At 43.4% G+C, this 72,089-nt stretch overlaps 2 long non-coding RNA genes across 2 annotated transcripts; one reads left to right on the top strand and one right to left on the bottom strand.

The window, feature by feature from the left end:
- The first annotated feature begins 27,585 nt into the window (after nt 1-27,585).
- On the top strand, nt 27,586-29,570 carry LOC132653591 (uncharacterized). The gene is made up of 4 exons (XR_009591309.1): nt 27,586-27,641; nt 28,129-28,205; nt 28,824-28,901; nt 29,506-29,570. It is a non-coding gene; the product is annotated as an uncharacterized LOC132653591 (long non-coding RNA).
- Nucleotides 28,198-40,957, bottom strand: LOC132653592 (uncharacterized). The gene is made up of 3 exons (XR_009591310.1): nt 40,921-40,957; nt 39,800-39,895; nt 28,198-31,000 (listed from the first exon to the last, which is right to left on the bottom strand). It is a non-coding gene; the product is annotated as an uncharacterized LOC132653592 (long non-coding RNA).
- Nucleotides 40,958-72,089: the final 31,132 nt, after the last annotated feature.

Here is a 72,089-nt window from a genome sequence, read left to right on the forward strand (position 1 = left end):
GTGTGCCTCAGCAAAGCCCTGGAAGAGCTTCCTCTGTAATCCTAGTAAAGGCTCATGTGATATGACAGTAGCTTTGTGATGAAGGGCAGGCTCCAGACACGGAGCACCTTGACCACTTACATTTTTCTTGTTATGTTTTTTTCCCTTTCTTCCAGCCTCATTCCTTTTAGGTGCCTAACTGCGAACTTATTGAAGGCCACCTTTGTGGGACGGGGCCAGAATCTGTCCCAGGTAGGCTTGTTGGCAGCAGACTGTAAAATCCCAAGAAATTCAAATTTTCACTTCTATTTCCCAGTTTATAGAAAAGCAGAAAGGAAGAGGAAAGAAAGAAAAGGAGGCTAAAGGAATATTTGCATAAAACTAGTAGCCAAGAAGACCCAGAAAATGTGGCAAGGGATTAGGTCTCTTTAATTAGATTCACTCACTAGCAGGTACTCAAACAGCTGAAATGTAGTAATACTTAAATTAAAGAAAAATAGTTTGCTTTGCAGAGTCTTGGTGCAGAAGCTCGGCTTAAGAATTCTTCTGGTCCCACAAGTCAGCTATCCTCTCAAATGGGATTAAAATCTTTGGGTTTGGTAAAGTTTGCATAAATATTTTACTGAGATCCCTCTTTAATTAGGTTATAACACTAGAAATTGCCATGCGCGTTCTCTTTCTGCAAATGAGACTCTGAGCCCCATAAACAAATTAATTTGTGTCTCAGGGTTTTGATGGGGGGCCCCCTTCAGCTCCCCCAGTCTTCTTACAAGAACTACTGACCCTCTGGATTTCAAATGCCTGAGGGGAAAAAGCAATTATAGAAACATGACTCTCCCAGATCAGCTTTCGCCCCTGCCTTGTCTCTGTTTTATTGATGGGAGATTGAAGGAAGATTCAAATCAGCCAATCAGCCATCCTTCAATTCTTCACCACCAGCAAAGTGCAGAAATCATTAGCTTTTCTCGTGTAAAAGACTTTGCCGAGCCTTATTATTTCAAGCTGCCTTGCTTGTACGAGTCAAAAGGCCATGTTGAATATTTATTTCTAATTTTCAGCACTGGTAAATATTATATCGCTTTGTTCCCAGTGTTCTTTTTATTTTGCAAATTTTATAGCAATTAATTAATGCAGCCCTGTTATTAGCAATATCTCCCCGGTTTCCACTGCCTGCGTTTAAGATGATGTAGCTCATAAGGGCTTCGCTGGAGAGATTTCACAGCCAGGCTGTGTTTGAATTACAAGATCAGTTCTAGGTGAATAGGAGCCCTTGTTCTCAGTGGAGAAAGCTTTTATTGCAATTAGAACAAGTATTGCAAACCTTGCCTCATGTCATCTGCTAATTTTATTTAATGACAACCCTCTTATCAAAGGAAAGAAAAGAGATTTTTTTTTTAATGAAACTCGCCAGTGCTCTGATTTCAAATGAAGTGGGAGAACTAGGGGTCAGCAGAGTAACACTTTGAAAACTGATGTCATTTCAGTTCCCCGAGTCTGCCCCATGCAGGGGGAAGAGTCGGGAATGTTTTTGTTAGGAGTCTGAGTGACTGTTTATTCACAAAGTTCATTTTAAATGCTGCTGCTTAGCGTTTATTGGTGATATAGTCGTTTATCTCACAGGCTTCTGAATTCTGTTGATCAATAAAATATAATGACTATACTGTGAGCGGGAACATGGAATGTTCATTTGGCCATTGCTCTTGATCAATATCTGCAGCTAAACTCTGTACTCCAGGCAAAAACAAAATACTGTGTTTTAAGAGTAAATCTTAAGAGGGTCTTTTCCTCCCATATCCATCCCAGAATCAATTGCTAGAGGCTTTTGGGAGAGAAAGGCAGAGGGTTTGGGGGAATTCAGGGGCGGTGGATTATGGGCAGAGCACAGGAGAAAGGGAAGCGTCAGGGATAGTGGTGGCAAGGCAAGGGCTCAGCGGTGGCTGAGGGTTTACCCCCACTGTGGGTGAGTGTTTCTTGAAGCTATTACTTAGGTCTTGTGGCTAAGGTCGGATACCCAACAAAAGCCACTTGAGGAGGGAAAGATTTAGCTTGGATCAGTCTAAGAAGCGACACGAGCCATCATGATGGGAAGGCAGGGCACGGCAGCAAGAGGCTGCTGTTCCCACTGCTTCTCCAGAGAGCAACCAGGATGTGGGTAGGGATACAAAACCTCAAAGCCCTCCTCCAGTCACTCTTTTCATCCATCCAGGATCTACCTTCTGAAGGTTCCCACGGCCTTTCCAAACATGGCCTGTGGTGGCTACTGCACATCCAAACCACAACATAAGAGAAAACAGCAGTGTTTACAGAGAGACAGAGACACAGAGAGGTAGACACAAAGACAGACAGAGAGACACAGAGAGGAAGGACTTATCTTCCTCTTTAGAATGTTATAGCTGCATCTACCACGTGGTGCCCTCATCTGAGGCCGACTACGCATACTCTGGGACAGAACCCCTCCTAGTAGTCCATCCTGTATGGATTGCTTCAATGCCTCCTTTGTAGAGGTGGCGTGGCCCAGGGAGGACCACATTGCCCTGCAGACCCCACCAATGACACGGCATCCTGCGTTCGAGCCACCTCTGAAGTCCAAAGGACCCAACACAAGGTAGATCTGCCAGTGTCTATCTGCAAGAAGGCGGCTCGTGGTGTGGTGACCAGCATACCAGCAGCCAGGCCACACAGGTCAACCTAGTTTCCTCATTCAGGAGTGGGCATAGCAGAACATAGCCCTGGGAGTGAGCTTAGGGATCGCCAGAGAAAGCCTGAAACAGGCTGGGCTGTCTCTAGCAGGGCGAATGCGTGCTGCTGCTGCTATCTGCGTTCCAGGGGTGCAGTGTAGAGACCTTCCTTGCTCCATCCCACGCCAGCGCTGCGGAGAGACGACGAGGACAGCTCTGCGAGTGCTGCCCCCAGTCTCCAGGGCTTCATCTGCAGCAATCTCGTCAAGCTGCAATTTTAAATAGCCAGCGCTTTATTTTTGGAATCCCAGAATGTGAGCCGGGTTTAATGAACCTAAAGCTATAACGTTTTACTTCTCCTTTGATAAAAATTTGTATTTCATATTTTAAAAATTGCACTCATTCTGCCAGTTGGTGTGACCAGCCAAGCATAACCCATCCGTGCAACATTCACAAACTACTTCTTCTTGGTCACAATGTCTTTGTAATAGTTTAGCCATATGCTAAGGATTTCAGATGTGGTTGGAATCCTATCTAGGTGGCAGGCATGAGTTAGAGGCACAGGACATCTGGAATTCCGAAGGCACCAGGTTCTCTGGCCCCTTGCAAGTTTATTCACATGTTCAGAGTTTAGACTCTGAAAGTGGGCCTTGCTCACCATAGACAGGAAGTCCTGAACTGACTTCTGAATTCCATAGGAAAAAAATGGAGGAGGCTTTCTCTAGTCCTCAAAACCCATTATTGAGCTTTAACTCCTAGGAACCATATTCAAGAGAGGGTATTTGGAGACCAAACATATGGCATTTTTCCCATGATGATGTAATTTATGATTTTAAAAAGATAAATTTATAATCCAAGTTGCCTTACAAATTCAGTTTAATAATATACCCTGGCAATTTCTCAATGTCACCAGGATCTTCCTTTGCCTTTCCCGCCACATGCTGCCATACCTTCACCTTGCTTTAAAAGATCTTATTCCTCTGGAACCATGAGCCAAAATAAACTTGTCTTCCCTAATTTGTCTTTGGTCATGGGTTTTATTTCAGCTGCAGAAAGCAACGTGTGTGTGTGTGTGTGTGTGTGTGTGTGTGTGTGTGTGTTGCTTTGATTGGGGTACAATGCCAGAATTAAGATGGTATTTGATCCTTATTGCCAAAATGCAAGGATGTATCATTTTCCCCCAAAATGGCAATAGAATAAAATATTTTTTTCTCCTTACCCTCTTCAGCAACTGCTTTGTGTCAATCTATGTATCTATCTAATCATCCATTTATCTATTTTTCTAACTCTATCCATCCATCCATCCATCCATCCATCCATCTATCATCTATCCATCTTGAACATTTTTTATTCTAATAGACATGGTGGTGGGTGCCTCACTATGTTTAATTTTTCATCTTTAAACTGCATGGTCTTTGTCTGTGCATGTATGTGTGTAATTATGATGTATGTGAATGTGTCCGTGTGTACATACAGAGTCCAGGGCAGGATGTCAGGTGTCCACTATCATTTTCTATTTTATTTTTTGAGACAGGATCTCTCACTGAACTGAAAGGAGGCTAGCAGCCAGCAAGTCCCATGAATCCTCCTGCCCCACAGATCTGTCTCCCACAGAGCTAGGGTGACAAGGCACACATGTGTTGACGGCCAGCTTGTTACTTGGGAGCTGGGATTCTAACTTAGTTCCTCATGCTTATGCAGGAGGCACTCTTAACCACTGAGCTATCTCTCCACCCTACATCATGGGCCTTAAATACTACGTAGTTTATCTTGGCAAATGCTCTTAACTCATGTCTCCATAGAGGCTTTTGTTTCTCATCCGTCTGTGGCAGTTCTGCCTTTGCACTTTAACACCCATGCTTCTCTCAAGGGATTATCTGTGCTTTTTACCACCAGTGTGATGTCTTCATATGGCCTAATGTGCCGATCCTTTCCTTTACAGGCTTTGCCCTTTGTGACATCTTCAGATAGCCCCCACCCCCTGACACACAGACGTTTGTGTATTTTCTTTGTTCTTTTGGTTTTATGATAAACTGGAATCTCAATGATACTATGTGAGGCACGATGATCTAATTTAAACTTCTCCAGAGCGAGTGGCTGCCTCCCCAGTGTCATTCGCCACACATTGGCTTGAATGCCACAGCTATCTTCTTGGCTCTGTTTCAGGATGCTGTGTTCTGTTTTCTCTTATCTACTGATCTTAGAGCTGGCAGGAGGATGCTTTTTACTATGCATTGGCTTTTGTTTGGACAGACCCCTATCATTTCTATTCTTTACCCAAAGATGCTGATATTTTTCAATGAATGTGGGGTTCTTCTATCATAGAAAAATATTCCTGTCAGGAATTTTATTGTAATTACGCTGAATTTATAGATTAATTCTGAGAATGGATGGAACTCTTTGGAACTTCTGGCCTTTTCCAGAAACACCTTGTTTGAACAGGTCTTTACCATTTCATACTGGTTCTTAGCAATGGTGTATAGCCAAGCTTTTTCCTCTAACGCATTTAAAGTGGGTTTTTTTTCATACTTTATTTTGGCATCTGCATTTCATTCCTCAATTCAGTAAACATCTTAGATTTTATTATCAAGTTATTTTACACCACTTTTTCACTAGTAAGATGGCTTAAGGTTTCTGATCAACTACATTATCCTGGATATCTAATAATACTAAACGTTTTCATTTTCTACTCTCTCTGTTTTCTACATTTTATTCCCTCTTCTTCATATGATTATTCTGATTCATCTTTCAGAGTACTCAAGTCACTGTTGGAGGGCTATTTTTTTCTCTAAAGTAAGAACATTTTGATACTTTTTGTAGATACAAAAAAGGTAAGGTAGATATGATGGCTCAAGCCTCAAATTCAAGTTGTTGGAAAACCATGACAGGAAGATTGCCAATATAGGATAACCTGTGAAGTTTGAGTCAATCTACAGTGTGAGGCTCCATTTCAAAAAACTTAAAAACCTAAAAAAGTATTTAAAAAAAAAGAAAAGAAGGAAGGAAGGAAAGAAAAAAAGAAAGGAAAGAAGGAAGCACACACACAAGCAAGCAAGCACGGGCACTGTGATGGTTAGAGTTAATTGTCAGCTTGACAGAATTGAGAACTATCTCTCACTATCTCCCAGCATGCCTCTGAAGAGGGAGCTGAGCAACAGCAGCAGCAGTAGCAACAACAACAACAAGAGCATTCATCCCTCTGTGCTTCTTGACTGGGGATTGGATGCCACCTGATACTTCAAGCTCCTGCTGCCTTGACTTTCTCACCATGACAACAGACTGACCCCTTAAACTGTGAGCCAGAATAAGCTCTCTCTTCATTAAGTTGCTTTCATGAGAGTATTTATCATAGTAACAAGAAAGGAAATGAAGAAATAAATTTTCCTAACCTTTTGCAGATAATGTTCTGATGTGTTCTGGAATTTAGTGTATTTGAAGAAAAAAATGTTGACTTATTTTTGGTAACAAGTAACAGTACATTTTTTTTTCTTTAAGCGTAGAATACAGGGGGAGTTAAAGTTTTCACTGAATAATGTTTACCATGACCATGCATTGTTGTGATGATTATTATTATCTGACACTGGAAGTTTAGTCTCTGTAAAAACATTTGAAGGGGAGAACAATAATGTCTCTTGACTATACTTATGCCAATGCCCTCTCTAGTGCTCTCGAAGTCTTGGGATATGGATTCTGACTTACCTGAAACTTGACCACATGTAGCTCCTTTTCTTTTGCTATATTTATCTCTTTATTCTTCAGCTTTAAATTCAAGAAAATAATAATTAAAAAAAAGCAATGAAAAGCCACAGGCCGCTTTCTGGATTCTTCAGTATACTCTATGTTATTCCTTCACTGAAAAATATCACTCACTCCATGGATTCATGCTTTTCATTCTCATGGACACCATCTGTGGTACTGTCAATGGCTAGATACTTTGGGGTGAGCAGACCCAATAGTTGCCTCTGGCTCATACTTGCAAGATCCCTCCTTTGAGTGTGAACAGGAACTAAGGCATGTGGGTGGGTGGGTGGGGGCCATCCAACAGAGTATGGGAAATCTCAAAGTAGCCACACCACCAAACAAAAATGACTGTGCCTTTGGAACCAACAATCATTTGCCAATCACTCCTCGGCTAGGGGAGGAGCTTCATGAACCTCTCCTCCATCCATGCAGATTGATCTTGTGCAGGTCTAATACCTGTGAATACCCAACTCTGCCATCTTTTTTTAATATGTGTTCTGTCACAGAACTCAGTGAAGCCCCAGTATGCCTTTCTCCACCACCAACAGTGCTAGGGTAAGAAGAGATGGTGGCATCCAAACTCAAGTGCTTATGCTTGTGAAGTGAACACTTTACTGCGCCATATCCATAGCCTACCACTACTTCTTGAACTTTCCAGACTCAGATTGATCCCTTCTTTGAACCTCTTGGGTGTTTGAGCCAACACACGACTGTTGGCAGTTCTACAAGGCATTGCTTCCATTGTTCCCCATCTATTGCTCAGGCCTATGTCCGGACTCTGCAGTTCTCTGGAGAGTTCTGCTCTCTATTTCTCTTGAAAATTCCTCTCCCTGCCCTCCTGGCAGCTACAGAAAAACTAGTGCAAGGTGGGGCCTCTCTTACTTTCTCACATTAGAAAGAACACTGCTCTTACCTAAAATTGCCTTTGGTTATTTCACCCATTTGCCTCGCCTTCCAAATAGAGGTGACACTGAGGGCTTATTCTGTGGTCCTGGAAGGAGGCAGCCTCCAGAACAGCACATGAGAGTGGGGACAACCCAGAAATGCCTTTCTAGTCTACACAGAGGGGAGTAAGATCTCAGAGACAGGGATGCAAGCCTACATAACGTTTGATTAATGATTTCCTGCCTGTTGAATTTGACAGCTGAAGTTGGATCTGTATTTTATGCCTTTGTCTTGTTTTTCTTAGAATGTCATCTATGAGTGCTGTATTTATATCATTTCCTTTCCTTCCTTTACCCATCCAAGTCCCCTTGTGCATTTTACTCCCTTTCAAATTCATGAATTCTTTAATTATTGTTATATATGTGCATGCATATAACTATACATGTATGTATATGTACATACATGTATATATATATACATATATATATATATAATTATTTATGCCTGTTAAGTTCATGTAGTGTTGCTCATATGTGTCTGTGTGTAGGGTTGACCACTTGGGGTTGGATAACACATCAGGGGACTTATCCTTGGAGAAAATGGATTCTCCCTCTCTCAGTGGTCCCAGTTGCCTGTAGTTTCATCTATAGGTGGAGTCTCCCACCCACGCTGCCATGCCAACTGATGTTGTCATTGTGTAGGTCTTGTTTAGGTGACCATATTTTGGAGATTTCATGGGTGTAGCTTCCCTGTCATATAAGAAGACACTATCTCATAACAAACCCTGGTTCTCTGGCTTTAAGAATTTTTCTGCCTCTTTTCTGCTGTGTTCCTAGAGTCTTAGGTGTAAGAGCTGGATTACACATGCTTCAACTGGCATTAGGCACCTCATTGTCACACATTCCCCAAATTTTGGCCAGTGTAGATTTTTGAAATGGTCCCCATCTGCTGTTGAGGGGTGGGATCTGCACTTACCACCTTTGCAATGATTCTAGTTATTGGCATTTACTGTGTCCTACAAGAGTTCTCTGTGACAGAGAGCTGAAGGACATTTATAGAGCAGACACCTGTCTCCTCTCCATGGGGACTTGGGAACTGAGTCACATCTTCTGGAGCTGGTCAAATAAAAGGTAGCTGGAATGTGAAAGCACTGATCTTTTAAAACAACCCATCCCATTACCTGGTTTAACACTGCTTGGGTTGAAGAAGACAAATTTGGGGAAAGCAGTCATGGCAAATCCATGTCCAGGTAGCGACTGTCCAGTCCACAGAGGAGCAACAAGAATCACATTCTCATCAGAGCAAATGACACTTTACAATGAGATTCTAAAAATGAAATCTGCTCTTACTGAAGCCACAGAAGTTGTGTCCCTCTGACACGGTTCTTAGAATCTTTACATGGCATTAACACAGTCAATAAACATATACTTCATGCCTTGACTAAAGCAGATTTTTTAAAAACTCAGTTTAATCTCCAAGACCTGACTATCCTCTTTTAGATGACAACCTTTGAAACTTCATCTTAAAAATATTAATCAAGAAAAAAATTATTAAAAATTTTAAGCACATTATCAGTTTTTAGATTCTTTATATTACTAGGAACTTTTTTTTTCCAGATAGGGTTTCTGTGTAGCTTTGGCTATCTTGGAACTTTCTCTGTAAATAAAGTTGTTCTCAACTTCATAGAGATCTGCCTGCCTTTGCCTCCCAAGTTCTGGGATTAAAAGCATGAGTCATTACCACCTGGCTACAGTACTCGTAAATTTCAAGGGACGCACTTGAACGATATTTCTTCAAACTTTAACTATCTGTGCTTTTGCTCTTAAATTGTGCTTTTGGTGTGCTAGTTTGGGGCGCAAGAACAATTAAAACAGTTAGAGGTGTATTGAAAATGTTTAAGAATAATTGAAGCCATGATCCAGAGGGTGCAATGGTGTGGAGTGTATAAAAGATGGTGGCAAAACTCACTGATTAAAGGCATCAGATGTCTAGGTAGGGATTGGATGTTTTTACTTCAGGCAGCTATTAGCAGGTGACTTGAAAATTACTGACTCCTCAAAAGTTGAAAAAAGAAATGCTCTTTTAAAACTTTATAAACTTTATTATAAAAATACTTGCAAGTAAATGAAGACATTACACAGCAAAACCACCTGGACGCAACATCTGCATACCTCAGTGAATGTCTACACAGAACAGGCATTCGGGATGGAAGCAGAGGAATCTCACATTGGACTCACTTGCAGTACTGAGTATATTTTATGCACTATCACCCTAAACCTCTAAATTCATTACAGAATTAGAACTAGGAAAAAATGTTAGCTCTAGGTCCTTCTTAAAAACCGGGGTTCTTGTTTCCATTTTTAGGTTATACTCTACCCACATATGCATTTGTTTACATATATACATAGGTTATTAAGTAGATCCCACGTATGAGGGAGAATTGCATTTTGTTTTCTTTCTGAGATTGTGTGACCTTGTTTAATATTATACATCCTATGTCTATCCATTTCCTTGCAAAAAATTTTTTAACTTTATTGTTTTCTTTAGGGCTGAATAGTATTCCATTTTTTATATACACAAATTCTTTATTATCCATTCATCTGTTGATGGACAACTAAAGTGATCCCAATTCTTTGCTATAGTGAATAAAGCAGCAATAAACATGGAGATATAAAATCTCTATGCTTGGATATGGAGTTCTCTGGGTATTAATTAATACAACCATTGTGAAAATTAGTTTGAAGATTTCTCAAAAAACAATATAACTATCATATGACCCAGCTATTTCACTCCTGGGCTTATTCCCAGAGAATTCCATACCCAACAACAAAGTCTTGTTTATCTTTCATTCTGTCCACCTCACACCTTGTTTGGTCTTCCACTCATATGATGCCAAGAGGACAGGGTAACCTGTGGTAAAACATAGCACATGACGTCTTTCCAGCTAGAGGGAGGGGGCAGTGGAGTTACTCATCAAAGGATGGTCTTGCTTCACATTGACCTTGACCACAGGGAAATTAAACCAGGATGTTTCTCTTGCTTCCCCAGCAGAGTGGCTATTTAATAACAAATGGGACGTTCTCTGTGTGCCAAATCTCCAAAAGCCACTCCCAGGAATCTCATTCCTCTGGTCAGGGACTCCAACGAAGTCCCCTCTAGGTCACAGGCAGTCAGTACAAGGTGGTCAGACTCTCTGGGAGGAATGTCTGTATGATACTTTGGAGCGAATGAAAGCAAGCCGACCCCAGGCTTCACTGAGACATTTGAAGTCAGCTCAAATCTAGCATTTCAGTTCTGAGCTTTGCCTGGGAGGGACAAAGCTTAGCCTGTCATCACAAGACAGAGTGGGTAATTCTCAGGTGATTTTCCAAACTTTCAAGATCACCGGGAGTCCATTGATCTACTTTCCTCTCTCCTGCTCTTCAAGAGTGGTTTTCTGCATTCTTATTAGTCTTACCATTGAGTGCCAGGAGAAAAATTCAGTGGGGTCGCTGGCTTTTAACCCAGTGGCTAGAGGAGGCCGCAGTCACAGCCAGCATATGCTGGTGACACCCTCTTAGTTACTCAGAGACGGAGGGCTAAGAAGGCATCTTCAGGGATATCTTTAATCTAAGAAGTTTCCAGTTAATATTGTTGGTTAATAATTGGCTAATTCTATCAGATCTACATACCTCGGCATTTCACACAGAAAGGCACAGGAACAGTTGCCTTTTGCCTTTTCTTGGGTCAATCGACTAGCAAGATGCGGCTTCTACCAGATAGACCTCTGTTGAGGTTTAATCTTTCAGGTCACTTGGAAAGGTTAATAGTGGGAGATAATGGAAAGACTGCACCAGGATCTTCATCAGAATAAAGAATTTAACCTTTGGCTGGCAAAGACGACATTTTTATAGCATGAAAATTCTGACCCATTGACAAAGTCCTGCTGATTTTCAAAATTTGTTTTTCCTTTCATGTCTGCTAGGGCGGGAGAGGCACCAGGAAAAAGAAATCTTATCAGACCTCGAGTTAGTTCCTTTCAGTTCCAATAATTGTAGATTTCAGAGTATCAATTTCTGGTGCTCTAAAGCATGTCCACCCTTTTGCTTCTACAAATTGATTAATCTTTTTATTTGATATCAGGAGTCTCCAGAGGGTTCCAACCTGTATTTCAAACTTTGAAGAAATTCATACCCAAGATATTGCTGCCGGACGATCTTCAAGGTCATTAGTATAATGCTTAGAATTTTTCAGCTGAAAGTGGATTTAATCAGAGCTCTTTTCTGTGTATCTCCTTGTGGCAAGATTCAAAAAGTGTTTTGCCTTTCAAGTGTCTAAGCAAGTCAGGTTTTATTATATTTACTTTGTACCTTTAAATGCAGGCAGTCAAGAGGATTTGGGGACAAAGTATGATAAAATTGATATCATAAAATAATGGCAGACTAACTGAAAGGGCTATAAACGTTGATGAGAAAAATTTGAAGAATAATTTTTTTAAGGTTTCTTAGATTGTCCTCTCTACAAATCCATCCCAGAAATGCTGATGGGAATTAAAAACCAGTAGATAGAAAGGTCATGTGGAGTAGAAGGGTTTACCTAAGGGAAAAGCTGATCAGTGGCTTTGTTGAAATGGTGTGTTGTTGTGGGGAACTGGGAGAGGACGCTGATGAAGACATGGGATGACAATGTCTGCTCCCTGGGATTAGGTATGTTCATTAGCAGTTCAGGTACAACATGAAGTAAGCATGTCCACTTTCTTGTGGACAATACATCCTTAAAAAGAGCCATGGGGGGCTGGAGAGGTAGCTCAGTGATCAAGAGCACTGGCTGTTCTTAAAGAGGTTCTAGGTTTGGTTCCCAGCACCACACGGTGGCTCACTATTATCTGTAACTCCAATTCCAGGGAATCCAACACCTTTTTCTGTCCTTGACAGGCACTGGGCCCATGTATGGTTCATGTGGTGTATTAAAGGTTCAACAACCTCCTAAAATAATGACAAGCCTGGAGAATTCAAGCATATGAGCCCTGGGGTATACTTTACAACCAAACCCTGACAGTACTTTTCACCCTTGAGGTTAGCCTTTTCTACTAGTTTAATCATGCATTTTTGTACCTCTTCTGTTTTCTATCTCCAATCTGCCATTGGATATAATATCCAAAAAGCTTTAAATTCAGGTTATTTATTTTCAAGTCTGAAATTTTTATTTGGTTTCATCTTATAGTTCCACTCATCTGCTTATGTTTCTTATCTGTTCATTCACGAGGACTACATTTTCCTTTAACTGTTTGAAAATATTTCTATCAATAGTTTTGAAGAATTTGTTACCCAAAACCAGAATCTAGGCCACTTCAAATTAAGTCTGTGTTGCTTGGGTTGAAACTTTTCTGTTTCTTCCCATATTTTGGTGATGTTTGATTCAACAGTGGACACTGTAAATCATTTATTTAGCAACTCTGGATTATGTTATCTATCTTTGAAGAGAATTGACTAGTTCTAGCAGGAATGTTGGTTGTCAGATCATTGCGTTAACATGTTTTTAATACTCTGTTCATCTGAAACTGTGGAAAGCATGCGGGCCTCCCTTAGCAAGCAAACTTGTCGTAATTCATACATTTGTCATCAGCAGTGCTGGAGAGTTACCAAAAGTCTTTATACACATGCTAGGCAAATTATCCACCACCAAACTACATTCCTAGCCAAATAGTTGAAATTTAATACATAAAATAAAAGTCAATGCCTGCATTGGTTTTATAATTTTATTTGCATGTTCTAGAACAGCTCTTATTCCAGGATGATGAAACGTTTCATTAGAAATCCAGCTTCTGTGGTATCTCAGAGGCTGTTCACACTGGTAGAGCATGTTCACGTAGAACCTTCGGTCAGTTGAGCTTGTAACTTCAGTATGCTCAAGTCAGTATTCTCCCCTTACTGCTCGGCCACTGATGCTCCCATGCTGAGTCTGGTTGTGTTTCATTTGCTACAAACGGGCCTCAGTTGTTCTGACCTTGAATATGTTCAGCCCAGCCCTCGGACTTACTAAGTGATTAATTACATCGATTCTTGAGGCCCCTCTTTGTACATCTTACTCCCATCTGATGCCATTCATCAGACCTGGAGTCTGATCTATGTCCCTATTTCAACCTGAGTGCTTTACTGTCCTCCAGGGTTGGGCAAGTGTTCCTTTGGGGAATCCAGGGCAGTAACTTCCTGAGCCTCTGCTCTCATGGACCATCATCAGCTGCCACTAAAGTTCAGAACCTGAGAGCTAAGCCTTTGATGCTCTGTTGGTACCAGTTACTCCAGTTCAGCTGGCAGCGTCTGAGCTTCCTTCCCCTTTAACATGCTCCTAAATTGTTACATATGCAGACTGAAAATAAAAAAGATACATGTGAAAAGATACTGAAAATAAAAAAAGATACATGTATGGACACATCAAGAGAGGATATCATTATTGAAAATACTGACACGGATGACCATTTTATGTTTTATGAAACCATTTTACGAAACCCAGGCCAATCGAGTTTCTTGCTGTTAGAGTTTCAAAAGCATTTACTCAATGTGTAATATTGAGCATTAAGATCATGCCATGAAATTTGTTAATGTACCTTCTAAATGAACCCCTAGAACAAGATATTTATTTACAAGGGTGCCTTCAAAGGAACAACCATGACACTTTTCCAAATGGCCCCTGCTTGAGAGCGAGAACAGAAGGAAAAGAAGCCAGCCTTGTTTGGCTTTGAGGTTCTGTGTGATTTGGAATGACCCAGTGCAGTCAGTATTCCCTTATTGGGCAATACACACTGTATACATGTAGTCCTTCCAGGACTTACTTCTTTACAGAGCATACAGTATCACTGCATGATAGTATTACTTTATTGAAAAATATTAAGAAGGCTACCATCTAAGCCAGGCGGAGTTCAGTTCTCACTGCATGTGAGGGGAGTCCTATTCAGAGCTTGATCTCAACACATGTCCCAGGATATTTCCTTGTATTTCAATTTATTGCCACATTTGCACAATCTCATCTATCTCAAGGAAGTTCTGCAAACCAGTTAGGCTCTTAGAGAAGAATGCAAACTTCAGGAAATAATAAAAACGTGTTAAGAAAACTCATTGTATTTGAACTGGAAAACAGAGGGTGTGAATCCATAATTCTACCATCTTGGCTCCTTCTCTTCTTTCTTGCATGTCACCTGACTTCTTGCTATCCTGAAGCTCCTGCAATAATAATAATAATAAAAAGAGTGTAGAATCAATTAGAGATGCCTTTTACTGTGTCCCTGTCCTTGGCAGGGACAATGTGAAGCTCTCTGCATTCGGCAAAGGGTTGTGTGGGTTTAGAGGCTCAATTAAATGCTCAGACTGGCTTCTTCTCTGACCATGTACTCAGTGTCTTGGTCTTTAAGATGGCATCAACATTTATGGTTTGATACTTTGCGAGGAGTGTGGGTTGTCATTGAAATAAAAACAGAGCCTTCCCCGGCTTTATTGGGGAATTTTTGTTAGGGTTTGCTGTACTTTTCACCTTGACATTTATACTAAAATTTAGAGTGTTTGATCTTTCCTACTCTGTTCCTTTCCTCACTCGATGGGGAGGATAATAAAATCTTTGTAATAGTTGTGAAAAGTGTGTGTGGGGGGGTAACTTTAGAGATGCTTCCTCGTAGCTCATGGTAAGGCCAATGTAATTTCAAGCAGTGAGAAAATCCTTTTTGGGTAGATAGGAATAACTCTGAAGAGGCCAATGCCTGTAATTTTGATCACAAAATTAAAAATGCAATCGTTGTGCACACATGTCAATCCAAGCCTCTGTCGTTAATTGCCTTTATTCTGATAATATAGTACAAAATTGTGTCATTCTCTCTGGGAAGAAAATACCCGTATTCACACAGTTGCACATCCAGCACTGTTCTGCTTTCTGGCAAAGAGGCTAAATTTGGCTCTTGGTGTCTATCAGCATGTTTTCACTTGAACCTGGTCATGCTTAGGGCTGTTGGCTAGGGAATGCTGGGTCATTTGTAAGTTTGTTGCAGGTAGAGGTCTGGCAGGGAAAGCAGGCAAAACTGCCTTAGTGGAAGCTGCAGTATCACTTCCAAAGATTCAAAACACAGACTTGGGGAGTGTTTGCCTTAAAGAACATTGGATAAAGAGAATCGTCCATAGCCACACAGTCTTGACAGAAGATAGCTGTTTGCATGGCGTAGACAGACACGCATGGAATCTTTGAGTTCAGTATGATGAGAGTAAAGTGTAGAATTCAAAACACATACACTTCTGAATCATAAAACATAAAACTATCCGCATGCTGAGATAAATATCTTTTTTTGTAATCGCAAAGTCTCTAGTTATATTCATTAAGGGTCCTAGTCCCCCCCATTCCACCTCTCTTCACATATTTGTCTGAGTTTGGGGCAAGCCAGCAGCTACTTTAGGTTGCTGTCAATAAACTGGAGACAGGAATGGAAAGGCGAGAGCAGACATTTTGCAGACACACCCGTATCTAGAGACACTGATAAGCATCGGGCCCTGGAGAGGATGCTGTGCAGGTGAGGGTCTAGGCTGAGGCCGGCTTGCCTGCCTAAGTCTTCTGGGGACAGGCAAGAGTCTGCTTTAAAGGGGAATCAGGAAATGATACCTAATCTATCCCAGGGTTCGAGACGGAAGCATGCAGAATGTCCACTTCACGAGACAGATAGATAAGGAAGGACATTTGGAAATAAGAATCAAACCGGAAATGCTAAGAGGTTAGGAGCCACAGTATGCTTTAAATTAAACAGTATCTGCAAGATGGTATTATAAAGCTTTAATAAATCTATCTCCTTTTTATTGTAAGTCTTCGAGTTTTAGAATTCCTTTAACACTAATTTATATTATAAAAATAACTATAGTTCAAAAGCCAATGCACAGCCCAAACAAAACAACCAGGCTAAGGTAAAGCCTGAGGTCTACAGAGCCACATCCCCACTTGGCAAATTTAATAGCCATGTATTCATAACGGTAGTCCTCATGTAAATACCTAGAAAGTTTATGTTCTTACAAACACATGCACACAAGTGACATGTGCACCCTTACTCTCTTTGGCTTTTGGAGATAAATAAAAGCACATGCTGGTGGGAGACTTCTCGCATCCTACTTTACACAGGATCCCATCTCTTAATGGCATTATAGATGATAGCGTGTGCATTAGCCACACTGCCTTCAGCAGTCTGTCTTTGTGTATTTTTTTTCTTGCCTTTTTCAACATTGAGAACATCCATATATGTGTCTTTGTGGACTTTTAACCATAGAATAAATTCCTGAAAGTGGAACTGATGGGCTAATTTCATTTGAGAATAGTAATCCTATTTTTATAATCCTTTTAATCCTCTCTGCCGGGCCCATTTGAGAGGGCCTTTTTCTCAAGCCCCCTGGCCTTGATAGTTAATGATTGTTTTTTAAAGACTGTTTCAATTGGCATTTACTTAACTGTATATTAACTTTAAAGTCTTAGGCTTTATTCACTTCTGTGTTGTTTTTCCCCTGTTACGGCTGTGCACTCCCTCTCGCTCTCTCGCTCTCTCTCTGTTCATTATTTTCTTTTCCCTACTAATTTACAGTTTGGGGCCATATGTGTGGAAAAAAAAGTTGTTCTCAATGAAATAGCTTTTGCTTACATTGTTTTTTTTTTCCTTTACTTTTGATAAACCATTTAGTCTCCCACATCATATAAGTTGCTAAGGTCACTATACCTGTCTCTTGTGCTTTAGGTTTTGCACTGTGATGATAATAGTAAGAAGGAAGAGCCTGTCTTTTTACTTTTAATAGCTCTGTACTTTGATTTTTTACATTTCATATCTGATCTATCTGGAAATAATTTGGCTGAGAAAAGAGAAGTAGAAATTCTGAATGTCGGCCCTCTGATATTTTCCTTTGTGTATCTGAAAGGCCATCTTTATCACATTTAAAATTCCCAGGCAGATTTTCCACTTGGCCTTTGGGTGCCTCTGTCCCATGTCTGTGCTCTCTGCTGGGGCCCTGCTGAAGCACATGGATCTTTGCAGCTCTCATTCCCACTTTCACATGATATTTTGATGGATGGGTGGTTCTCTGGGTTTTCTTGTGCTCTGAGTGTTCCTGGAATTTCCAGAATGATTCATCTCCTTTTCCTCAATACCCTCACGGGTGATCTGATTGGGTTTGTAAGAGTGAGGCCAAAGGAACATATATTTCAATGCACTGAGTTTTTCCAGTATATTGCAAAATGTGTTTAGACGTACTCTGCATTTCTTTGATGCCCCCAGTATTTTGAGTTTTTTTGTTGTTGGTGGTGGTGGTGCGTGTTTTGTCTTGTTTTGTTTTGTGTTGTTAATATTCTTGCTTACATCTGTGAGTATTATTCCTCCTATAAATGAATATATATGCATATATGTACACACACATACATGTATATGTATATATATGTATATATATATATATATATATATACATATAATCTGTTCTTAGTGGCAAGTGGGATCACGAAAAAAATGAAATGTCGCAGCACATCACACACCAACTGGCCCAGAGACGGCACTCAACCAGCCACAACAAACAAGTCAATGCCAGGTCCTCCAAATCCAAAAGAGCAAAGAAGGCTCCAGTAACACATTGATTCTGAGCACCTGCCTCCTGGCAGCCATGTTCTCTTCAGCAGCCTGGGGCTCATGGTAAAGCAGTAGCAATGAGGTCAACTCTGAAGAAGCAGTTTCTATTTTATTCAGAAAACTGGCCAAAGTACTTAACATTTCCAGAGTGTATGTAGACTGGAAACAGAAGACAGGCTCCTTAAAGAGTCAGGGCCAAGGCAAGGCTACAAATATCATCCTCATGTGCTAATATACTAATGTCATTGTAAGATTTTTGTGGGTTGTCAGCCATTCTCTTTTCAGGTTATTAAAATTTTACTTTTTCTTTTAATTTTTAAAGGCCACAGAATTTGTTGAATTTTATTTTCTATTGCCTATAAGATAATCATAGATATGTTTTTCTCTTCAGTAATTTGTGAGCTAAATAACATTAAGGGATTGGATAAAAAATAAATTGTTCTTCTGTCTCTGAGATAAATCTTACATTCAAAAGCAACTCTGATTACATTGTAACTATTATTTGCAACTATTATGCTTAAGTTTCTTTTCTCTTCCTTTCTTCTTCCTTCTTTCCTCCTTTCTGTTCATTTATATCATTACTTTATTTCTTTCTGACACATTATCAGGTACTAGACCCAAGGTAGGCTTTGGGCTCTAAGCAATCATGAGGGCTGGCAATGCAGGCAGAGCTGTCATACCCAGATTAAACACAAGAAATTTGAATCTTTATTAGTAAAGAAAATGGTTCATTTTTCTTCCTTTACAATACTGTTTTCCAGTTAATTTATAAAATATTTTACTTTTATTTTTAATTATATATGTGTGTGCCCGTCTATGTATGTGTACATGAGTACTGTGCCTACAATGGCCAGAAGAGGGCATCAAAATCCCCCCCAAGCAGGAGTTAGAGATGATTGTGAGCTACCAGACCTGGGCGCTGGTAGGTAAACTGCAGGAAGAGTTAGCAGACTTTACTGGTAAGCCTTCTCTCAAGACCCACCAGCTGGGCTTTTAAAGTTTTTCCAAGTATGCATAGCATGGGGGGTTTCTCCCCTCCGTTTCTAGTTGCCGAAAAAGTTTGTGTAAAATACAAAGTAACTGTTTCTGCAAACTGTAGAAATAAACAGGTTAGTTGTTTTGATGATTTTAATGTCATTAATTTTTAATATTTGTATGTTTTATTATATATTTACATGTATATATATGTGTATATATATATATATATATATATGAGTATTTTGTCTGTCTATATCCCTGTGCACTGTTTGCCTGATACCTGCAGAAGCCAGAGGAGGGCACCGGATCCCCTGGACTTGGGCACATTGGGAATTGGATCCTGTCCTTTGCCAGAGCAGCCAGTATCATTTTTTAATGTTTTGATTGTTTGTTTTGAGGACAATTTGCAGCTCCTTACTTCTATTTCAATGGCTATTGGCCAATGCTCCTGTGATATCTGGATCACAGATATCTTTCTAAACACCATGGAAAAGCCCTAGCAATGAAAGCATGTTCATAAACATGACTGAACTAAAATGAACTGTTTATGACAGAAAGTCCCATAAACAAAAGGTAAGCCACAGTTGTGTGGAGGAGGTTGGAAGGCAGAGGCTCACAAGGAGAGGCCATGTGCACAAAGTCAAGACAGGGGCTGGAGTGATGCTGTCACAAGCCAAGGAAACCGTGGCCAGCCGGAAGCTGGGGGAAGCAGCAGGACTGTTCATCTGGATCTCTGGGGAGACTAAGGCCCTGGCGACACCTTGGCTTAGAATGCCCAAAAATTTCTGCCTTGTTTTGCTTTGTTTCTGAAACAAGGCCTGGAGATATAGCTCTGATTGTCCTAGAGCTCACTGTGTACACCAGCCTGACCTCTAACTCAAAGAGATAGGCCTGCCTTTGCCTCCAGTGCTGGGGTAAAAGGCGTGTGCCACTACAGGAAGTTAAATTTCTGCTTTTTAACATATCTAATGTGTGGTACTTTGTTGTAGTTGCCCTGGAGAGCTAATGTAATCAATTATATAATTTGCAAAGGATAGACTTCCAGAATATACTAGAAAGTCCTACCGATCAGTAAGAAAGCAGCAAAATATCCTATATGAAAACGGGTGAGGCTTGTGCATTAGAAAGTAGTTGACGAGTATGACTTTCTGGATATAGGTTAGTATCATTTTTTTTTTTTAAATCACAAACCATACTACATGAGACAGTCAAAGATTTCCCATAGTGGTGTGATGATGATATTGTACTTGATAATAATTTAGTTATGTTAATAAATTAAAAGTAATCTGGTAATCTGTTGATGACACATGAAAACGCCAGAGGGGTAATGGTAATCTGGAAGGTGTGGTAATCAAAATAGGAGCCTTTACCTCACTCACCTGCAATCAGCAGGAAGCTGTGTGGGCCTCTGATATGCTGGGCACTAGAGATGTCACATCTGGACTCTTGTGTGCTTCTTCCATCAACTTTGAAGCTGGCTCAAGGTGACGTAGAAGTTCCCCTACACGTCTGCGTAAAAGTGGGAGAGTTTTGGTGCAGAGGTCCTTCTCGGAGCCCATGTCTCTGTTGCTGTGTGGTCTGCAGTAATTCAAGTAGATGGCCCAAAGATGACGGAAACCAATCCGACTGTCACATAGGCCAGATGCAGGGGTGCGTAGGAATATATGGCTTCTGTTCATATCCAGTCCGGACTCTTGAGTGTTCCCTCTTCAGAGAGTATCGCCAAGACCACTGTGTCCGGATTCTTAGCCTCTCACTTCATCCACAGCTCCCTGCAGTCCATGAGGTCACAAACACCTCCGTAAAGAGGCGCCAGCCTGGAGGGTTATTTAGGCCACAGCGCCCGCCAGCCCCACAGGAAATTGGTGGGACAGAAGCCAATTTCCTTTGGCTCTTCTCATCCAACTGCTATCCCAGAGAAAGAAGAAATTAATCTGCCAAGGGGAACATGCTCTCTGCCTGAGAAATCAACTTCCGGGATAAGCAACAGGTCAACATCCGCTCTGTACCTATGGGCTGTGAGCTGGGTGGGGCCAGCTCACCTGGGGCAGCTTCCTTTGGCACTATGCAGACAGCAGGAAGTTCTCTCACCAATGGTTGGAACAGAGTGGAAGATCCAGCAAAAATATTCAATTGCTGCTGTTGGGAGACATGTGCTGGATACCTAAAGGACCCGGCAGGAGGTTTCTGGATGCATCAGTAGTTCATGTTCACAAAACAGTCCCTCTGCTCATCTGTGTGAGGTGAGCTCCTTCTACTAAGTGCACAATTTCATGATTAAGTGTGTAAAGTCTAGTGGAGCAGGGATGCAGCGGAGTTCCACTTGCTTGGTCTTAGGTAATTTCCCACTTCTTCTGTGCATTCCAAATTCTCTTTGATGCATCTAATGGGCCAATGTTCAAAGGGTACTTCGATAATTTATGTCAAGCTTTGGGGGTGGGGAGTAACAAGACTTGAATCAAGATGCTTGCTCGAAGTTCATTGAGACATTCTCTACTTATAAAGGGGTTTCCTGACATGTACCCAAGGTGGAAAGATGCTCCTGGGGGAGGTGAATGGCGGAGGAGAAATTTCCCTGACTCTGATTCTCTAGTGGGACATTTCTGCTATAAAGGAGGACAAATAGAAAAAAACTAATTTCATTTTCTTGGTGTAGCCGCAATTTTTTTCTTCAGAAAAAAAAAAATCCTGGAAAATATAAGCTCTGGTACTGTTATCTCTCTGATAGGTCTGAATGAGATTTTTATCAATTACACTCATACTTTAACTGTGGATTTTTACTATAGGCAACTCTTTTCGTTCTTCCAGCCAAGTGTGGATTTAGCAGAGTTCCTGCTCATTTTCTTTGCTGGTAATTACCTGGCTTGTGTGTTCCTTTCTCTCCCCTTCTGGACCCGGCTGGTGAGGTTTCTGCTCTCTTGGGCTTCAAGAGAGCCAGGTACAAAAACTCTACTAAGCCATTAAGCTGCTGGTTAAGACAATGTCTTTAGGGCTGTGGGTTTGTCAAATGTCTTTGTATTCTTTCTTCGTGTTGGTCAGGCTCAGGTGTCCTATTCTGGATTCTGAGCTGTGCTGTATCTCTTTGGAGGTCATCCAGGACAGGAACCATCAGCGTGGTGGCATCTTTTCTTATTAGGCAGTGAGCTGAGAGAATGCCTGGCTGCAATTCACAGCTTGGCCCTTTCTTAGCATGCATTTAAAGATGCAGTTTCGAGCCTGGGAGTAAGAGACACTTACAAGTAGAAAAATCTTCCTGGATTAGGAATGGGTATCCTGTAAATTTGAATCTTGGGTTTGGCCAGATCTGCAGCCAGGATGTGGCTGGATGGTTCCTCCATAAACTACCTGTTGACACTGGGGTCACCCAGGGCATGTCACATAGGCACCCTTCATCTCTCCTTCCCATCCTTCCCACCCTCTTCTCATTCCATCATAATATGTAATCCACTCTACAATCACCCTCGACCTCTGCTGGTCTTTGCTGTCATAGGGGAAGGTTCTTTGGATTTCGCTGTCATCGTTCCCAAACCTCTTGTGTTTCTAAAGTTTGGTTTCTGACCTCAGTTTTGATGGAGCCATTTCAGGTCCCAAGTCTGCATGTGCTCAGAATAGTACACAGGACAAGGTCCTATTCCTGTTTGAAATGTCTTGAGGAAGACTCCAGATATGTAGGCTGCAATGAAAGGATCTTTTGAGATCTGTCTAGCCAGTGAGACTCTACTCAGTTCCACACACCTCACCCTATCTAGTGAGGTTTTTGAAGCTCTGCTTTAGAATGAAAGAAACTGAGTTATAGAAGGTTCAAACCATGGACTGAAACATTTAAAGACAAAACCTGAAATAAACATTTCCTCTTTGAAAGCTGGTTGTCTTGGGTGTTTAGACACAGTTACAGAAAGCTGACTTATACATATAGTTTACAATATCCTCTCTACATGGGGACTCACAAGGCCATGAACCCCATTCCTGCAGACAAAACCCTTTCTGCAACCATCCTCCATTCCTGGTCTAAGTTCCTCATAGATGACAAAGATTATTCTCTGTCACAGCTGAGAGCTGCATGAATAGCTCAATTCAGGCAGGTACTTATGGAATGCCAGACCCTCCTGAGGTCCAAACAAGGGCTAGTCCTTGGGTGGGGAAGTCAAGTCTTTACCAGTACTTTCTCTTTTCCGTTACTTGAAGCTCACCAGTGTCCATGTTTCATAAAAGCACAATGACCTTTGACACCATCAGTCTGACTTTCAGCAGACAGGACAGCAAGCTGATAACATAGCTGAAGTCTCCAGATGAGCTCAAGCACAACAAGGGAGGCAACGCCCTAACAAGCTTAACCACATGTGCCTAACCACACACATATACATACATGTGTGCCCAGGAGTAGCTCAGCCTCCAGTCTTGCTATCCACCTTTTCAGACCCCAAAAGTGAAAGCTGTGTCTTGGAAGAACAGAAAGTGTTTCTGGACTGCTTCCTATGTCCAGATGGGTCCAGGAGGTGTGAACAGAACCTCTGAGATTTCAAACAGATTCTCTTAGAGGTGGGAGTATGGTTGATTTTTGAAACAAATATTTGGCTTTTGCCATAGAGGCAGGGGTCCTTGTTTGTTATCCATCTGCAGAGAAATTTTAATCCATCAGCATTTCTGCTCTGGCAAGGGGTCATATCCAAAGACCTGGGTCTGTGTGATCTGGCTGGTATACCAACACGCCCTTAGTACATACCTTTAATCCCTCTGTCTGGAATCTAATAATACACACCTTTAATCCCAAACAATTACATCTGAATAAGGGGCAGAGAAAGTGTCAAATCAAAGAAAAATTTGACAGAATGAGCACGTCCAACTCTCATGAGAACAGAGAAGCTACTTAAGAGCAGCACAAAGAGAAAGAGAGAGGGGTAGTTTGTAGAGACAGTAGAGTTCGGGAGTACAGCACAGTTTGGTGTAATTCAGTTGGGTTGGGTGAAGCTGAGTTCATGAAGTTCAATTTGTGGAGTTTGGAGACAGTTTTTCCAAGGAGAGCAATTCAGTGAGAAGTGGAGAAAAGCCGTTTTGAATCAGTCAGCTTGGAGAGAAGTTTTGAGCTAGAACAGCTAACTTTGAACCAGTCAGCCAGAGTTCAGAAAGTACCAGAAAGGATGAACTTATTCAGCAGTAAGTCTCAGAGGCTGAAAACATTCTAGGCCTAGGTTAGCAGACAAAGGCAGGATGCTGAAGCCTTCAAGGTCTGGACTTGCAGATTAGATTGTGTGGATGACTAGAAGTTTCCAGGCCTAGGCTTAGGGATAGTTAGATAGAAACACTCTGGGCTTAGCCCAAACCATGTATTCATAAATCTTGGGCACAGCTCTCATCTAATCTCCTCTTCTGAGGAGATAAAAACTATATTTATATCCACTCTTCTCATTCTACCGTGATGTGGATCTGGACTCTCACTTTAAAAACATTCTGAGCTGGGCATAGTGGTACATGCTTGTAATCCCAGCACTTGGGGAGACAGAGGCAGAGATACAAAGCAAGTGCAGAACAGCCAAGGCTACACAGAGAAACCCTGTCTTGAAAAACCAAACCAACCAACCAAACAAACAAACAAACAAACCCAGTCAGTCTGAGGCCCAAATGGGGACAAAGAGGACATGACAGTGGTGTTCATGAGGCTTCCACTGGATGCTGTGGGATGCTCAGAGTGCTGACATAAGTGGAGGAGGCATAGCTCTATTTTGTAAATGGCTTAGTGGAGGCACCAAGTGGGTGCTCTTGCCCCCAACGATTGACCAGTTAGGCGATAAGGTGCTACTTTCCTACCTGACAATGTTGTGTCCAGAATGAGGGAGCCTGCAGCTCATTCTTCTGTCTGCTTTGTGGTGTGTGTGTGGGAGGGATACTCTCCTATAGTGTTGACTAGGCTGTGGATACAAAGCAGGGCAGGACTGAGGCAAAACCGATGTGCTTCCTTTGCAGGGCCCTCTGCACTGGAGCTACCTATGCGGTTCTTCTTAACTCTCTCCTCATCTTTTCCCTCTGATCTAGTGATGGCTTATAGATCCGTTCTTGCCATGTAGGCTGCAGCATAAACCACAGACCCATCTTACTTGGGTTCTTCAACAGGTCCCTAGCTGGCACAACAGATCTAGATTGATGGCTGGTCTTCAGACCAAAGAGCTGGATGTAACTTAGACTTGCATCTATCAGAAAAACAGTGCTGAGAGGAAGTGTAAGTGAGATGAAGTCAGGAAATAGGCTTGAGGGGAAGAACCATACAGGGGACTGTGGGAAGCCTGTGGCTGAAGGCCTTCTCCCATAAAGGCCCTGTATCTTCAGAGCATGCCCTGGATACTCTGACTGACTTCATTCTCTTGTTCTCCCCACAACTTTGCATTCTTCCAAGAGAACCGGATGCCACTAGAGCCACTGGTTTGCCTTTCTTCAGCCCTCTTGGCAAGGCCATCTTTTCTCTGAATTTCTGCTCAGACAGGCTTTGAGAACATATATGACATTGATCAAAGAAACCCGTGCCTCCATGATGGAACCCAGCCCAGGCCTTCACAGTTGGAGTGTCCTGGGGCTGGGAGCTTTGTCTCTGATGCTGCCATTTGTGATTGAGTGGAGGATGGGCAGGGAATGTACAGAAGCAGCAGCAGGATAGCCCTCTTTGTGAATTGAACAAAAGGCAAAGACGGTTCTAAGGAAGGTCCTACCAGTTGAGACTGCTGCCCTCAGCAAGAACAAGATAGGGATCTTCTTTTCCAAATGCTGAGCAGGTGCCTGAGCCATGCCCAGTGCGCATGATCCTGTGGTTAGCTGTGGGACTGTATGGCCTTGAGCTCACACATCCAGTGTGTGTGACATGGAACCTGAAGTTAAACCCTGGCCTCTCATAAGGTATCGCCCTCTTGACTGGGGTCCTTTGTGCACTGTGAGGTCTTTTTCTATCTCTCCAAGGTTGTAGGACCTTAGAAGTAGATGTTCAAATCCCTTAATCTATTGCCTTCACTTGCTACAGTGACGAAGTTGAGGATATTTGTGTGGGAAACAATTCTGGGAGGTTTAGGGACCCAATGTCATCACAAGTGTCCTTTTAAGGACACTTCATAAGCTTCTGACTTGCTGAACACAAAGATGACCAAGCTGCCCTGCTTGCCTGTGTCTCACCTCAAGGCTGTGACTCAGAGCAGAGCACAGGCAACCCTTTGCTTCTCTCATCACCAGAACAGTAGCTGAGGAACTCACACATTCTCAACTTCTGGTTCTGAGGAAAAGTCTGGAACTTTTCCTGTCAGGTGTCAGCAAGGATCTGTTCCTTTGTGCTTTGGAGAGAATCCTCATCTTGCCTTGGCCAGTTCCTGGAAGCTGCCTGCACCCCTCAGCTCCGTGGCCTGCCTCACTCTTTCCTCTGCTTTTCTTACTCTGCACCCTGCATTTGTGATGACGTTGTGTCCCCAGACCACACAAAATTGTCTCCCACCCCAGTGTCCTCAACTTAGTCATCTTAGAAAGTAAGACAATAGATTCAAAGGCTGGACATCTACCTCTAAGGGCTATCTATGACAAAGACACAGAATACAAAAAGGTACACCTCAAGAGAATGGGTGTTCCTGAAGAAGGTGAGAAGTCTTTTTCCCTAGGCATCTGGTTGCCATGAGGACCAGGAAGGCTCCCAAACTAGTCCTGGCACCTTTTATCCCTTTGTTTTGTTAGTTCCCTTTGTTCCTCACCTCAGAGTTTCAGTTCCATAATAATGCACAGTGCACATGGGCACACACACACACACACACACACACACACACACACACGAAAGAACACGCTTTCTTTTTCTTTCTTTTTAATTTGGCATTTATTGAAGCTGATGGAGTGAGCTGGATAAGAATGCCCAAGAGTAACTGATGTGCCACTTAAAATATTGAACATCCATTTAGAAAAAAAATGTACTGAACGTTTGGTCCCATCACAGCCCACGTGGTTCTGCCCCTGCACTCTGGGGTCTCAGCCAGAGATCAAATCCCCCAACTTCAACCGTGAAGAGCTGGGCCAGATTCTCTGCTGGAGAAACACTAAGTCCCAGAGAACAAGGTCATTAAGCAAAGTTAGTGACAATAAGAGCAAAGAGAAAGTGACAGCAACCACAGGTCCCAGGGAGAGGTAGCCTCTTAGAGAGCAGGACATGGGCCCATCTTCATTCCCAGATGCCCAAGCGAGGCCCTGGGTAAGCTCAGAGTCGAGAATTTTGTAGCTGTGATGGCCTGCTTTTCCATGAGGACCCAGCAGTATTTGAAGCATGCTATGTATGTAACTCAGCAACAGAGGAGGTGGTACAAGCATTCTATTTTAGAAGCAAGGAACACAGAATTTTAAGGACTGAAGTCAGTGTTCTAGAGGATGGAGGCTTGCATCTCTAAGATCTCACTTTACCTTTTATACTAAGAATAAACTCCAGAACCTGTTACATCACAAAAAGCTTGGTGAAGAGGGCCATTTGAGAGGAGGGTGACTTTAGGATTTGGCTGACCTCAAGCGTGGGAACTGCTGTTTGCTCCTGTGCTGTAGGGCATGCATTTAAAGCTTTGCAAGTCTGGCTTTTGACTTGAGTTCCGCAGTGAATACAGATGGGTTTCTGATGAAGAATCTGGTATTTCCTCTCCTGGCCTGGCTGGAGGCATTTCAAAGGCAGGCTTCCAGGCCTGGCATGCTGCTGTCATTTCCAGATCTAAAGAGAGACTTCATTGGTGACCTGGGCCAGCCAGAACAGGAAGACATGAGCAGGCCACAGAAGTGCTATGGTACATGGAAACCAGGCAGGCTACTATTTCGCTGAGGTTTTTCCTGTAGCTGCAGGAGATGCAAGGGGAGCAGGATGCGGTAGAGTTTCAGGAGCTGGGGGAAACAGCAGCAGCTCTCCCTGCCTAGGGCATGTCCAGTTCTTGGGAACTCTGCTGTGCAGAAGACTGGGGAGAAGTCCTCACTCCTGACAGAAGCACTCCAGTCTCCTCCATCTGACTGGCTTGCTTTGGGTAGGGCCTGAAGATTGCTTAGCTTCTGAGAAACTTCGTACTGCAGATCCAGGCCCCCTGTCTGGGGTTATTGCCACATCAGAGACTTTATGTTTCCATATTCAATTGGAACTCAATAATTCCTCATCATTTTGTGGCCTCGTATATGGCTGAACCCAGTATAATGAGGTTGTCCTAGACAATTTTAATCGTTATTAGTAAAATATTAATGCATTCGTTTATTCAGAAACTCAATCAATGACACCTTTCATCTTAGATGCATCGCTTAATGAGTCCAGCGAGGGAACTCTGGGGACTAACGAGTGACTGGTGGAAAGTTCCAGAAGATGTAAGGTAATTCTAGCTATGCAGCTTCTCTCTGTACCTGCTTTAGTCATGGAACAGGCACCCCAGGGAGCTGTCACCTGACCTTTGGAGTCATCTTTACTCCTGGTTTCCATGGCTTCCCTAGAACCTTGCCTGCTTGTTCAGCAGAGAGCTTGCAGGTAAGTCTTCCCCGTGAAGCTCCCCCTCCCACTCCGCCTTGAGCTCCTTGTCCAGCTCACACCTCCTGGGGAGTTTTAATTCAGAAATTTAGAAGGCATAGCCTGGAGCATTTTTGTTCATCCATTTCTTCCTCTCTTCCTTTAAAATTCCTTATTTTCCGAACCTGAGTTACAGCTTGGGCTGTTGGCCACACAGCCATGTTGTGGATTCTGCATGCTCTCTGAAGCAGAGTTTGTTAGTATTCCACATTGGGACCAAGCCAAGTCCCTAATAAAGTCTCTCTGGGGGATTCTGCAGTGAAGGTCACAACCAACCTCAGCTCAGTGTGCCTCTAACTTCTTTAACCTGTCTTAAAATTGGATGAAGTAAAACCAAAGATGAAAAATGCATGATAAGTTTGATGAGCTTGATCAATGTGTGAAAAAACAAAAACAAAAACAAATGTCCCACCTTGCCTGTTGTCAGAGTGAACACTGAGGCTCCTCCTTCGATCTCTGATCTGCAGCTAGCAGGATGAATTATAGAAAACAGTCAAACTCACAGGTAAGTCTGAAAATATTCGTTTAGAATTTTAAAAATGTTTTATTAGCTTTTATTAATTACAAATAAGAATTGATCTTATTATGATATTTGCCTGTATGGATGTAATGTATTTTGATAGACTTGACCAGCCATTATCCTCTCTTGTCCCTCTCATGCTCCCAAATGACCCCCTCCTCTTCACAGTTAGTCCCATTTTACTTTCATCTTATTTGGAGGGCAGGGAGACCCAATGAATTTTCTTAGGGTTTCTTATTAGCAGAATGGGTGAAAGGCTATTTACAAGAGCCAGGGCAACTTACCAGTGGCTACACAACTGAAGAAAATGCCTTTTTCCCCCCAAATACCCCTTAGCACCTACATAATTTTTAAAATTTATTTTATTAATTTGTGTATATGTTTATGTGAGTGTATGCACGTGTACAGTATATGTGAGTGTATGTGTGTATAGGTTGGTGCATGTGTGTGTGTGTGTGTGCGCGTGCGCACGCTCGTGTGTGAGCATACTCCAAGGCCAGAGGAGGGTGTCAGGTGTCCTCTTTTATAACTCTCTCTCTATTCCTTTGGGGCAGGGTCTCTCTCTGAACTGTGGCTCTCATACTTGCAGGGATGGAAGCCAGAACCCCTCAGCATTCCTCTTACTTCCACCTCCCATAAAATCTGGATTTGCAGGTATTTTGTTGGGGATACCTAGTTTGTTACATGGGTCCTGAGCTCTGAACTCCAGTTTTTATCCGTTCTTGTCTGTTGAACCATCTTCTCTCCAGTCCTGGGATATTATTAAGTTCAAGATTGTGTGACTTATCAGAAATAATCTATTTTCAAACATTCTTATAAGTAAGTGTCTGTCTGAAGGTGCCCCAGTCATCCTGCTCATGGCTTGGAGAGGGAGTGTGTCCCAGGAGGCTCCTGTGTAGATAGTTTGGTTCCCAGATGGCGCTACTGAGAGATTATTGGATCGCGAGTCAGGTGGCATTTCATGCACAGCCTAATCCATCTGGGGATTCACACCATGATGGCGTTAATAGGAGGTGGTAAAAGTAGGAGGCAGGGCCTGATTGGAGGAAGTAGATCATTGGTGGTGTGTTTCTGGAAGACATACCTTGGTTTGGATCTCTTTCTCTTTGCTGGCCTCTTGGAGGTAAGCAGCTTTCTTTTGCTTTAGGCCATGCTATTTTTTCCTTGTGACAGGCCTAAGGCAATGGAGCCAGGCATCATAGGTTGAAGTCTCTGAAACTCTTAACCAAAACCTTTCATCTTTTAATTTGACTGTCTCATGTGTTCTGTCACAGTGCAGAAACAGTCTAACATACGCAAACGATGGTGATTTTCTGTGTTGCTGATTTGGCCATCATCCTTCTCAGTTTACAGGAGAAGGAAAGTTGAAGGAGAATTTCAAACCACAACAGATGGAGTGGACACAGGCCTGGAAGAAGTCAGCACAGCTGTATGACTCTTCATGGTGACTCAATAGGCTCCCATTTCCTGATTCTCCAGCTTATGGCTTCTGGGTAGCCTGCCTGCTTCACTTTCCTGCTAGGCACCTCAGCCAGTGACTTGATTTTTGTCATCTCAGTTCTCTCATCCTTAACATGGTGGGAATCACAATGACCTTTGATGTTAGCCATGAGGATAAAAATGTCCTAACACAAAAACTGCCTGGCACAATGCATGTTCAACCCTTGATATGCCCTTCTGATCCTTTGGTTGGTTAACATTTGTGACCTGAAGCTCTTTCACTGAAGCTAAAACCTGGAACAAAGGCTCAGCTTGGATCTGTCCACACCAGGGTGATGATCTTTAAGCTCTGGCTGCCCCTGTCTTTTCCTTCCTGCTCTTCATGATGCCAGCACAGTCAGGTGGTAGGATGATGTATAGAAGTGAGGATGCCATGCCCGAAGATGGGCTCTCTGTTAGAGCCAGTCTCCTATTCTGAACTCTACTGCTGAAGTTTTCCAAGTGATCTGGGATGTTTGGTATAATCATTTCTCATGACTGAGTAACAAGTCACTGAAATCTTTGGGACTTAAGAATAGACTTAAAATCTCCATGTTCTGGAAGCCAGAAGTCCAAAGTCAAGGTATTTACAAGGTTGGCTCCTCCTGGAAGCAACAAGAGAAAATTAATTGCTCTGTGCTATTTTCCTAGCTTCTAGTGGCTTCTGGCATGTATTATTGGGCTCAAAGCAAACAAATTCCAGTCCATCTTGCCATCACCTGATGGCCTTCCCTTTGGGGTGTCCTCAAAGGTATCTATCTACACTACTCATCCAAACATGTTTGTGAGGATTCCACATCAAGCTGGTTGTCCCACCCCTGGTTGATAGCTACTGGACACCCTTGCTGAGATATTTTTTCAGAGGAGGACTTTCAGGATAAAATTCTTCTACAATCTCATGGGCAAAAGGACTCTACATTTTTGCAACAAGCAGAAATGAGCCCCAGTAGGAAGGTGGCCTCTCCTCACTTTGATTTTGTTGTCTTTGCTGATAAGTTACAGTGACTTGTCTGTAACTAACTGTCTTGGTGGATCTGAAATTGCATTTTCTGCTTTGAGAGCAGCTTGGCCTTGTAGCTGATCCTTGATGGACGGTTCTGTAAAGCTCTTTGCACTTGTTCACTTGGTGCAAAGAAGGTTCTTTTTTTTTCTAGCTTTTCCCCCCAGAAATGAGATTGGACCCAGGTTTCCAGCCTTTGGGAGTTCCCAGCGGGCCCTTGACAATCTAGAACTAGAAAGGTCTTTTCAGAGACTTGGTCACTGTACTGTTTTAGCAAAAGACAAGGTGGGGGTAGTAGTGGTTTTACCCGGGGGAAAATTTTAAGAGCACTGTTTATTTAGATAACTAACTGAATAATAACTAAAAGGGGGGACAGTTTTGCATGCCACCAACTAATTAATAAATAAACACAGGCAAGAAGCCTGGTCGTGCATGGCCCCAAGAGACCCTTTGTGAGATAATCAGGAGGAGAGGGGAGTGGGGCTCTTGCTGTGCAGATGTCTGCTGTATCCACAGCCTGGTCTGCTAGCCTAGTGTGCTTACAGAAGAAGCAGGAGGGAGGCTTTGCTTCCATAGCCAGGCACTGACCTTACAAATGAAAATGAATGGTAAATAAGGTGCGCGACACAGCAGCTGAGTTTAAAAAACAACAGGGTCCTGCATAACATGCTCCCTGAGGCTGTGCTTGCAAATTGCCAGTGGAGTCCCCAAGGCGCTTCACCCTTTGTCTTCCTTAGAGGCCCAAAGTTAGAGCCGCCACCAGGCCGAGGCCAGGCCTCCCAGCTGTGACTTTGTCTTTGCTCCTCTCTCCAGTCCTAACGCTTGACACCACCCGCCACACAGAATCAACCAGGCTTCATCTGAATGAAGCCTTTCATTTAGATTACTTTCTTCTGACAACTAAGGAGTCAGAAAGCAGAATCAAAGCAAACGATGTCCAGACCGAGGTGAGCCAAATTCAGAAAGACCGCTTTACAGCACATGGATGAATTGCAAAAAAATGCTGTGCTGGGGAAAGGAGCCAGCTACACAGCTGTACACAGGGCGGTTCTGCTAGATAAAACCCAAATCTAGGCAGAATCAGCTCAGTGCACCAGATTCCGAATGATACTTCTTTTGGGTGCAGGATTAATTAGAACAGCAGGGAACTTTCTCAAAGAGCTGGCAAGCTACTTTGGTTTGGGCTGTGGCTACAGCAGTGTATGCAAACACAGGAGCCCCACCACATACTATATATATATATAGTGTGGGGGGGTGGGTGGGTGGGGGGTGGGTGATTGGGTGCGTGTGTGTGTGCACTCACCTGCATTGCTTATACATGCAGGCCCATGTGCCACAGTACATGTGTGGACAACTTGTAGAAGTCAGTTTTCCTTCCAGCGTGTGGGTCCCGGGCATTAAATCTCCATGGCCTTCACCTGATGAGCACTTTGCAGACCCCAGAATGCATCTCCTCCTCCCCCATGTTTTATTTTACACGGGGTTGAGAGTTTCGTTTTGCTCTTGTTTTTTTTTTCTTTATTTTTTTAAAAAAATTATTCTTTGATGGGGGTGTATATGATTCTATTTTATTGTATACATTATACATGTATGCACTTCTCCAGACATGCTTTCAATCTCTCTCTCTCCCTCTCTCTTTCTCTCTCTCTCTTTCTCTCTGTAACCAGATCACTGACTTGACTGTTAGCTCCAAGCTGTGTGTTCCTGGCTGTAACAGAGCCAGGGGAATTTCACAGAGAATGGGTGTTCACTGTAAATAAATCATTCTTCAATTCCTTCAATGAAATTAATTTCACGTTCCTATTATCACCTGCAATTCCATAGCTGCTAATGCGGGTCCAGCAAATATCATTTTGCTAATGAACACGATCATTAGTGTTGTTTTCATTTTACAGTGGGCCATTATTCTGTGCTTCCATCTGAACGCTTATAAAGTTGCAATAACTTTGTTTCTCTCCCTGTAGAATCCAAACACCAAGATCAGCTTCTGGGGTGCTCACCCTCTAGGGAACCATCTGGGCACAGTTCTTGGCCGAGTCCTCTTCCTTCTTCTCGAGCTGCTGCCTTTGCAGAAAACACTTGGGAGGAGGTTTCTTGATGCCAGGCAAAAGCATCAAGAACCTACCACATTAAACTCTTTACTGCTTCTGTCTGCACGAAATCAGCTTCACCTGACTTCAGCAATTTGGGAAGAAGGGGGGGTGTAGTTTGCTGTAAATAATCTCCAATTAGCCAGCAGTTTGAGCATGGCTCTTGTGATAGTGATGGGGCTTCCCATAGCTCCTCATCCTGGCATTTGCCAGGGCACACATTGAGGCTGGGAATGCCTCCTGCCCTGAAATTCCTATGCATAACTTCAATGGGAACAGCTGTGTCCCAGGAATGTTCAGACAAAGCAATGAGTAGCTTATATGAACCTTGCCAGTCAAACTGCTTAGCCCAGCCCTGGCTAAGGCTTATCATGCATTACTGACCCTGAGATGAGCAGGAGACTTTAACTACATACAGGCACTTCTGACACGGTCTGCACAGTGAGCTTCTCCTTCATTCTGACTTGCCTATGCATCATGCCCTGGGAGTCCAGGCCTGGACCAGATCCTCTCACCCATCTTAGCCTGAGCAAAGATAACGCCATCAGTGCTCTTCACGGAGCCTCCAATAGCAGTCGGTATAGCAAAGTGGTTTATTCTCCTTAAAGTGAGTTCAAAGAGTTTCAAGGGAACAACAACAACAAAAAAAAAAAAACCTCAAAAAACAAAAAAGTGACTGCCCATAGGTCAGAACATGCCTATCGAGGAAAGCAGAAAACACAGAGGCCTGGATGTTTGACACCATGTTTTAAAGGGCACCCACAAGGCATAGGAGAGACACACCAAGTGGGGATATGATAAATGCAGTGCAGACCCCCAAGAAAGGTTCCTGTAGCCTATCATGCCCACTGCATCACTTGGCCTCTGATTTTCAGTCACACATAGTCACAAGAACAGAAGACAAGACCAGGATTGAGTGAGGGGTTTGCTGTTTGCCACTAATTGATGATCTAATTAATTTGGCCTCCTGGAGCAAAGAGTGCTGCTGTTGACAGTGGGCCTGCACCATGCAGAGATGGGGCCTGGTGGGAGGAAGTTGCTGGGATGAGGGCCAAGTAGGTCCAAAAGGTGTCAAACAATTGCAAGCTGGTTCCCCAAGGCAGGCATGCAGCCCTTCACACACAGCATGAGTTGTAGCTATGCAGGGCTCTAGGGGTGTCTGGTGGACCTGGCAGGCAGAGCAGCTTTCTTCAGAGTCAAGGAGGCATCCACAAGTACCCCAAGTTCCTGTGCCACTTGAGGAGCCCTGAATGTGGAAGGGCTTTTCATTTGGGTAGGACAGAGCAGAAAGGGACAAAGCTGGAGCCACATGTCAGCAGCAGCATCAACACCCACTAGCTTTTATCCCACTGAAGACTGCAGGACAGTCTACAGTAGGCCATTGCAATGGCACAGAAGACCCAAGACATGGCTTGGGGACAGCACAGGAGAATTGGGGCACAAGCCACCACTGAGCCTCCCCTCCCTCTCCCCAGTAGACTTGGAGGCCAGTTCTCAGGAGCCAGAGCTGCCCCTTCATCTCTGCAGCTACACTGACCTGTTGGAGATGCCTGCTGTTCCTGGCCATAAGCTGGTGTCTCTCTCTCTCTCTCTCACCAAGCTGGCGAAATTTGCAGAATGGAACACAACAGTTAATTTCCTTTTCAGTCCTGGCTAACTCCCATGACAACAAGAAAAAAAAAAAAAAAAAAAAGGACAAGTGAAGGAAAGTAAAAAGAAGGGGGTGGTTAAAAAAGCGGCGACCTAGGGATATTTAGCAGATGAAGTATAGTTTTGGATTTAGCTTTCTGAATTCGGAGAATCAAAGAACCCGGCTGGCCGCACTCAGTTTGAAGCTGCGCTGCTTGCAGTCAGTCACGCAGCCGGACCGGAGGATGCGGATTACATCTTCAGACCTCCTGGGCTTTGGTTTTGTTGAAAGGGACAAGTAACTTTGTCTAGTTTAACCCCCTCTGGCTTAGAACTTCACAAATGCCAAGTCCTTTATGGAACGCACAACATTCCAACAGAAGCGCAGCCACCAGACCTTGGTAATATTTTAGAGCAATGAGAAGCCTCGCTCAAAGAAGCCAGAGCGCTGCTCATTGTTGAAAAATGATATTCTAGGGACCAAACACAATAGAAAATATCATTCTCATCAAAGCAGGTCCATCAGAGAATCTCCCATCCCATGAGATGTTGCCCAGAAAAGCAAGGAACTTCATTTAGTAAGAAGAAAATGAATGTTATTTCAATAAGTAAACCTCTTACAAAAATTCTTCAAGTAGCCAATGACATAACACCTTCGATGTTGTTTATTGTTTTCAAATATTCTTTACATGAGGGCGGCTTGTGTGTTTGTGTGGATGAGTGTGTGTCAGATGGGTTCTCAAAAATTATATTCTTTTTCTCTTAACTTTCAAATGTATCTCTCAAGCTGAATAGTTCAGGTTTTTCAGGATTTGTTTTGTTTTGTTTTGTTTTTTTGAACTTCATCAATAACAGTTTTGCTCAGGCTCCACAGCTCCTTCCCTGAAGACCAAGCTTAAAAAAGAGGCTCATAGCTCGCCTGTCTCTGCCAGGCTTCTGCCAATGGAGCAAGCTACTGAGGACTCCCCAGCAGGCTTTGCGGCTCTGTAAAAACCCCGGGAAGCCCTTCAGCCAGGATTCCAGGGACAGAGATGCAGGGCAGGAACCAGCCAGCTCTGGTCACCTGGACTAATAAACCACAACATGCATGTTTTTGCGTAGTCGTGGTTGTCTGTGTCTTGGGGATTCCTTTCTCTCTCTCCCTCCCACTTTCTCCCCATATTTCTTAGGCTTATTGGAGCCAGAGCATCTCTGAGCTGCCCAGCTCCCTGTAAACTGTCAACTTAGACCCAGAAAACAAAACAACCCAGGAGCAGAGGGACCAGTGCAACTCAGCAACACCTACACCCCACTTACACAATGGGGACCATATTTTAGAAGCGTGTTTTCAGATGTATTTTCATAACCTGTAAATCCTGGAGTCTCAGGCCCCTTCCTTTTTGAAGCAGGGGTTTGAGGGCTCTGGGGATACACACACAGAGACCAGAAGGAACAGAAAGTCGTTTTTCAGTTTTGACTGGCAAATAGGATTTGTGATTCCCCAGTGTCTTAGTGGGTTTTCTGTTGCTGTGATAAACACCATTACCTAAAGCAACTTGAGGAGGAAAGGGTTTATTTCAGCTTATACTTCCATATCACTACTCATCGCCAAGGGAAGTCAGGGCAGGAACTCAAGAACGGAACACAGAGGCAGAAGCTGATACAAAGACCACGGAGGCACGCTGCTGGGTGGTTTGTTTTACATCCCGGAGCCGACTGGTGGCGCAAAGCAACATTCCCCCAGGATGTTGGAATCGAGGGGTCTGTACCCCCAGGAAGAGTCAGAAAGACACATCTTCTGGGCTGCCCTGTTAGGCAGGCAGCTCTAGGAAGGAGAGGCACCCATCTTCTTCCCTTGCATGAGCTAACATGCAGCTGTGGCTTTGTGGTGCACAGGAGGGTGAGGTGGGTTTCTACAGCAAGGCTTCTCAACCAGTGGGTCCTGACTCCTTTGATAAACCTCTGTCTCCAAAAGATTTGCGTTATAACTCAAAACAACAGCAAAGTTACAGTTACAAAGCAGCAACAAAAACAATTTGATGTTGGGGGCCGCCAGAACAGGAGGGACTGTATGGAAGCATTGAATGAAGCATTAGGAAGGTTGAAAGCCACCGTTCTAGAGCATTCTATCATGATCCATGGTGCTGGTCTTCCCTGGAAAAGGCTTCAGACTGCTAGGAATCTGGCAACATGGTGAATAAAGGAGGCTATTGTGTGATGGATCATCCATCTAGAGAGTCCTCAGGACTCTTTGATGCCCACAAGACTACTTCATAATGCTCAGGAGACATGGGCAGTAGTGACCAGTGGATGGCAAGGGAACTGAGGGTGGAGAAAAAAGTCTGGTCTGGGACTCCACAAAAACCGGATGCAGGTTTTTCTGCAGCCATCAATGGAGGGACAAGAGCACAGAGTAGGGAGTACCACATGGTCAGCCTAACACTCACAGCTGAGCTCTCCCCAACCACATACATACATCGTACACACAACACACATGCACATACACAATATATACACAGCATACACTACTACAGCACATGTACTTTTGCATGAACATATATATATACATATATATACATACGTAACAACACATACGTATATACAAATATTCATGTGAGAGCTCACACACATCACACACATGCACATACACATGCCACACATGAATATGAACATGCATCCTCACTCACATACACACACAAACACACACACACACACACAAATACAAGGAGAGGCAAGAGTTTCTTGCCTCTAAGTCTTCTGACTCTAAGTCTTCTCTAGAGGTTTCCTTGCCATACTGTTGGGGACTATCTCTGAGAGCAAAGTTATACTTCTTGGGGTGTCCTACAGAGAGGAACTCCTGAGCCAGGGAAAGAAAGGCAGGGGACGTGCATCCTTTCTGCTTCTACCTCTAGTACAGGTAGACTCTGATTCAATGTCATGACCACCCAACAGCTGATAGGGAGACCTGTCCATCTCCTTCAGCTTCAAAATTTAGGTAAACAAGACATTGCCCCTGTCGCCATCCTGCCCCCGTCTGTTGCTCCTCCTTTTCACATGGTGGACTGAGTGCCTCTGTGAAGGCCAAGGACCACACACCCAACTAAAGACCTCTTCTGATTCTGGCTCCTTTAGAATCAAGGGCTTACAATGACAGCTTTGATTGCACTCAGAAAAATGAAAGATGTAGAACTGGTAATATTTTCCCTCTTATGCCAAATTTGAGCTTTTCCTATGGTAGTTCAGGATAACCTGTACAAGCCAGGGAAGGAAGAGAGTCAGGAGAACTTGCTGAAACATGGTTGGTTTAGAGTTCCCAGATGCTCTGGCTGGGACAGCTAGGTCTCCTTCCAAGGATAGCAGGTCCCTTTAAGGGCTGATAGTTTGAATTTAACTGGAAGAGGAGAAAGGTTTTCAGTTTGTTTTGAAAGTTAGTTGGGTCTTCAGAGCCATTGTGTGAAACCTTTCTCTGCTGTTGTGTCTGCTCTGTTCTGGACCAAAGTGAGACATAACCAGGCAGCAAATGTCATGGCCACACAGGCTGGCTGGAAAGCCATGCTTCGTAACAACATGAACACACCAAAGTAGCCTAGACAGGTGCCTTCCCTTAACACAGCTTTTCACCAAATAACCCTGACTGAGGGTACAGCAACCCTGGCTAAAGCAGGGTTAGTCTGGCTTGAAAAGCATGACTCCAGGGCCACAGCTGTTGGAGAATTCACAAACTTGTCCCACCAGTACAGTCTGTGGCCAGTCCTAGCCAGCACTCTCAAGTAGCAGAACACTTACAAGTTTAAAAAATAAGAGAGGAAGAGAGGAAGAAGAAGAATGTAGCTCCATTAGACTGGATGGTCACCACCACCCGACCACCAGACAGGACTCTCTTATTCAAAGGTGGTTACGTTGCTGTCAAATGGTGTGAGGTCTGTGTTGGAATCCTGAACTGAAAATAAGTTGTAGTTCAGTGAAAGGAGGAACATGGACAGCATTTATAGGTGTGAGTTCCCAGGGAGACTAATAAAACAACGTGATCTGGGAAATGATTCGCCAGGGAAGAGCGCTTGCTCTGCAAGGAAGAAGACCTGAGTGAGAATCGTCAGCACTCATGTGAAACCCAGCAATGGTGAGTGAGCATGCCTGTAACCTCAGCCCTGGGGGGGGCAGAGATGTATGGATTTGGGGAGCTCATTAACCAGACAGCCTAGCCAAAATGGCAGTTTCAGGTTTAGTGAGAGACACCACTAGGAAAGGTGAGGACTAATAGAAGGAGACATCCAATGTCGTCTCCTGCCTTTTGAATATAGGAGCATAGGTGCATACAGCCGTACATGAAGAAATTAGACAGTGATCAAATAAATAAATTAAGGAAAGACTGAGTAGTATAATATGAATTAAAAGATTAAAATTGCTGAGGAAACTGGTAAGATGTCCCAGTGTTAAAATCACTGGCTGCTTTCCCAGAGGACCCAGATTTGGTTCTCAGCTAATAACTTCAGTTTTAACAGATTTTGTGCCCCCGAGGGTAACATACACACAGTACACAGACAAACAGGAACATTCGTGTATGTGTGTATGTCTCAAATCGGTTGCACACACACACACGCACACACACACACACACACAATTTGGGGCTCAGTGGCTAAGATCACTCGTTTCTCTTTCAGAAGAAAAGGTTTGATTTCCAGCACCCACACGGAGCCTGCCAGCACCTGTAACTGATTTTCAAAGTTGTGTGATGCTCTCTTCTGGCCTCTGCAGGGACTTCATGCACGTGGTGAACAGGCATGCAAACAGATGAAACATCCCTACACAAAAAATAATTCAAAAAAAATAAAGGTTAAAATCACAATATGAGCATGTGGATGTCAGTTTGGTGATGCACAGAATCCAGGAAAATGTCACCTGTTGCAGAAAGAGGACCAAGAGTGTGTTTTTGTTTAGAGGAAGCATTGCAGACAGGCGTGCACACGAGGACAAGCATTTCTGGGGAGAAAGGATGAAAAAATAAAACGGGCTGGTGAAGACTAACAACTGGTACGGAGCCAGGGCTTTGGCAACAGGGAGCAAGTGCTCTCCCACCAGCATGTATTTCAAGACCTCTTCTCTGACACCCCCCCCCCTTCTTTTTGACAGGTTCTTGCTAAATTGGCCAAGCTTAATATGAGCTTGATCTGCATGTAGGAGGCAGGCCTTCAAGTTGTGATCCTCCTGCTTCAGAGTCTCTGAGTAGCTGGGATTGTATCCCTAGTGGCTCAAATATGTTCCCGTGCGTAATGAGAGAAGCTGGAAACAACAATGATCCAAAGACATGATCAAGTCAACAAACTTGCTGTGTGAGACAGGTTTTCATAAATATTGAGACAGAAGGAGAGGGAGAAGGGGAGACGAGGAGGAGGAGAAAGTTGGATTGGGGGAAATTTGTTTTCCAACAAAGGAAGCAACAACAACAGTCTCTACACACAAAAGAACAGGCTGGCCCTGGGGTGTCTCACCGCAATTAGACACCAGCCCACAATGGAGAGAACACTCAATATTTCCAGAAAAATGGCATCTGGGCCCAAATGTTAATCCCAGACATACTGTTTATGTATGAAAAATGCTTAAATATGTATGAACTCTTGAGGTGGATAAATTAATTATTGATTCAATAAATATTTACAGAGTAAACAAATCTGGAAATTTGACTCCAAGAGGTAATCTCATTTAATAAGTAAAGTTAAAACAACACAACACAACACATCACAACAGCCCTCCTAAATAGAGTGCATCACAGCAGAAAGGGATGGGCGATAATGACCAAGGCTTTAAAAATATAAAATCAAATACTTACAGCTCTAATGCGGTTGCAAGCCTAGTTTAAATGCCGTGGTTCTCAAAAGGAAAATGACATAATAGGCAAACAGGATGATGTCATTGCAGAGCTGGGGGGCAGGGCAGCAGCTGCAGGATCTCAGTGCAGCTTGCAAGCAGAGCTGAAGGATGTGAGGCAAAGCATGGATCCGCAGTCCCTCAGAACTGAAGATAGAATAGGTATTTATTTTTGATGTCGATAAGCCAAAACAGGTTTCAACAATTTTTATCTCAAGTTCCAAAGCAATCACTTAAAAATTTAAAACAGGCCATATATGTTGGCCTAAAGAAGGGATAAAACAAACAAACAAGCAAATAAACAAACAGCCGGATACACCTACTTAGACCATGTGGCAATTATAAAACAGCAGCAGTCTTGGAGTCATTGAAAATGATCACTCAAAATGAGAAGAAAACTTCTGATTTCTGAGAGACTCTTTAGTAGTTAAGAACACTTGTTTCTCCCAGTTTCCAGCACCTACATTGGGGTTCACTACCTTCTGTAACTCCAGTTTTAGGGGATCCAATGCTCACTTCTGTCACCAGCTCCAAAAGTAGCACATTTGCATATATGCAGCAAACATTCATACACAAAGGTTTAAAAGTAAATGGATAGATAAGAAAAATAAATGAAGGGAAGTTAAGCACCACTGTGAGAAATGAAACTTTTAATTTAGGAGAAGAACAACCAGAAGCATTCTAAAAACAAACCAAGAATAAACAACCTGCTTTTCTTTATTTTAAATGTATCTGAGCCAAATGGTGAATAATTAAATACGCACAAACACATAGAATGTGAATTCAAATCTAGGATTAAACATTTGTTCTGGCAATATATGTAGATCTAAAATGGCATAAAACAAATATAACTAGTAAAAATACATATCATTAAATACAGGCACCAAACTCTGTAGGCGAGAGGAAGGGCTCTCACTGTTGTGGAAAGACTGGGAATGTGAACTTTGATTGTCAGAGGGTATAGTTTTCTACCCACAGTTCTAGCACTAAATGAGAAGAGTAGACATAAGTGAAGAAAGAAAGCATTTATTGGAAAATTAAAACGAATGAATGAATGAGCTCCTAAATGTCTCACTGGTCAATGAAGAAAGATGAAGCATAGTTTTGTGTTTGTATAACGAGAACACAGAACCCTGAAGAAGCCAGGCACACACTAAGCTCTGTTCAGGACGTGACATGCTTTCTAGTCTTTCACTTGTACCAGACTATTATAGTTAAATAATTTAAAAGTAACTGGATGATAATGAAGTCAAGAAACTGTTACTGACTGTCTAAAGAAAACAGCAGGGTAAAATTAATGATGGAAAAAAAGGAGAAATTAAAGAATTAGAAAATCAGAAAAACGAGGGGATTTAGGATAAAGCTGCCAAACTAAAGCATATCTAACAAATCCTGAGATAAGGAAATTGACAAATAGGTAAACTACTCACTAAAGCAATTAGGAAAGACAAAGTACAAGTATGTGCATGTAGGAGTGATAAATTAGTTATAATTAGAAAGAGAGGGACCGGCCGACACCTAGGAAAGAATGTTTCATGTTGCGACACTCTCATTATCCGTCCACATGACAGTGCCATTTATTAATAGGGGGACTCGGAAAAGTTGCCTGATGTATTGTGTTTTTATTGTATTAGGAAAGTACCCTGTGCCGGGTGGGTTTTTGTGCTTGCCTAATAATGACAGACTGATATTACGCACACGGGCAGGCAAACACACTCATATAGACCTGCATGAGTACGTCTCTCTGTCTCTGTTTCTCTTCCTCATGCACACACTCTAGTCCAATCAAGGCACACAGCTTTCTAGTATTGCTAATAGTTCTAGTATTGCTCCTAAGTTTTGAGTCAATGCACTTAGAGGAGTTTTCCTATTTGTAAAGTCAGAGACTTGTAGAATCTCTCAATAATTCGAATCTTAGCTTTCGCTGTTGCTGATGTTTCCTGGGCAGGTGGGACGCCGTGCTCCTTTTTGCCTTCTGGTAGCCTCAGGGCACTTTCCTAGCTCCATTCCAGGCACTCTGGGAGCACACAAAGGGTGTCTTCTCAGAGCTCATCTTCCCAGGCAGCAGGCTTGGGAGGTGGAATTCCCAAGTCCCAGACATTATCCAGGAACAACCTCCTCCATTCTCCGTCCTCCCTCTCACCATTGCCTGTCCCCAGCTCCTGGTCTTGGCTCTCAGATCTTTTATCAACACCTCCTCCGTAAATGTAGACTCATTCCTCAGCACATGCCTGGGGCTGTCTAGAAACAACATCGCCCTTACCTGGGATGAAGGATGTCAAGAAAGTCCGTACACAGAAGAAGAGAAGGCACACTCACCATAATACCTCACTCCTGGTCTTCGTCCTTTCTTCTGAGGCATGCCAAGAACACAAGAAAGTGTTGCTGATGTCAGTGCCGCAGGGATAATTCTGAGGATTCCCTGAGAAGGGCAGAGAAAGTTGACAACAGCCTTGCTTACTAGGGCTAGACAACCTGGGGCAGATATACCTAACAGAAGCAACTCTGTCATTGTGAAGGCAGCAGTGGACTCCAACCACAACAGATCTGGGTTTATCAGGAACAGGAAAAAAATGCTCAGGAGAAGTTGGTAGAGGACACCACCCTCTGACCCCCCTCCTTTATGGTCCAGTTGAGGAAACAGGACGGTACACATTTGGAAGAGTGAGGAATGCTGAGTTGGCTGTGCTCGCACCATAAGATGGACGCTGAGGGCTCTGGGAGATTCTCTGGGAGCAGAGCTGTTTCGGGAAGGCTAAAGGTAGAGAGAAAGAGCTGAGGACCTGGTGTGATAATGGAAAGTTGTGTCAGGTAAGCAAACGAGAGGGGTGGAAGGCAGAGATTGCTGGTGTGTTTGGAGGTCTACACAAGACTGAGCCCGGAGAAAGCCTCCCATGGGAGAAGAGGTGGTATATAAAACAGCCTGTCTGTGGATGAGCTGCAAGACCAGAGTGCTAGCGAGGTGATTTGTGCTCATTCTCATCACTGTGATGGATGCTGGAGAGAAACATGTATTTAGCTCACAGCTTCAGAGTTGTCAGTCTGTGGTCAGCTGGATCCATGGTCTCTGGCCTGGTGGTGAGGGAGGACAGCATGGTGGAAGGGAGGAGGTGGACAGAGCCCTTCACCTCATGGTGGTGAAGAAACAGACAAAGAGGCGAGGTGTAGTCCCCAAGAACATGTCTCCAGTGACCCCATTTCTCCAGCCAGGTCTTCTACAGCTTCCACCATCTCCCAGAATACTGTCACCAGCTGGGGACCAAGCTTTCGACTTCTGAGCCTCTGAGAGACAGCCCAGGAGTTAGACCAGAAGTGGGGTGGGACAGCAAGGGAAAGTGTGCCACAAGCCAGGACCATCACGAAGAGGCTCTGGGACGTGGTAATGTGAGGGAGGAAAGTTAGGAGGTGTGCTGAACTCCTTACCATCTGAATGTCACTTCTCACGGGGAGGAAGCCTGACCCTCCAGTGAGGTGAGCAGCTGGTGCCCATGGATATCAGAGGGGGACAGAGACCTAGGCCATGGCACTTGGGATCACCTGTGCAGCCAAAGGACACGTACACACCACACACGAGAGTCCTATGCTGCTGTTCCCCTAACGTTGCCCACGGCAAAGTCTCCCCATTCCTGAGAGGACCACTTTCATCCTTGTGGGAGGTGGCTGCAACATGAACGTTATCCATTTTCTGGAAAGATCTAGAATGGCCGCTAAGCATACCAAATGAAAGCACATGTAGAAGGGGGTTGGGGAAAGACTAACACACTTTATCCTGGAGGGCATGGTTGAGAAAATAGGCCTTTACTGTTAGAAAACCCTTCCCTGGGCATCTACACACATCCTCAGGGAGGTGTGGAAGAAGTGCTCTGGCCAGTGTCTGGTGAGTGATTCTGAAGATGTAACAAACTTCTTCAGGAGAGGAGAGAAGCCCACTCTGTATATAACTCAGCCACGAGGGTGGAACTGATGGATTGAATATATTCTGTGTGTGTTGCTTACATTTTTCTCTTCTGGTAAGCATCAGACATTCTGCTTCAGTTGTTTCTGCATGATGTTTTTGTAGGAGAAAAAGCTTACTGTACACTGGTAATCACCAGTGGCCTATCTTTAAGGGCACTGAAAAGGGGTGACCAGGGTCTCATAGGTTACCAAGACAAACAACGTGTTCAGACCAGAGTTTCTCCTGGCCTGTAAATGCTGCTTCCAGGATGCAGAAAAGAGCGTCATAAACCACCCCACCCTCCTAACTATGCCCACAACCTGTTCTGCACACAGATATGCCAGCCTGCTTAAGAGGAACACCCTTCTGGTCTCCACCACTTCCTTAGGGGCAGAAAGCAGCGGAGAGAATCTGAAGTCAGGGGAAGTCATCTGAGAGAAGGCAGGACCCTCTGGCTTCACAGTGCTCAGCTCTTCCCTGTATCACCATTAATATGGTAAAATATGCTTGACATGACAGTCCCTGTGCTGGCCACTTTAAGCGTGGGTAATTCAGTGACACATTTCCAAGCAGTAACCATCACCTCTGTGTCCAAACATTCTTATCTTCCCAAACTGAACCCTTGTCCCTTACGTAGTACTCTCCGTCATCCTTCTCTGGCCCTGCTCTGCTCCTGGCTTCCATGAGTTTGCTCTTCTGAGTTCTTCACGTCATTGGACCCACAAAATATTTGTTTTTTCCTATCAAGCTTATTTCATTCAACGTGTTGTTTTCAAAGTTCATCCACAGTGACACATCAAAGGATTTCAACTTTTTGAATGGCTGAATTACATTCCACATCATGGACATACATAAAAAATATATCGTTGTCTGTTAATGTATGTTCATTTGCTTCCTTCTCTCTGTCATGAGGAATGCTGAGTTAAATGTATAATTATCCTTTTTGAATTGCTAGTTTTAGTTTTTTTTTTGGGGGGGGGGAATATGTGCCTAAAAGTAGAATCTGGGGCAATTTCTTATTTAAGAGCATAGTGTGTGTTGAGGACTCACCATACTGTCTCTCCACATCACCCCTTTTTATCCTTTAGCCAGCCATGCCCAGTGCTCTGATGTCCCTGATCCTGCATAACACTTCCTGTTCTCAATTTCCTACAGTTTTTAAGAGAGGCAGGGTGTGTCTGAACTCATATATGTGGGTACAGCTCAGCACAGAAGGGAAGGCATGGTAGCAGAAAAGCTGTGACTGTCCCTGCCCCCCCCCATTTCTCTGTCAGGGGATTTCCCCTTTTTATGCATTTGGACTCCAGGCCATGGGATGCTGCTCCCCCACATTTAGGGTGGTCTGATCTTTCCTCCTCAGTTAACCTCTTTGAAAACATCCTCACAGACACTCATCTTAGGTGACTCCAAATCCAGTCAGGTGGACAGTGAGGACGGACCATCCCAGTGGTCATTGCAGTGGAGGTGAAATGATATCTCATTCTTTTGTCTTTTCCTTTTCTATTGATATTTTAGTAAGTGTGGGAAAGAATTTCTTTTTGTTGTTTTCATTTCTTCTGCATTATTAGTTTTAATTTTAAAATTGGTATACAAAATAATTGGTCTCATTTCCTATTTAAAAAGGAAACATTTTCTAAGAGTTAGGCCTATTAAGCTCTCTGACTTTTAGTATTAGTTTTACTTTTACAATTAGTATACAAAATAATTGGTCTCATTTCCTATTTAAAAAACAAAACAAAACATTTTCTGAAAGTTTGGCTATCAAGCTTCCCAACGAACAGAAGACAATATTTCTCTGTGGCCTTAATTCTCTTTTCCCTAATAAGTCAATGCCAAATATTTTTGCATGTGCTTGCTGGACATATTCAGATTGTTTCATTTGCATTGCAGATGACTAGGAACGGACCCAATTGAATCATTCATTCTATTCTGTCTGAGTGAACCTGTGAGTGTGGCAGGGACCAGAGGAACAGCGGGGTGGTATGCCTGTGCCCTCCTGAAGCAGGAGGCTATAAACAATAGCCAGAAGAGTGCCCGTGCCTCTCTTTCACAGCTGCATGGTGAGGCAAGCTGCTGCGTTTCAGAAGCCTCACTCTCAGGCCAGATGCTATGGACCTTCGGTTGGGTGACTCTGCTTCAGGGTCCTGGCTCCTGTGACGAGGTTGTTGGCTCTCTAAGCTTTCTGGTTGGTGAGGAGTGTGGTGCCTAGTCTACCTAGTCTTGGCTGGCATGGCCATTGCTTTCCTACAGAACTCCTATCTGATAACGTTGCCAACACTGCCCCCTCCCCACATACTGCCATCAGCCCCTGGAGCCTGCTGTGTGGGAACCGTCTTGACCCACAGTGCTAAGAGGCAGCCAGTATACTTGTTTCAGCTTGCTCGACCTCACCTCGGACATTGACCCGGGATAGGGAGATGATAGGACTGACAGTTCCTGGATTCGTGTGCCATCCTGAAGTTAATGACAAAGGAGCTGAGTTCCAGGCCCAAGTATCCATGTAAAAATCTGGATGGTGGTAGCATGGCCTTAACCTCTAATCCTAGCACTGGGGAAGCAGAGAGAAGTGAACCTCTGGGGCTCGCTGTTTGGCCAGAGAGTCTAGCCTAAGTGGTGAGCGCCTAGTGCCAGAGAGTCACCCTGTTTCAGAAAGCAAGTAGAGGACTTCTGAGGAATGACACCCAAAGTTGACTCCATACCTGCACACATGCCCGTGCAACACACATACACACACACACTCATGCACGTGCATGCGCACGAACACACACACACTCAAGCGCACATGCATAATAAAGCTGTTGACTCTGAGTGTTGTGCAACCTAAACCTTAGTGCCATTCAGGGAACACTGCCTTTGACTTTGAACACTCATGACACTGGATCTGCAGATGAAGATGTCAGGGGCCAAATGGACAAAAGACAAAATATGGGCCAACCCTTATGTCCACACAAGATCTGTAAGGCCTGAGCTATTGATGTTCAAATAGACTGTCACAGGCAGAGGTCACCTATATGGAAGGCAGCTTGATAAGCCCTGAGCATTGGCCCAAGAGCCTTGTTAACGGAAAACCTCAAGTTTTGACTCCCAGCACTTTCCAAGGAGCAGACACGCTCTGTAAGATCTTCATGTGCTCAGAAATTCTGGGGTGACAATCTGGTCATTGGGCCCAGTGACCTCCGTCATGACTAGTGTGTGTGGCCCTGGACACACAGACTAGTAGACACGTAAAACGGAGACTACACTGGACTAGGCACATAGGAATGATTTATGTGGGACTATCCTTCATACTGGCTCGTCTGGAGAGGCACGAAACCCTAATTTCTTAAGCTGAGTAGCCCATGTGTTTATGTATTTAACACCTCAAAACAGCAGGGAATAATTAGTGGTTTGAAAATACGTTAACAAAACCAAGAGCCTTTTCAACCTTCAGACTCATAATATATGTAACTTCACAGCAAGAAGCCTGAGGAGAGAACAATGGTCTTTTGTGAGAGTTACCCCTTCCCCCACCTTCTTGCCCCTGGGATGACCATAGCCTGGACTTCCTGTCCCACTCAGGCGTTAATTGGAGACACAGCTCTTTAGACCTAAAGGTGGTCAAGAGGATGAGAGGAAGGATGCTGGTTTTGCCTGATTGTAAATGGGCTGGGTCCCCATAATGGATAGTCTTATTTAATTTCATGTGATTCTCTGGAAAGCCATTCCTCTCTTTTGGAACCAAATATTTAAACAAACATTGCTACGGGCATTAAAATACAAGCGGGCATAAGCAAGATCAGGGCAGCTTTGGGGGTGCGTGGGGGCGGGGGGGATGCAAGTGAGATGTTGAGTTCTGGATCCCAGCCAGGTGGCTTGTCTCCTTTACACGTTTATCGATCTTGTGTTTGTCCCCAAGGTCAGTCAGGGATTGGTGACAACTGATTTTTACCCATTTCATGTGCTATCCCCTTTCCCACCTTTGAGTCAGGAGGAATTAACTATTTTGTTCTTTTGCTTGTGAATTTATGGCAGTAGGAATAAAAACTCTGGATAATTTTCAGCTCTTTGAAAAAAAAAAGTCCCTTTAGCACTGCTGTTGACCTTGAGGCATTCGTGGCCTGAGGGACTGGGGGAGGGAGGCCCTGTCTGCATTATTCATCTCCCTAGGGGAGAAAGGGTGCTGGATGCCAGGAGGAAACAGGTTTATTTTTAAGAAGTCAAAGGAAACACTGGATGGGCCTGATGAATCAGCAAAGAGTTTGCCGGGCATTTCCTCTGTTTATTTTGCAGTAATCACAAAAAGCCTGTAGGGGGAGTTTTCTTATTACTGTTTTTCAGAAACAGGCTACAGAAAACTATTTTGTGGATTACTCTCCCTTTCCTAACTGTCTGCATCCGTTCTTACTTACTACGGCACTGAGGTGAACTATATTTGTGCCAAAGCACCTCTCTTAGCTCCTGCTTCTAAAGGCTGGCTGTGACACAGAGAAGGCAAAAAAAGAAGACACCACTGGGTAGGGTGGGGGAAGGGTGGGGGAAAGCTCCTGGAGGAATGGAGGGCAGGTGTTTTTTTGTTTGTTTGTTTGTTTGTTTGTTTAAAATGTCTTGTACACCAATAAGGCCTGACCTGGGAGGTAGCCAGTGATGGGCCTAGGATGAGGATGCAGACTTAACGAGGGTTGGAGGGCAAGGCTGCTTAAAACCTTAGGGATGTTTTCTGCCTGTCTCAACAGGGGCCCCTGTAAGGTCAATAGCAGAACCAAAGGAGGCTACAGGGCTATGGAAAGACAAAGGACAAGAGGTGTGGGAAAGTGTGTGTGAGAGAGAGAGAAAGAGAAAGGGAGAGAGAGACAGAGAGAGCTGAGGCCCTGGTCCCCTCCTGAGCGTGGCCAGGAGGAAGGAGAGGGACAGAGAGAAGGCATTAATGAGCTAGAATACTTGTTATTAATAAACCATGCCTTCTGGTCTCATGGGGCTACGGTAGCTACGGAACCCTGGACAGCAGCGGTGAACGGCTGAGAAGACAGCCTGGCGAGGCTGATCAAGCAGGAAGATGGAAGAGGAGAGGATGCCAGACCCTTGGCACGTGGCTAAGAGAAAACGGGAGAGATCCAGGGTGCAAAGGGATTACCAGGGACAGCTGCTTGAGAGTAGCAGGGGAGTTCCTGTCTTCCCAGGAGGTCTGTATGGCTGGGTCAGGAGCAAGGCCAAAGGCAAGGTTGTCTCACTGGGAGCCTGGGGATGCTTCCAGCCTGTCCTAGAGTCCCAAGCAGACAATTTTAGTCTCTGCTCTTTGCTGTCGTTCAAGTCACATAGCAGAGGACACTGTCTGCAATTGCAGGATCCCAGCGTGGCGGGTAACGTGGCGTGCCAGAGGTGGGAGGCAAGCAGGCTAGGAGAGAGACTGAGAACCCCCAGGGTAGGAGTATAACAGAAAAGTGGTTTGGTGGAGTTTGATGAGCCCTGTCAACATTTTTAAAACACATATTTATTCCAAATAATTTATTTCATAGAGCTCTTTAGCAAGGGAAGTTTAAAACATTGTTCACCATTGGAAGGATTGTTAGGAAGAAAGAAATTAACACACAAAAGCTAAAAGACTGATAGGGGACTGCTTAAAATAAAATATAATTTATGCATAGACTAGAATATGAGCAGCCTTTCTGAAAAGCATGAGACAAGTCTCCCCCAGACGATCTGGATTGATCCCACAGTATTTTATTAAGGAAAAGCAAGCTGAAAGGAACATGTTTAATTTTACTCTTGGAAAAATAAAGGATTTGCTTGTAGCTATAAAATCACCTGTGGATCATGGTGGCCTCTGGGAAACAAAACAAGGTGAGGAACAGGAACTGTTCGTGTTTCTCCATGAACAGTTTTGGGTCTTCGTAATTTAAAAAATAAAACTGTCTGCCTGTGTTAATTTTATAATTAAAAATGGATCTAGGAAATGAAAAAAAATGAACCATTTCTTGGAATCCTGGCATTTTTGTTTTAGAACTCCATATCTATGTGTATTCAGTCATGCTACATGGAAGAGAGGCTTGGGTTACAGGTGAGCCTGGAGCCAGCCCCAAGTTCTCCATCCAAACTCTTCACTGTATGGATCTCCAGTCAGCAAGCACAGCATCAGTTCTGTTTCGGAAGCCCAAGAAAGAGGGGAGAGAAAGCAAATGTGGGCAGGTAGGTTCAGTCTTCCCTGTGTTCACACTCACCCCACCCTTGGCTGTCTTCTTGGCTTCTCCAGCAGCTACTCTCTGGGTTTTTCTAAAAGCTACTCATAGTTTTTTCCAATAGCTCTTGCTCTTCAGCCCCTTCTGTTTCATCTTTCTTCTGTACAGGGCTCTTCAGGATTTCTTCCCAACCTGCCCCCTACATCCTTTCCTCTACCTGTTCTCTCCCAGCCCAGTGGCTTTGAGCATCAACTACAAATAATGCTCCTTCTCCTTCCTCCTTAATTTCCCCCCTCCCTTTTCCTTCTCTTTCCCCCCTTTATTTCCTTCTGTTTCCCTTCCTATTTCTCTACTCCCCTTTTTCATCTCCCTCTTTCTGTTCCCCTCCCTTCTCTTTGTTTCATCTCCACTCCAAGTGTCCCCATCAGATCAGCTTTCTTTCTTCAGTCTTTTGCCCATTCCACAGACTCCTGAAACTTCACATTTAGACAGAGCTAAGGGGCTGATGAGATGACTCAGTGGAGAAAGGTACCTGCCACCAATCCTGATGACACAAATGAAGAAAGCAAGCCTGACTGAGTGAATGTCACACAAAATACTGTGTCAATAGGGCAACTTAACAGAAGCAAAGAGAACACTGTAGAATGATCGCGGGGCCAATTCTCAAATAAGATACAATGATCCTAAAAATGCATAAACTGACCATGAAAGGAAACTGAGGTATTTTCAAAGATACACAGGTCCTTGATGACAGCTGGGACGTCAGTACTCCATGCCAGTAATCAATAGCCTGAGAAGACAAAATCAGTAAGAGCAGAGGCACAGAGGAGCCATCAATCAACCTGACCAAATTAACACACAACACAACCCCCCTCCAAGTGCCAACACACACTTCAAGGACACAGGAACATTCACCAAGAAGACATACTTGTTATAAACAAATACTAATAATGCGGAAAAAATTGATAAAAGACAAAATTTATTCTCCAGCTAAAAAGAGTATATTCAACAAATGCAGGAGAACATTTGGAAGATGCTCAAATGCTTGGAAATCAGACAACAGATTTCTTTAATTCCATGGCTCAACAAGAGAGTCTCAAGGATAATTTTAAAGTATGTTCAATTGAATAAAACTTAAAACAAGAGTTACGAGACTATGGAATACAGATAAACAGAAGTTACAGGGAGTGAGGTAGTACTGACTATAGTAAAGCAGAAAAGAGTTCTCAGATCTATAAGAAATCTTGTTTTGCATGTGTGTACAGGTGTTGTGTGAATGTACATGCATATCCATGCTCATGCTCAAATTTGTGTGGAGCCCAAAGTTGACAGATAATGTCTTTTTTAGAATCAGGATTTCACTTCTTTTTTTTTGTTGTTGTTTTGTTTTGTTTTTGTTTTATGGACACAGGCCTCTTCCTGTAGGCAGAGCTCCTCAATTCTGACTAGTTTAGCTAGCCATCTTCACCCGGGACTCCCCTGTTTCTGCCTCCTGAGTATGAGCACCATAATGACTTTGTTCCTACCTTGGTGCTGGCGACTCAAACTCAAGGTCTCATGATGGAGCAGCCAATGCTTTACCCACTGAGCCATCTCCCCAGCTCAACAATAACAATTTCAATAATTATTATAGATCAAAATTTCTACCACAAAACTTAAAAAAGAGCAAAATGAAGCCACAACAAGAAAAAAGAAGTGAGGGATGACAATAAAAGTGGGCTGAGTGTTTCTGAAACAGATCCATTTCTAGGTTACAGTGCTACCCTTAGAGAGATTCGTGGAGTTGCTGAGCAGATGGCAGGCTTTGGAAACATTTTGAGCATGTTTGATGTAAAATAAAAAACAAACAAAACACTCCTGGATGAAAAACTCATATTCTGAATATTTTTATCTTGCCTTTAAACAATGCACAAGCAAAGAAAAATGAAAATGAAAATTAGAAGATATTTAGAACTAAATACATAGTGACCATAATACTCATATAAAAACTTATGAGCTGTATCAAAAGCAGTAAATCCAAAGAAATGTAAAACCTTTGTTGCGTATGTCAGGAAGAGTGAAGGACCCAACATCACGGAGCAAAGCCCTTATTCAATGGTCATAGGAAAAGAATAGCAAAGTTAATGGAGCGCAGTAAAGACTCAGAAAACAAGATTAATATTAGGAGTGAATGCAGCACAGGTTTAGAGACTGTAGACATTAAATAAAACGAATAAAAGGATCATATTAAAACTTCATGTAAAAGATGGGAACATTATGAATAAAATCTCAGAAAAATAAAAGTTATTAAAAAAAAAAGCAAACCTAAAAAAAGCCTCAGTCGTGAGCAGAGTTCAGATTCCCCTGATGGGAAATGTCAAAGCTGGATCTGTCTATGAACATAATTTTTTAAAGGCAAGTGAGACATAATTTCAACCTAAGTTTCAAAGAATATCTAATTATTTTTTGTTGTTGTTGTTTGTTTTGTTTTTTGTTTTTCATTTTTTTGAGACAGAGTTTCTCTGTGTAGCTTTGGCTTCCCTGGACTTGCTCTGTAGACCAGGCTGTCTTCAAACTCACAGAGATCCTCCTGCCTCTGCTTCCCCTAGTGCTGGTATTACAGCAAAATTTCACAAAGTATCCTTTTTGGAAACACCTACAAACCATTAGCCAGGACATGAAAGGCTGTAAGTGAAAAGACCACCAAGGCAAGCATTTGGATAGATTCAGCAGGGTAAATGAAGACATAAAATATGCATAGCTGATTTCTAACTTTAGTGGGGTTTTCCTCAGAGTTAGCAGTTCGCTTCACCGTAGAAACTGATGATTTTGCCGTTTCTCAGTTATTTCTTAGTTTCCGATAAGGTATAGCATCAAAACGTTAGGTTGAACAGATAGGTCATAGCAAAATAATATCTGTATATTAAAATAGTCATTGCTTGTGTACAGGTTTACATTATTACCTTATTTTATGACTAAATAAGGACCTGTCCCTGAAATTCTTGTTTTCACTTAATTTATATAAGGATTTTTTTTACTGTGATCTATGAGTTCCATAGTTGATATTTCTTAAGAACATGCTGGAGTTTGTAACTTGCCCTAGTAGATTTCCATCTCAGAGAAAGTGTCCTAATTAGAGAAGCAGTGTGAAAATGCCAATGCAGTGATATGGAGTTCCAGAAACGGACACCCCGGCATACATTGCTTGACTTGTGACAGGGTGGGCACTGTAGATCATCCAGGAAAAAAGGGATCATTTAATGCACCCACTATGAGCCAGTTGTTGTCTTTATGCAAAATGGTGAAACTTGATCCCTGCCTCAGTATCTCAGGACCAGCTCAGAAAATCAACTCCAGGCGCCTCACAGAGTGACCCGCTGTGTCCCCTGAAAGCTGTTTCAGTTGCCCTTTCACATTCATGACCAAAGGGGAGAAAAGAGCTATTTAAAGCGCAAAATACACCCACCACAAAGGAAAAGATGGATAGGATTTTCCCATTTGCATTAGGAATGTCTGCTCATGAAAGTACATGAATAGACCGCAAATAAACCAGGGCCAGGAAAAAAGTCACAATGGACAGTACTAAATGGAAAGAGTCAGGACTGGAGTATAGAAGGATTGTAACATATCAAGCAGAAAAATGTGCAGAAATTATAAAGACACAGTTTTCTGAAAAAGACAAATTCAGGTGCAAAATTCCAGTGAGATACTATTTTCTATTTACTATTTGGACAAATGCTGGAAAGTTTTACGGTAGTCAATGTTCATGAGGTGACAGTTGATAGGGTTTTCTCTTTATGCAAGGTCTTGTGTAATTAGAAAAAAGCACTTTGCAAGATGACTCGGTGCTGTTTTATAAACATGAACACTTGATTAAATAGTTTCACTCTTAGTAATTAAAAGACCTCTTGGCATATATGTGCCAGAAGATTAAATGCATGAGTATCCATAGAAATGTTAGCCATGATAGCGAAAACAGAAAGCAGCTTAAATTCATCAACCTGAAAATCAATTAAAACCCATTTTAAAAGGACAACTATAACCAATAGGAATGCAGTTGTATAGAATCATCAGATGAATTCTAAAAATGGGGTGTAAAAGTCCCTTCAATGGTATATAGAGCATAATGCGATGGTTATTGGACTTAGGAACAAGCAGAACATTAACGTAGGCAGAAATACACAGATGCGCAATGACTGTAATGAAACCTAAAAGCATTCTATATAAAATTCAGAAGGGAGATTAATTTCTGAGGTGAGGGTACGGGTTGGAGGAAGAATACTGCAGCACAAAGTTTTCGGTTTGATTTGATCCTGCTTCTTATTCACAAACCTTTTTTTCTTTTCTTTTCTTTTTTGAGTGGCACATGTGGACTTGCCGTGGGGGTAGAGTTGACTGTTAAACTGTACCTACCGCACAGGGGCTGGAGAGAAGGCTCAGCTGGTAAGAGGGCCCACTCTGAGTTCCGTGCCTGCCGCCCACGTCAGGTGGCTCACAAACGGAGTCCCGCTCCAGGGAGATCCATGGCTTTCGGCCTCCATAGACGCCTGCACTCACACGCAGGCATACGTAAATATAATAAAAATACAGTCTTAAAAAGTGTATTGTGATTGAGTACAGAGTTTTCTGCCTGCCGAAGTGAAGGGATATATTGGCTCCATCCTCAAGGTACTGCTTGAAGCCACAGATGCCAGTTGTTCGGTAAGCAATGTTACCAGTTACATGGGTATTGGGCAAGCGCTCACCTCACTAGGGACAGCAGCTTACCAGGAAGACCTGTGACAGAAGCTCTTTCCTTACCTCCTTTCCAATGCATGACTTTGACAGAATGTCTTTGTGTCTTCCTTTTTTCCAGAGGCTGGCCCCAGTGCCTGCTGTCTACCAGTGGCTAGTGGCTGGCCACTTATACTGAACGTCCTCAAGTCTTTGACCTGGCCACAAACACCAGGGGCGCTGTTCCTCGAAAGCCACTTCCTATTTATTGTTTGTTTTCTGCCAATGTTGGTCTCAAAACTTACTTGTAGAATCTGCTAGCTGTTGTTTGTCTAAAGCTTTATGTAATTGGTTTAAGATTCATTCACAAAAAAACTCAAGTCCCTATTATTATTTAAGTTGCATAAAGATATTTGCTATGTTTTAATAAGGCAACTGAGATACATCTAGATTTCAGCCCTGTAAGGCCAAGAAAACAGGAGTGGATTGAAGTACTCACTTAGGGTTTCTGACCCTCAGACCTTATCATGCGGCCTGGGTCCTGGGAACTTTGTAAAGTTGCTGAAGGTCAGCTCTGAGGTGACCTGGGTGTTCACCAGGTGCTAAATCAGAACAAGACCACAGTGCTAGGGTGAGTGATGGTGGTGGTGGTTGCTGCTTCAACATTCAGAGCTTGAGAGCTGGCAGAGGGTTGATTGTCAGGGGAAGATGGCTGGGAGCCTGGAGGGCCTCTTTCTATGTGGAGATCAGAACTTAGTAAAAAGGAAGCTAACCCTGGGTGACCAGAGCCTGGCTTGCCTTGATCCTGCTCTGCTCCCCTCCCCTACCTCAGGACACTTCTGACTTCCACCAGGCACAATGCCTGAATTTTCTCCACAGACAGTGGTGGCCTTTCCCACTATTTTAGTTCTTCTTTATGTGAGCTATAGGCTTGCCTGGCTGGGTAGACCACAACACAGGCCTGCACCAGAACCGCTGGGAAGTTGACCTGGTCAGCTGTGCCCGAGTTAACTATCTGGAGGTGAAGCTGTCCTGGGCTATGGGATTGTGTCCTAAATATTATCTCAGAAAGCAAGTAGAGACACACAAGAGGAGGTGGGGAGAAGGCAAGGCAGAGCCGGGGTGCTATGCAGCTCCAAGCCAGGGGTTGTACATCTGGAATCACTCTTAGGCTTAACCCCTTGCCATTTCAGGCCCTGAGTCTTCAAGGTGAGAAGGTAACTGTCTTTGAGGTCCTTCAGCTTGTGGTGATCTCTCACAACAACTCTAGCAAATAATACATTTTGACAAAACATTATTTTGAATTTTGGGTTTTATTATAGCCTATTTAAAAAAAATGGAAAGCATGAAGTCCCTGAGTCTGAGCCAGGGTGGGTTGTGGCAGTGCCAAGCTTTTCCCTGTGGGAGCCTACTGGAAGCCTGGCCAACTGGTTTTTTTCTGCAGCTGATCAACACCCCCTACGTGGCCTCTGCTCTCTCCAAAGGCTCTCCTTTTCTCAGCTATGTTCTGCTGCAGGTCATGTGAGGATCACTCTTCTTCTGGTTTTACTGATTGGTGATGCTACCCAGTCCTGAGAGTGGGAAGCTCAGAGTGGCCTCCAGCAGATGTCCCAGGACCTCACTGGATTGGCAGTAAAGATCTGCTGTGGTGTATTTTTGAGAGTGAGAGGAGATGTTCTTTGTCCTCAGCAATGCTGTAAGTAGAGTGTCCTGCTTTGACTGTGTGTGTATCCTGTAAGCCACCAAGTGTAAGTCTCCCAAGTCTCTTCAGGTGTGACTACGAAACTCACTAACCATGGTCGGTGCAATGAGAAGCTGGAGCTTTGTTTGATACTCACTCATTTAGACATCCAGATAAGTGGAGGATTGTTGGAGCAAGAGTCAGAGATTATCCTGAGTCCTACGTGTAGAAGTCCAAGTGTCCCAGGGTCCTGAGGCCGCAATGGGAAAGTTCCATAAATACCCCAAGTATACAGGCCACACAGTCTGCAGGCTGAGAAATGCTTAGTCAAGGCAGATGCAGATCCCACATGTCCTAGTTAGTTTCATCTGTTACCTTGACACAGTCTACAGTCATCCGATGAAACATTAAGTGTAAAACTGCCTTCCTCAGATTGGCCCGTGGCCATATCTATAAAGCAGTATATTGATTGATGATTAGTGTGGGAAGGTTCAGCCCATGTAAGTCAGCACCATGTCTAGGCAGGTGGGCCAGGAATATATAAGAATCGAGCTGAGGGAGGCAGAGAGTGAGACAGAAAACAGGTCCTCCACGGTTCCTGTCTCCAATGATGGACTGTGACCTGAAAGTGAGAGTTAAAAGAAAGACTCTCCTTCTCCAGGTTGCTTTTGGTCAGTGTTTTACCACAGCAACATACAGGAAACTAGAACACGATGTCTGGTGAGAATCTCCTTCTGGTTCACAGCGAATGCCTTTTCATTGCATCTTCATATGGTGGACTGGAGAGATGTCCTTCAAGCCTCTTATTGGGGTGTTAGTTTATCAGTGAGGTGTCTGACCTCATGGTATGATCAACATTCAAAAGACCATCCTAGATGTCATCACATTAAGGGCTAGGATGTCAATATGGATTTAGGGTAAAATAAACACTGAGATCATAGCAATGGGTATTGGATCTGTAGATCATGGATCTGACATTACTTAATGGGAAAGGAGGAGGCTGCACTGAACATACTCAGAGGTCTCAGGATGAATCTAAAGATGTTAACAGTAATCTTTCAACAAGCGAGCATGAGTCTTGCAGCCATGCTATAATCCCAAGCAATCTAAATAAAACAGACAAGCAGGTCACAGTCAAGACTCTCATTTTGGAGTTGTGGGTCACTAGTCCATGGTAGGATGCTGGACTACAGCACAGATCAGCCCACACACAGCCTTCTGAAGGGCCAGGCTCTAAACATCATTCAGCTGTGTTGGTCCTGCCAACACAGGCAGTGCGGTATGTCACTTTACATTCTCTATGAAAGACAAGGTACATGATAGTAAGACATGGAGGTCAGAGGAGTAGGAAGGTGGGTGACAGTTCCCCACCCCCCAGGAGACTCTGGTGCTTCCATAGGGAGGCAGAGTGGGGACAAGTTGTAACACAATCAGTAAAGGCTTTGGTGGTGTTTTATTTAATGAAACCACAGTGAACAGAAAATCCCTATTCTCAAGTAATTTATATGAGGTGTTTTTAAGTCACCAGGGGGTCAATTCAATTTAGAATTTACACATGGATTCATGGACTTAGCAACTTGAATATGACTTTCTATGCTTCCTGTTCTCTCCAGCGTACCTGGCTTTCCCCAGGAACACGCAACCTCGGGGCTTATGGGAGGCTGTGGGCTGCTTGGAGGGTGGTACGTTCCCTTTCTTCTGGGAAAAGAATTTGTATTTCCTATTAGAAGCAGAGTATGAGTGAGATAGTTTGGAAATAGCTTGGCCTATAGTAAGCTTGTGATCCTGAGAGATGAGCAAACCTGACCTCTTCATTCATTGCACGTGGATGGTGCTTGAGGGCACAGCTGCGCTACCGCTGTGACTGGATCTGGAGAGGAGGGAAAGGTGTTGGGACAGGAGGCTCCTCCTGCTTCTGTCACAGAAAAATGGGCCCGAGACATTTGTTCTTAGCTTGGTGGCTCACGAGGGTTGAGAAGAACCACTTCATCCCTTAGATGGGGTGGCCCCCAGTGTGCTAGCAGTGGCAATGAGCCTTGGAGAGACAGAAAGGACAGACAAATGATGGCCCATGAGAGCATGAGGGCTGCCCACCAGCATTTGTAGGCACAGTCTCTGCTTGACTTAACAGGCTAGAGAGCTACAGGAAGGTCTTATGGTGGAATTTAAGGCCCTGTGGGTGGCCTTCTCTCTTTGTGTCTTTCCTTTCTGTGTCTCACTCTGCTCCCTTAGTCTTCAGATGCTGGGGTCCTCCTCAGAAGAGCCTAACAGGCCCCTGGGAGCCCTGGTCATTGAACCAGCTCCCACTGCCCAATTCTTTCCTGCTTTAAATGAGGGGCATTCAACCTTTTCTTGGGATTCAGTCCTCCCTTAGAATTCTTAAGGAGGACTCTTGCTAACCTCATCTCTCATACCATAAGAATGTGAGGAAATTCTCAGACACAGAACTGTTGAAGATTCAAGGCCAGACAGAAGGCATACAGACACATGCCAAGGACATTAGCATGCCAGGCCCCATGCTCAGTGGAAAAGGTACAAAAGATGAAGAGCCAACCTAACAGGAAGACATGACAATCTTAGATGAAAGTTTACCCATTCCATGAGCTCTCAGCTATGTCATCTAAGAGTTTCTAGAACTAAAATAGGGTCAAGGACAATGGTGCTTAGGAAACACTCACCTTCGAAGTGGGTGTTAGACTTAAGGATCAGGAGGCAGAACTGTGAAATCTGTAAATCAAAACCACCCCTGCCCACTCCCCCAGCTGCAGGAGGCACACTCTCTGTACCCCAGCTACAGGAGGCACACTCTGTCCCCCAGTAAAGAAGCATGATACTTCCCATGTATAGAAGTTTAAAAAACATGGTTTATAATAGATCCATGAGATCAAGAAATTAAGACAGAAAGGAGACATATATATATATATATATATATATATATATATATATATTCGTTCATACATATACACATACATGCACATAGCTCCTCCCTAGTACATGTCCAACTGAAATGAGTGCATTTATTTAGCAAGAGATATGTGCAAGAAGATGCATAGCATTTTAATTTGTTAGAGCCAATATGCATAGAAATTAGAATGGGAAATTAAACTCTTATTTGTTTGTGTGTCTATATGTACCTCTCGCGTCTCTCCCTTTCTCTTTCTCTTACTCTCTCACTCTCTTTAGCTCTCTTTTCCTCTGTATTTCTATGTGTCTGTGTTGGTAAAACAGTGCTGTATGGAGGGCAGAGGACAATTTTGCAGAATTGGTTGTTTCCTTCCGCTGTGTGGATTCTGGATAATAAACTCAGGTCATTAGGTTCTGCGGCAAGTATTCTTACCTGCCCCGCTATCTCACAGACCTTAGAATGAATGACTAAGATTGTCTGTAGACATGAATTGCATGGCCAAGTCTCCCAGATATGGCCTGTGATCTGATTCCTTCCATTTGAAATACAGGGATGTGCTGACTTAGTCTGTGAAGATAGAAACCAGGATGGTCTTTACCTACCAAGGTGGATAAGAAGAAACATGTAAGGCTCTTCTGGGATGCTGGAGACAGACTTTAACTTGGTGAGGGTGATGGTTCTGTCAACCGTTTACAACGGGAAGCATGCCTTGGGCTCTGCAACATGCATTTCCACCATATCCTCTGAATCCTCACAAAGGAGACAAAGGATAAAATAAGGAAATGATAGTTCAGAGGAATATAAACAAGAAGGATCCGTCAAATATTCAACATCTTCAGGTGCCCTGATGTGAAGCTTCCATCATGGGCTCATCCTGAGTGGGAACATGGGAACGGAAAAGGAAACAGTGGCAGCAAGGTGATCTTACAGAAAAATGGAGATGAGCTGCTCATGGTAGAGGAAGGACATGTGTAAGTACTTCAGAGTGTCCAAACTCGGTAAGTACTAAGTAGTCCATACTTAGTAAGCACTATCAGTACACGCTTAGTAAACACTAAATAGTTACTAAAAACTGTGTAATAGGTAACGAAGTTAACCAGGCCAATTAGATGACTATATGTGATGACTGTATTAAATAGCATCTCTAATTTTGTTGGAAGCAAATGCATTAACCAGTAACAGGGCAGCCTCATCTCTGTGTACTTTTGAAATAAAATTAAGTTACTTATGTCTTTCCATTTTATAAACTGAAAAGAACAGTAAGCTCTCATGAGGGAAAAGGAAACCAGAGATTACGGTGCTTTAGGATTAAAGGATAACTTCTGATACAAGATACAAGTGTGAAAAGAAGGACTCATTTCAGTGTATACATTCTACAGATACTTTATGGCAAAATTTAACATAAAAATAGCTAACAGCTGTAGCTCTGGCAAATAAAAATTGCAAAGCAGGGTTACTGGTTGAACGTTATTGTATGATAAATGTTCCTCATATCTATAAAGAGCTCATAGAGTTTGTCAAGTGAACAGTGAACCATCGGGCAGAAGTCTGGGTAAAAACAGTGGGAGCTCATGCTTCTCTGGCTGGCAGGATGAACTAGCTGCCTGTTGCTGGTAGAAATAACAGAGAACAGAAGACTAAGAAGAAAAGTCTCCCTTTTGGCAGGGTTGGGGTGTATATTTCAAAATTAGAAGCAAGCATTCCCTACAAGTCATCAGCCAAGGGCTTTTGAGAAATGCATGTTTGTCTATTTCTTTATCCCTCACCTTCCCCTACCTCAGGAACAGGGACCCCTGCTATCCTGAGTGATTCCCTCCCATTGAGACCAGTTGCTGGAGAAAGAGGCAAATCATAAAAACAAACAGAAGAATAATAAGAATAGTGGCAACAGAAACAGATGGCTTCATGGATTTAGCTTTTTAATATTTATCTTAAAATAAAAGAACTCATTCCACTTGCACATAATTCCTACAACATAAGGCTGAATAAATAAAGAGTTACGGGCCCTTCTCCCCACAGCCCACTCATAACAACCAATAAAAAGGGGACACAGGCTTCCAGGCTTGTATATCTCATGCACATATATGTTACAGGTCCATGTGTATGTCTAGATGTTTGTAGTGTATCACACATAGTAAATGACAGCAAAGTGATGGAGCTGGAGAGATGGCTGGGTGGTTAAGAACATTGGTTGCTCATGCAGACAACCCAGGCTCAGTTTCCAGTACCCCCATGGCTGTTCACAACCATCTGTAACATGGGATCTGATGTTCTCCTCTTGGGCACAGCACACATATGTTATGCATACAAATGTGCAGGCAAACATTCATACTCATAAAAAAATACCCTTAAAAAGTCAAAATAGTACAAACCATTCTGAAATTTCTTATTTCCAAAACTTTGCAAACATGGGCAGCTCTTCTGGTCAGCCCATGCAGAAATGCTTCACTATCAAGAAGCATTTCTTGATAGTGCCTCGTGCTGTGGTGTTTCAATGACTGTATCCAGGTGAGGAGGACACTGATGTTTAGCTTCCTAGAGCTTTTGTGCATCTTTACCTGACTGCGTGCTGTCTTAGCACATGAATGGGAATTGCCGTGTGCTCATATTTCTGTCCTAAACATGCTCCTCACAATTCATTCCTGGATGATGCTCCTTCCTTATGTATGCCTAATCTCATATACACTCATTCACGGATGCACCTTCCAATTGCATGGCGAATGTTCTAAGAATTGCTGTTTCCCACCCTCTCTCTACTCCAGCTCATGCATTTCTAGGTAAGAGCAAAGGACAGGGGCTCAGAGCATTCAAATGCCATTTTTCTGTTCACCTCTTCTGCAAAGTGGGAGGAGGAACTTTCTGTGAAGTAGCTACAGGATTTGGTAACTAATCCTGTAAGAGATACCTCTGGTAAACCTGGCCTGTCTGGTCCTCAGTGCAGAAGACCAGGTGTAGCTGAGCTGCAGCCCCTGAAACACCCACTAGAAGAAGGTAAATTCCAGATGCTGTGGTGGAAGCTGTGGGGCCCACGAAGGGAAGCTTTTCTGGTCAGTGAAATAGAGGCTCAGAGTCTGAGAAGGAGCCTCTGCTCAGCTCACCTGCTAACCCTGCTGAGACATGGTAGTCTCTGCTGGTTGAGCACACAGCACTGGAGCACGTGTTGGGTTTTGCCAGCCCACCATTCTGCCTAGAGTCAGCATATTTCTGTCCCAGGTAGATTTCTATTGCTGTGCTAAACCACCATGACCAAAAGAAACTTGGAGAGGAAAAGGTTTATTTCAGCTTACAGCTTCTAGTCCATCTTCCAGGGAAGTCAGGGTAGGAACCTAGAGGCCGAAGTTAATACAGAGGCCATGGAGGAGTGCTGCTTACGGTCTTGTTCTTCATAGCTCACCCAGTTGGCTTTCCTATAGCACGCAGGACTACCAGGCCAGGGGTGGCACTACCCACAGTGCCCTGGGCCCTTCAGCGTTAATAATCAATCAAGAAAATGCCACAGGCCAATTTTGTGGGGGCATTTTCTTAATTGAAGTTCCTTCTTCCTAAATAGCTTTAGCTCATGCCAAGTGAACCTAAGATGGTCACTGGGTCCCTCTGACACTCCACTGCATCTTTCTTGCTGATGGAAATTACCTTGAATCCCAAGGTGCCCAAGTGCTCTGGTTGAATCCACTGAGCATTCTGCTCTAAGCGGGGGAGTCAGCACCATGTGCAAATGCTCTGCCTTACATCCACGACTGTGTCTTCATGGTCAGGATTAACGCTGGCATCAAGAGGATGCTGTTCTATTGTAGCCCTGGCCAAATCCAAGCAAGCTGAGTACCAGAGCTTGGCCGTCCCTGCTCACCGTTTCACCTCATTCCAGAGTTTCCTCGTTGCTGACAGTGCAGAAGCTACTCCACAGTGATGGCCTCATGGCTGCCTCTTGCTCATCCAGACCCTTTTTTTCTCTTTGTGTTGCACCTCAGTGCTCCCAATGAATGTTCAGCCTCCACTGACCAAAGACTGTGACATCCACGGAGGCCGAAGCGCTGCACACAGTTTCATATGCTGTTGATGTTATCTGCGCAAGGCCAAGTGTGCTGCCCACAGCTTCAAGTCCTCCCCGCATCCTTGTCTGTGTAGAAAGCCTGGTTGCCTCCCACCATCTGTGTCTTGTTCTGCTTAGCTGGCCTGGAACTGAAGTGGGTGGCACTGCAGGCTCCCTAGCGCATGTCAGGGTCTGCTAAGGAAGCACGATGGTGGCTGTCTCCTTAGAAGTCCCATTGTAGACACCCTGGGGACCCTAAAGTAGAGGCATGCTCAGTGAAAAGGGAGTGCTGGCCTTTAGGGACTGTCAAGGGGTGTTTGCACTGTAACCAAATCACAGAGGTGCACTGGTAAAATGGCTGTTTTATTGCAACCACTGGAGTGAGCCTTTTCTTTTGGCACCTTGCAAACACCTCAGGTGCCACAGAAGTCGTGACAGAAAAAGGTTGGGGCTTTTCAGTGGGAATGAATGGATGCTTTCACACAGTCCTGCCCACAGCACACTGGCAGGCCTTCCCTACCTGACGCTCCCCATAGCAGCTTTAACAGGGGGAAAAAGAACATGAATGTTCAACTAGAAAAGTGCCCTTCACTTCACAATGAAAACATCTGTGTGCCTTGTAGTTCATGGACTGATGGACCCCAGGCAGATGTGTTTGCGACTCCAACACGTGAGGCCAGGATCCTGGGGATTTTTCCACGAATGGGTTCTGCGTGAGATTAACAACTGCAAAGTCTTCTTTGAAATGAATTATTCTTGGAATCCTTAAAGGCACAAAAAGAAAATAAGGAAAACCACTCACAACCCATCATTCAGCTTCAAAAGTCATTGTCTTTTTTCATAATACCTTGCCTCCCTCATGTCACTCCAGAGTGTGAGAAGCAAAGTGCAGGCTCACAAGAGTACCCAGGTTTTAAAAAGAGAACTTTAAATTTTAGCCATTGAGCATCTATCTATCTATCTATCTATCTATCTATCTATCTATCTATCTATAATTTATCCAAATATATTCTCAACACCTGAGGCCCATAAAGAAGGCATATCTCTTCTCAGGAAACTCTGCGCCCTGTGAAAGGTCCTGCCATCTCTGACTCTATACAGAAGCCGAATCCCAGGAACAACAGAGGCAGCTTAAACAGTGTGCTCCTATGTGATTGCCACTAGTAGGCTTCTGGCTGAGATTTTTCTCTCCTTTCTTTCTCACTGGAAGTTGTGTGGGGGGTCTGGGCTGCTCTGCTAGGAGCATCGCCCCAAGTTTTGGGTTTATTTGTGTTTGGGGACATCAGGGGAAGATAGTCACTATCCCAGGATAACTTCTGGTATTCTGACGCACGAAGCATGAATTCTGCCATTAAAGACATGCTACCAAGTTACTATTCTCCAGGTCATTGTTCTAGAAAAGATCAATTTCTTAATGAATTCTTTTAGGGAGAAAAAGAATACATAGAGTGCCTGACTCAAATCATGAAATGTTCATTCCTCTCTGCATCAGATGACAAATTTTTGGTTTTTCTCTCTGTATTGTATTATTAGAATTTAAATGAGGAGAACTATGCACATTTCAGGTGAATTTGATTTTTTTTCTTTGCCAGTTATTCTATGCATTATTAAAACATTTAGCATGCTCATTAGTATTCCAAAGGGTAATTAGCATATTTAATCAAAAACAATTAAGGGCAAACACTGCCTTCCTTTTTAAGTAATAAAATATTTACTACTATAAAAACAAATGCTGACTTCTGAGAAAGAAGGGTAGAAGGGAGAAAGAGGCAAAAGGGAGAGGGTGGAGGGATAGAGGAAGACAAAGAATGAGAAAGCATGAAAAAGTTCCAAAGCTACCTCTGTGGGACTTTTTTTTTTTTAAACAGGGCTCTCTCTCTCTCTCTCTCTCTCTCTGCCCCAGCCCTCAGCCCCAGGGATTTTGATTTCTATAAGCCAAGTGCAAAGAAATAAAATTTCCTTACTTCTCTTCAAAACTTATAATAAAAGACAATATATGAATGAAGAAAGTCAAACAATTCTTTGCCCAGGAACCTGACAATTTCAGAGCTAGCAATTTCTCTCTGTAAACACAAGTTTGAATACTAAGGTGTTGCAGGAGGCCTTGGGGTGCCAGCAGGAACAAAAAGTGGTGAAAAGATGCTGGAAATGGTGCCTGTATCTGGAGGGGGATGTGAGGGGTCACCCCAACAGTTTCCTATGAGAAAGCCAGCTTATCTTGGGAGCTTGCTGTGGTCTTTGAGACAGAAGAGGACACTTCCCATGCCTGTAATAGCGCAGGTTTGTACCCATGCCTGTGGTTCATAATGCCATGTGAATCTGGACTCTGTCCCTCCTGCCTGAGTGCCCTTTGCTTGCCCTGCTTGCCTCTGGGTTGACAGTCACTTCCTACTCTCAGCTGCATAGACTTTCTGTCTTCTCAAGGACATCACATGCCATCGCTACATTAAACCACACTCTGTTGGTGACTCCACACACTTTCTGGTGCTCACTCTATGAGTGGCTGACGTTAGCGTTTTCGCAAAGCTGGAGTGTGGGCATTCACCGGGTAGTGAGATGGTTTGCATTTCCCCTGTCAGAATTCTGTTTATATTAGGATGGAAAACTGTTTTCTGGGAGTTCTAGCTCACTTTTTTTACCATAGTCCTGCCTTGGGATTAGCTTCTCCCAAAGTAGAGCCTCAGACAAAATCTTTAGATTCAAATCATTATTTGGGAAATTTGATTCTGAGAACCAGAGATATCAGTTACAAAGGAGAACGTGGGCTGGAGGAAGACAGTACAAGAAAGAGTTACCAAGTCAGATAGTCACAAAACTAAACAAATGCTCACTAAAAAATAAAAATATAATCATACACACAGTTTTTCAAAACCACTATTTGTCTATGAGGCTATCCTTCCTTTAGTGCTCCGATGCTTCCATAAAACACCATCCAAACATCATTGTGTAAGCCCTTTTCTCCTGCATCACTGGGTTCTTTTATGCTAATGCCTTGCTGATTTAACTACTATAATTTTGAAGTACACTTTCAAACCTATCATGAAAACATCTCTGCTATTTGGAATCTTTTGTGGTTATGCTGAGTAAGCTTTACTTTTCAATTTCTGGGGGGAATCACATTGGAATTTTGAAATTGATGGCACTGAATCTGTAGATTTCTTTTTGATTGGGCACTTTTGACAGTATCAGGAAGAATCTAATCCACAATCATGCGATACCTTTTTATTTGTTCGTGTCTTCAATGTCTTCTAACTATAGTTGATAGTTTTCAGAGTGCTGAATCATTCTTGGTTCGGTTTTTTAATAAGTATTTTATCTTTTTTAGTGAATCTATTATAAAAGGCTTGTTTTCCTCTCTCTCTCTCCCTCTTTCTCTCTCTCTCTCTCTCTTTCTCTCTTTCTGTGTGTGTATGCATACAAGTTCCTAAGGAGGATTCTCTGGAGTTGGAGTCACAGGTAGTTGTGAGTCATCCAACATGGGTGCTGGGAACCAAACCCAGGGCCTCTGGAAGTAGTCGGGGCTCTTATCCACTGAATCACCTCTCCAGCCCCAGGTCTGCTTTCTTAATTATTATTTCTTTTTAGCAAGTTCACTATTGATTTGTAGAATCCATAGTGATTACTACTAATTTTTATATGGGGATTTTGAAACTGAAAACTTCACCTAATGTGTCAGTTCTACCTCTAGTGAAAATTTTAGTTTGCACTAAGATACAGTGAAACGTAATATGGGAGCTATTGGGGTTATTCCCAGCCAACAACTCTTTCTCTCATTACCTGAGGGGACCCAGAGACACATGCAAATTTTAGTTGTCACATGTCAATGTCAGTTATATGTATCAAGTTGTTATTCCAATACCTAAAATATTAGCAAAGAAAACCTCTGCATAGATTCTGGGGGTTAATGAAAAGGGAAGGGGGTAAGGAAAATGGAAAACCAACACAGAATAATAAGAGGGATATAAAAGATATATATTTGAATGGAAAACATGAAGAAATGACCCAAATATGTAGCTAGACCATGTGATTGGTCTCTTGGGGGATCCCAATAGAATCTTCTTTATGAAGTCAGAGTACTGGGAGGGGCATTCACCTCCACTGTATGGAAGAAAATGGCAGGATTTTACAGAGTAGAATACAGAAGTGAAGCAGTGATTTCAAGAAACATGTGTCAATTACAACATAGAGGAAGTTCAAAAGTGAGAGACTGTGCGCAGGCATACCCTGAAAGCACTTAGAGCAGGGCACAGGGCCGTGACCGCCTAGCACAACTTCAGCACAAAACCACTGCTACTTAGTAACACACGCTAGACATAATGGCGAGAAAAGTTGCCAGAGGTAGAGAATAATCATAGACACGTCACCTGGCCCGGGGTTATGTTTTAGCCACATAGGAGCATCTGGAGAGGGCTGGCCTGCGGTGGGGAGGCAGTAGGTTCCGGAGTAGGAAAAGTGAGGACAGACGCAAATTCCTATGATGTTCTCTGAACAAACCCACAGAAAGGCAAAATTAACAACTCAAACAAGGGGGGCCCGAACATCTCAAGATCGCAGCAGATCTCTCATAGACCCTGAAAACACGACAGTTAAGCAGGTAGGAAATGTGAACATACAGCGTCTAAACTGCTCCAGTAACCTGATTCAGATGCCTTCTCGCAACAGTACAAAGGGCTATATGTTACTTTGAGAACATACAGGGCATTTACTAAAACTGCTCATTCAGCAAGCCCCATATCAAACCTAAACAGGAGTGGAAGCATCACCCCAGCCCTGCTGTTCTGATGAAAATTCATCGAGCTTAGCAGAGAAGACCCACAGGAAACCTGTCCCCCAAACACGGCAAAGCATTCATCCGTGGAACTCATGTGTCTGTGACAAAGTCACAACTGCCATTATGAAGTGTTTGGAACTGAAACATGGTGATACTCATGCATAAGGAAACTTATGACAGGGAGGATGGGGAACATTGATGCTTTTGTGGTTCTTAGCAATTTAGTCCTGATACGACACTTTGTTCCTTTGTACCACAGTGTCCTGCAGGGCAGACTAGTCCAGTATATGTGAAATACATGTCAGTGATAATAAAGCCTGTACTGAGGTACTGTGGAAAAAAAATTCATAAAATTTACCTTTTTAAGTTCATATAAGATAATTAAGAAACAACTCAAAAGGTTAAAAATAACGAACAAGAAAGAGAACTTTGCAGTAACAGGCAAGAGAAGAAATTATTAGGATAAAAACACCCTGAAAACCAACAAAATCAAAACAGAAAAGAGAAAAAAAAGCTCAAGAGAAAGAGTGGAGGTTATGATAGATCTCAGAAAAAAGCTGCTGCTATTGCTGCTGTTCTTGAACTGTAACAGGCCCCAAGACCTTATCACAACTGATGCCATGTTGAAGGCACCATTCTGACTTTAAAACTTAGCACACAGGCATCAATACCTGCCAAAAAGGGAACAAAGACCTAGCCCATAACTTTAGGATCCAGGGAAGTCCCAAAATGTACTAACCTTCCTTTTTTTGACTGCTGTAGCTTTGCCTCTTTCTCACTGAAGTGTGTCAACCAGGATGTGAGTTTTGTGTAGAACAATAAGGCCCATGGATGCTTAGTTTGGGTGATTCAGACTGTCTGGAATGTGGTGACTGGAGACTGGGTTCATCCTAACTAATTCTCCTACATTGACTGTGCCTTTCTCTAGTGCAAGACCCACCCCCTGGCTTAAGACCTGTACCCTCCTCCTGGGGGCCTTTTGGTTTGGCAAGGTGGCCCAGAGAAACCCAAACCTCCACTTGTTCTTTCCACCCCACTGAAGGAAGCAGATCTCCTCCCTCTGTATGTCCCAGCAGAGCCCCAGGTCATGACCAGAGAGGTGAAACCCTCTACTTGGCTGCACTTAGGAGAACAGGGTGGATGGTAGTCTCTTCTTCATACCCCCTCTCCCCTCCACACATGTACAGTGGCTCTGGCTATGGGAGTTCCATGGGTAATTTCTCTCGACCCAGGTCCCCTTCTCCAAAGGTGTCACTCCTACTCCTTGTAGGCTTAAATATGAAGATTCCCCCTCTCCTCCCTTCACAGTATATGTCAAAGCAAAACAAAGCAAAACAAACAAACAAACAAACAAACAAAAAAACCAAAAAACCCTGATCTGTGTGTTCTCTGTTCTCTGACGAACTTAACTTGCTAACAGAACCCTGGTGACTTATGTCCCTGTGGATCCTCAGGATCCTGTTGGCTTTGATTCCTCTGTCACCAAACTGGGAAAGCTCCTCCAGACGACTGATGCCACTGCCACAGCATCTGACCCTTGACAGTCTCTCCAGAACTGGCTGGATTCCCCTGTGACTCACTTTTTCCACCCATCGCCACAATACTGCAAAGGTCTATATATGGAGTAACTCACATCTATGGTTAAAAGCCTTCAATTTTTTTTTCAGTCACCCTTGGGGGAAAGTAAAGAGGTTCTCACCATCGTTAGGACGTCCCTTGGCCTGTTCCTATTTCCTGCCCCTGACCACTTCCTGCCTCTTTCCTTGGAAGCTTAAAATTCTCCCAGGCTTCAGAGCCTGCTGGGTCTTCCTGAGACTTCCAATTTCCTGGGTCTCTCTCTCTGAGAACTTTCCCAGGATGTCACCTGCATCCATATGATTTTTCCTTTATCCACTGCCTGATGTAAAATAACCACAGAAGAAGACAGAAAAAACACCTGTCCAGGTGTGAGAGGGCTCTGAAGGAGATCAGCAGACTTCTTACCTTCTCCGTTCTTTGCTGATCTCCCAGTACTGGACAGTCAGCAAGCATCTGCCAAGTGAAATATGATTATTCCACCTCACTGGGTACAAAGGAGCTATGAACTAGTAAAACACACTCTCTATCTTTTAGATGACGAGAGGTAAAACCTGGCAGTAGCATTTGTGTTGATACGGAGAAATGGGAACCTGGGGTCAGTGCTTGGAGCATAGAGTACCCAGGTGTCTGCTTTACATCTGTGATAAGTATCCAGAAACGGCCTGCTCTGTGCACAGCATCGTGGGTTGGGCGAGAAGCAACTGCTGTTCTCCCTCTGCAGGAGCACCAGTGTGACGGTCCATGGTGGGTGGGAGCTGTGATGAGAGCAGGCTGGCAACGATACTCTCAGGAGGGCTGAGAGTGGGCTTGGTTCTCTGTCCAGTAACCCTGACTGCAGTGAATGTCCTGGAGAAGCCCCTCTCAGGCAGGAATGAAGGCATCGTTACAAGTACAATGCTAATTAGACCACTGTTTTCCTGTGCTAAAAATCATCACTAACTCATACCCTCAGCAGAGGAACCTAAGGATTAATATTATACAGTTATCTAAGAGAATGACATACGAAATGAAAACCACTTGTCCAAACTTTGACATCATATTACTAAAGGTCAAGTTGTGAAAGGATCTTCAGTAGATTTGCCATTTATGCAAATGTCAAAACCAAACTCTCTTTATTGTTTGTGGATGTATGTATTATATATTCTATAAAGGATATTTATATGTGTGCTTATATAGACACAAAAAACCTTAGGATTTGGTTGTGCAATGTCCTACACAGGCTCATGTATTTGAACACCTGATCTCCAGCAAGTGACACTTTTCAGGAGGCTTTGGAATCTTTAGGACAATATACCTAACCTAGATGGATGACTTTGCCCCCAAGAATTGGCCTTGAAGGACACCCTGCTTCTCATCCTGATTTCAGTTCTTTGCTTCCTTGTTGG

Source organism: Meriones unguiculatus, chromosome 1, assembly GCF_030254825.1.
Source record: "Meriones unguiculatus strain TT.TT164.6M chromosome 1, Bangor_MerUng_6.1, whole genome shotgun sequence".
Taxonomy (NCBI): Eukaryota; Metazoa; Chordata; class Mammalia; order Rodentia; family Muridae; genus Meriones; species Meriones unguiculatus.